Below are 72089 nucleotides of genomic sequence, written 5' to 3' on the forward strand. Positions count from 1 at the left end.
TTTCAATCTCTTTATCTTCCTAATACCTATGCAGAAATCATTATGGGCTTGAATGCTGAAGAGGTTTTGTGGAGAAGGCTGTGCATGCCTTGAAGATTAAACATCAATTATTCCAGAGAGGTTACATGTAAAAGCACATGCATTTTGTGATAATGAAGGCACTGAGGGGACAACAAGAAGACTTGTATATTTAAATTAGGAAATAATTTGGTTAACTAAGTAAAGTAGAATCATGTTATGAAGTTCTGAATGATGAAATAAGGCATTTGATTGTATTCTCAAATTCTTGATGTGGTAATTAGAGGTTCATAATCAGTACTTTGGGAAGGTTCCTCATTAATGGATAATAATGCTAAGCAGAATGAGTTGTGGAAAAGAAAGACTAGATAGCCCTGGCTGGCAAGGCTTAGTGGATTGAGCGCGGGCTGCATACCAGGCACTGCAGGTTCAATTCCCAGTCAGGGCACATGCCTAGGTTGCAGGTCATGGCCTCAAGCAATCTCACATTGATGTTTCTCTCTCTCTCTCTCTCTCTCTCTCTCTCTCTCTCTTCTTCCCTTCCCTCTCTAAAAATAAAATAAATAAAATCTTAAAAAAAAGAAAGACTAGATAAAATACAAGGAGCTTATCAGTTATACAAGTTATTAAAACCCTAAGACATGTAAGGCGATTTTTCATTATTCAACAAATAAAACATCGTTAAAGATAGTGTTTAAGTGACTTGAGCAAAAAAAACATTTCATAAACCTTTAAATGCTCTCAATAACTAACTGCACACCACACATGATTAGACATACTGAATGTATACACTTTGGACAATCTGCTTAAAACATGTTTATTTTAAAGTAATTGGCTGTTAGTGTTCAGTATTTCATACTTTAGCTATTCTCATTTGCCCAAGTCCTTAGGGCACTTAGATACTCTAGTTGCAAAATGTGTGTGTATGTGTTTTTTCTAAAAAATAGTTTACATCCAATTTTTAAACATTAACATAACCCATTAAAGATGATGTTACTTTAAGTTGATTTTCTTTTTGCCTTTCCAGTACTTCTCCATCTCTAATTGTGCATTTGCTTTGATTTGTCTAAATAACCATTTTGTTCTGAGCTGATTTTATTAATCAAATATTAGCCATAAGCATCTACTTTTTACATCAGTTACCTCATAGTTCCCTGGGGACTTCTTACTGTGACCCAAACCACAACAGATTTGTCTTTCTTTCTCCTTCCTCCCTTCGTCCCTCCCTCTCTTCCTTCCTTCTTTCCTTCCTTCCCTTCCTTAATGCCTCCTCCTCTCTCTCCCTCTCTCTTTCCTTCTTTCTCATTCATTTTCTTCCTTTTCCCCTACATGCTAATGACAGCATCACTATAAAAACAATACAGAAACAGCAAAAAATGAATTTAATAGCACATAAAAGGACCATACTATATGATCAAGTGGGATTCATCCCCAGGATGCAAAGATGGTTCAACACATACAGATCAATATCTATAACATATCACATTAACAGAATGAAGTACAAAAATCATATGACCTTCTCAATAAATGCAGAAAAGATACAAGAGCTGAAAGAGACATTCATAAGTTCTAAAAATGAAAAAAAACCCCACTGAACATTAGGCCGCATTTGAGCAGAGGGTGAATCCTGACTCAATGGGGGATTTTCTTTATGGCCCCAAATCTTTACCCTTATCACAGTCCATGATATTTCCCATTTGTGTTTGCAATTCCTCCCTTTAAAGGGATTAAGTGTCTGTTCCTGCTCCTTAACTTTAGGTAGTGCCATGAGACTTAAACTTTGGCCAATGTAACAGTGGTGTGTGCAGCATGTCTTATGACTTGAAAAATACTTGCATACTTGGACTTGCTATTTTGTGGCCCTGGCAGTAGCATTTAATGGAGAAAATATCCAGGGAATTTTACTCACCCAGGAAGAAGGAATGCACATGGAGCAAAGCAGAGCCAGCCAGCCAAGCATGGGCTAGATGGGCTTTCTCTTAACTGACCTCCAAAACTCTGAGAATCATGACTCACATTTTAAACAGCTAAGTTTTGGTGAGATTTGCTACAGAACAGTTTGTTGTAATAGCAAATTGACATCCTTGGGCTCAGTAATTATTAAAGAGGAGTATATTTAAAGTGACCTAAACACTTTTAAAAATGGTGAGATAGAATTTTTAAAAATATCCTTACAAATGAAAAGGAATAAGATTTTTTTACTGGTAAGAATGAATTCAAGACTACAGAGGAGGCTGACCTTCAAAGATGTGAAAGCAAATGATTTTTCTCCTAGAAGTTTATATCAAGCAAATCCATTAATCAAGTTCAAAAGATAAACTCATATTCAGTCTTGTAAAGGCTCAAAATATGGGCTTACGTGTTTCCTTTCTGGAAAATAAAATCTAAAAATTAAAAAAAAAGTTGATTTAATCTTGCAAGGGAACAAAGAAAACCAATAAAAAGAGAAACATGACATATCAAAAAAATGTAGAAACAACTTAAGATTCCAATGAAAGGCAAGTTTGGTATGAGAAAGACTGTGCAGATTTGAAGAACAATTGATGTAAATGAGTGTCAACATCCTCTAAAAAGACTGGCTTCAAAAATAAAAATGGAATAAAAACCAAATAGTGGTTATGATAACTAAGAAATGGGAACATAATAGAAATAAGGTTAAAAGGTTTATGATTAGGGACCGTATAGAGCTTCAGAGAGAACAAAAAGGAAAAAAAAAACAAAAGAAAATCCTGTCTTATAAAAGAAATAAACCAGTATAAATCATAGATGGTAACTTTCTTTGCATCCTTCCCTCCCTCCCTCTTTCTCTCCCTCTCCTTCTAGAACTTTCTCTTTAAATGGCATAGATTTCATGAAGGAATATAGTCAGACTTCACCACATAGCCTTGCTATAGCAAACAATATTAAGCCAGTCATTTTAACATAATCTTTATTGTTCATCAAATCTTAATCTCCCATCAAAGAAGAAAGAACATATTATAGAACAGAATAAAATGTGGTCAGTGTTGACAATATATAAATAATTTACCTTCTAAGTATATATAAACTCCTTTTACTTATATTCCTCACTGCAACCCTTCTCACTGATTTCCAGATAATTGCTACACTTGTTGGAAGCTCAGGAGAGATTTCTGGCCTACAGACTAACTGCACAGAGATTATAATTTATACGGCATGTGTCTCCTGCACTTTGAGGTCTGGCTACAATTCCTTTGAGCCATTCTTCAATTTTCTAGCCTCTGTGGGAGGTAAAATCTATCTCAGAGTCTGTAATCTCACCTCCTACACTTACATGAGACTGCCAGGTGTGGATTACTCATGGAACTTGCTTTCTAGCAGGTGCATGGAAAAAAAATTAGAAAAAAAGGACACAGAAGTTTAGCTACATTTGCATAACCAGAATACATTTGTATGATACAGATATATAAATAAATGAAGAAATAATCTGAATAAGAGAACTGTTGTCTAAAATAATCCATTTACCTGATTCAACACCTGTATTTTATTTGCCCCATATATTACTGAGCTTCCTCCCATCTTTGTCAAAGAAGGAAAGAGTGTTCATTGTGGAGTCATCATTGAAAAGACAGAGGCAAATGAACACTTTGACAGAGACTAACAGTTATCACAAATAAACTATAAGGAAAAAATTCGTGGGGAAAAATTAAAGGGGACATTTGTGAAGGAATAATATAATTTAAAAATAAAATTAAATATGTTTTCCTATAGTCAGTCTTTGGTACTTCAATTTCACATTTATTTGAGTAAGATGTCACAGAAGCTGACCACTGAAGTTTTTAAAGAAGAGTCATATGCTTTAAATACAATGAGGGTGTTTAGTTATTTCTCAGGATCTCAGAAGGTTTAACTCATCAGAGATATTGAATCTCAAAAACTATTGTTTATTTAAGTTGTTTTCTAAATAATGTGTGTGAATATTCAGAGAAATGTAAGATATTTCATACTTATAACAAATATGAAGGAGTCAGTCTCCACGAAGTTGGAGGGTGTGTTCATGTGTGTGTACATGTGTATGTTTGTGTTGCAAGAATAACAGTTTTTGAACTTGTTAGTATTTAGTTTAGCTTCCACATGAGCCAAAATCAGGAAATTTTTCTTTAATTTTTAAAAACTTTAATTAATAAGCTGTGAGATGTTATCAATAAGATCAGATGGACCAGGTATTTCCCAGGTAATAAGTGTGTGAGTGAATTAAACCTTAAGTCTATCATGCTCTTCTAATGATTAACTGAAGATTAAACAGATTTGAGGAAATATTGCTTTTTAGACTAAAAGGTAGTATGAGATTGACTTGGCAATATAATTTCCTTAGAGCAGAGTCTGTACATGCTTAATTACATTCAATGAATTCAGTTTTCTTCCATTTTCCTTTCAACTCTTCAAATGCCACAAAAATGGGGAAAGAAATAGAGATTGTACTTATGACTCAAATAACAAGGTCAATAGACCAGGCAAAGAAGTGGACAGTCTTGGCTCTGACACTAAAGGAAGATTTGTTAGGCAAAATCAGTAACATCAAATATCTAAAAAGGTCCATGCATGGCTATGCCCTAATTCTCATTTTCTGTACACTTCAAAGAAAAGGTGGATTTCAATGAGATGTGGTTAAAGAAATATGTCGTTTCCTAGTAATAAACCTTATTTTATTGGTGTTTTCAAAAGAATAATTCATTTATAAAAATGGTTAAGTTTTGTCCTAGAAAATCTAATACCTTAAAAGTTAATTCTGATAAATTAATTATTGATCAGAATTTAATACTGACCAAACGTAATTATGGGATACTCAATTTTAAACAAAAGGCATGGGCATATTGATAGATAGATATGTATTTATCTCCTGAATGGATATAATCAAATGGGTGTGTGACAGCCCCAATAGTGCTTTCCATTAGCTACTTGATGGAATCATTTTATTATTAATCTTTGTTGTTTTTCTTGGTGCACTTAGTGAGTTCAAATGGCAATCTAATTTATAGTAATTTATTGTATTAGTACCCATAAATATGAGCTGCTACACGACCACACTCCCTTATCTCTAATTTCCCAATCCAAATGTCTGACAACGGAAAGTTTGTTGTACTTCACTGGAAATACTAATGGGCTAATCTAAATGAGCCTGTTAATGAGTCTTTCTGCACCCACTGAGTGCCAGTGTTTGCATATTTTCCTTCAAAGATATTAATGTGTTTGATTCTATGCACCCACTCAGAACTTTCTAGGATCTTACATATTACCTGTCTCAGGTGCTGTGTCATCATTGTGAAATATCCAATATTTTGAGCTTTGCAAGTCATCTGATTCTCAAGGTCTCATAGAAAAAAGTGTGGGTATGATCCAGATTCTCCATCAGAACAAACATTTCTGTTTAATAATTGAAGAAAAAAATAAATAAGTATTCTCAAGTTATTTTATGCATATATGTTCTTTGGCTAATCCCTTCATCTTCCTTTTTCCAGTCCCTTCCTTTCTGCCCAAATTATTTTAAAAAAGAATAATAATTATCACAACTGAAAAGCTAAATAGAAAAATCCACCATTTTACATGAATACTTCAACACTCCTCTCTCAGGAATCAAAGTCATAGTAGGTGGAAAATCAGCAGGGAGTTAGAATATTTGAACAAAAAATGACCACTAACTTGATGTAATTTATAAAACAGCCCACAAAAAGCAAAATGCACATTGTTCTTATGGGCACATGCAACATTGATCATATTAGGCTATATTCTAAGCCACAGGACAAGCCATAACAAATTGAAAATCATTGAAATCATAAAAAGTATTTTCTCTGCAAATGAAGAAATGAAAGAAAGAGTATCTAAGAAGTTCACGAATATTTGGAGATTTAAAAATATAATTATGAATAACTTATGGGTCAAAGAGGAAGAAACAAGAATTTTTTTTTTAAATTTTGTGCTGGATAAAAATGAAAACACACATGTCACAAAAGAAGTCTAGGATGTCCGTGTTTATCACTCTTACTCAGTACTGTGACTGAACTCTTAGCTAGTGCAATTAGGCAAGAAAAATATACAAAAGTTAAATAACTTGGAGAGAAAGTGACAAAACTATTTCAAACAACATAATTGACTATATGGTACTCACCAAAGAATCTACACACTCTTGTGAAATTAGTAAGTTTATGAAATCATAGAAAAGAAGGTCAATTAAAAATATTTTCCATATGTAAACAATAAGCAATAAAAAAGTACCATTTATAGTAAGTGGCATCAAAATCCCTAAAGCTTAGATAATAATCCCCCCAAACACCCAAACACAATATGACCTTATGTTGAGAACTGACTGACTATATGAAGGGATGCCATGTTTATGGACTGAAAGACTCAATATTCTTTTTTTTTTTTAAAGATTTTATTTATTTATTTTTTTTAGAGAGGGAAGGGAGGGAGAGAGAGAGAGAGAGAGAGAGAGAGAGAGAGAGAGAGACATCAATGTGCGGTTGCTGGGAGTTAGGGCCTGCAACCCAGGAATGTACCCTGGCTGGGAATCGAACCTGGGACACTTTGGTTCCCAGCCCGCGCTCAATCCACTGAGCTACGCCAGCCAGGGCGAAAGACTCAATATTCTTAAAACATTAGTTCTCCCCAGATTAATTTATTGTTCTAAGTAATACCAATCAAAATCCCAGCAGGACTGTTGACTAGATGTTGAGGCTGATTCTAAAATAAACATGGAAAAAAATCAAATAAAGTAGTCATAAGAATTTTGAAAAACAGGAAGAAATGTGAAAAACAGTACTTTATTTCAAGACTCAGTGTTTAAGCCATAGTCATTATGAAAATGGGATCTTTGTGATATTGACAAAAGCAGAGATGACACAAAGATCAACTAAAAATGGCTCTTTATGTATTTGTTTATACATTTATCCAATTGATTTACAACATAACAATTTAATCAAGAAAAAGAATTTCATTTTTAACAAATGATGTAGAACAACCATAAGCAAAAAAATAAACTTAACTCATATCTTCTACAGTATTAAATCACAAAGGCCATTAAACTTTTGGGGGGGGGGAAATGTAAGATAAAAGTTTTGTGATCTTGGATTTGATAGGGACTTCTGTGATATAACACAAAAAGCGTGTCCCATATCTGAAAAATATTAATAAGTTAATGAAAGTCATTTGGTCTCACAATGGTGTGCTGCTTTGAAACCAACTCAGCAACTGTGCTATTGTTAGCCTCAGAGCATGTCAGCATTTCCTGCTCTTTCTGGGGAACTTGGCAGTGAGTCCTGTGCTTTGGTAATTGCTTAACTTGCCACTTAGCAAATTATTATTGGTGCAGCTGAATGGTAACAGACTAGAAGAACTAATGCAGTTTCCTAACATTCCCTAGTTAAATAATTCAAGAGGAACTTCCTTATTAGGAATAATCAGTAAATACTTTGAAATCTATTTGTTTACTATAAAATTGAAGCTGACAGCTAACAGTAAACATGTTTAGGTCTTAAATCATAGAGTCTAGAGATGTAGGTATAGGCTTTAACTAAATATTTCAATTGCTTCAGTTATCACAAAGCTTATAGTCAAAGATTATAAAGTATGTTAGTCACATCCTAGAAGCCTTCCTATAAAGCAAGTTCCCCCCAAAAATGTTTGAAAGTAAATTTGCTTGAATAGAAAAATATAGCTAGTTATGCACAAAACAATGATAGCTTAAACAGTATCAATGGACACAGAGGTTTAGTTTCTGCCTTTGTTTTAAACAAAATGTCATAAGACATCTTGCAGAAACTTGGTTCTTCAACCTGGTTAAATCAACTGACCACCATGACAAGGGAATCAAACAAGATGACATCAGGAACTGAATTATTCAGATGAAGGAAAACCATTGAAGTTTGCAAAAGAAGTAACCAATCAGCTTCTCTCTTGACCCCTAACATCTAATCTTCAGACTTGACCTTTAAAAACCCTTGATCAAGAGAGGAAAGGTGGAAGAGGGGTGAATGGAAGTCATACTAACTTCCTCTCAGGACCACTCTGGAATTACAACTAAATTGTGGAGAAATCACCCAGAACAAACAACTGAACGATAGTGAGAGAGAAGCCATATAACCTTGGACAGATAGAATTATCTTCAGCAATAACTGACTGGTAAGGAGTGTGGTGGAGACATGAGAAGGCTGGCTGGGTGCCCATAGCTGGCAGCACCGGAGGGTAAAGCAACTGGTTGGATCCCCGTGAGAAGTATGGGGTCTAAACCCTAAGCTGGGATCCCTAGCCTAGAGCACCAGAGCCTGGGAAGTACACAGATAACATCCAGTGGTAAAAGCAGCAGGGTTGCTCTCTTCCAGAGATGAACAGCTGGAGATGCAAAGAGCTATTTAAACGGCCAACACAAAAATTTTTATTTGCTGCCACTTACCCTGGGCTCTGCCATAGGTGGGGGCAGAGTGGGCTGGAGATGCCTGAGGAGAGACTAGTGACAAAAGCTTTGGGGAGAGAACTGAGAGAATAGCTGCCAGGATCCCAGTGCTGAGTCGTCCCCCATATGGCAGCAGCCATTGTGCTTAGGCAACCACTACCTTATGAGTAGCAGCAGCCTCAGCGAAAACAACAGCCCTGACCCCAGAAGAAACTCTGCTCCAGCTTTGTGTTGCTTAAGCCTGACTGCTGAGTGCAGAGTGACTAGATTAACAATTTAAGGATGTCTCCTTCCTCCTGTTAACTGAAGTACAGCCAGAGAAAGTAGATCCCTGGCAAAGAGCTGGGGGTGGGGGGTGGCACAGAGTGGACTCAAGACACTTGAGGAGAGACTGGGGACAGAGGCTATAGGCATATAGCTGAGAGAGTAGCCTCAGGGATCCAGGTGCGGAGTCATCACCCCTGTGGAAGCAGCCATCCTGCTCAGGCATACTACTCCCCTCCCAGCAGCAGCAGCCTGGGGAGAAACAATAGCTTCAACACCAGGAGAGATTTTGCCCTGTCCTATGGAGCTTAAGCCTGACTGCTGAGGGCAGAGTGACTAGATTAACTGAAGAGACAGCCACAGATGGTAGATCCTTGGCAGTCTCAGAGAAGGCTGCCTAAGGTCAGATGGGGTCAACATCTGACATGACCAGAGGCAGATACAGAAGAAAAAACAGAAAACAGTAGAAAAGACTAGAGTCTGCTGAGATGAAATCCACAGTGATCTTCTCCATGATTAGTGATATTTTCTTTCCTGCATAGCTTTTTAACATTCACCTCTTGTCCATCGAGTTTGTGCATATTAAGTCACTAGATTTTATACTATAGTTTATTTCTCTCCTTATAATAGTCAACCTCTTCGAACCCTTATTAATGCTGGTTCATTAGCTGTTGATAGTGGGTTCAGAGGGGTGGGGGGAATATTTTTTGCAAATGTGGGTTTGTTCCTTGGGCTTTGTAGTTTTGTTCTGGCAGTACCTCCACAGCAGCATAAAAAACAAGGTGGGCAGAGAGACCCTCAGTCAATCAGCTGGACAGAAGGATACAGCAAAGAATGACCCAACAACATTCAAAACCCAATTACATCCACAGAACCAACATAAATGGCATAAATGGCATTCCAAGAACTTCCAGTTTAGGAGATAAAGGAAACTGTACAATTGAATCTCACAGATATCCTACCATAGAAGTTCACACTAAAAACTTAGGGAGTCAACACAGATCAATTTAAGAAGTAGAGGCAAACAAGAAGAGCCTCACAAATAACGGGAAGACAAAGAAACAACCCCCAAATGAATGGAAAGCAGGAATCCTTAGAAAGAATCTTAAATAAAATAGAGGCAACTCAACTACAGATATTGACTTCAAAACAATGGTTATAAGGAAGCTCAATGAGCTCAGTGAGAATGACCAAAAACTACAGGGAAGCTACAATGAACTTACTGTGAATTACAACAGCATGAAAAAGGACACAGAAACTATCAATAAGAGCCAAGAGGAAATGAAGAACTCAATTTCTGGACTGAAGAATGTAGTAAAGGAATCAAAAGCAGACTAAATGAAGCAGAGGATCAAATCAGTGAGCTGGAGGATAAGGTAGAAAAAAACTTCCAGAAAGAGCAAGAAAAGGAAAAAAGACTCAAAAAGAACAAAGAGCGGTTAAGGGAACTGCGAGACAACATGCAACATAATAATATCTATATAATAGAGATACCAGAAAGAGAGGAAGAGGAGCAAGGGATAGAAAATCTGTTTCAAAAAATAATTATGGAAAACTTCCCTAATTTGATGAGAGAAAAAGTCAACAAATCCAGGAAGCACAGAGAGTTCTAATCAAGAGGAACCAAAAGAGACCCATTCCAAGACACATCATAATTAAAATGTCAAAATTCAAAGACAAAGAGAGAATCTTAAAGGCAGCAAGGGAGAAACAGAACAAGGGAGCCCTGATAAGGCTAGCAACTGACTTCTCAGCAAAAACACTGCAAATCATAAGGGAACAGCAAGAAATAGTGCAAAAATGAAAAGTAAAGGCCTGAAACCAAGACTATTCTATTCACCAAGGCTCCCAATTAAAATGGAAGGTGAAATAAGGAGTTTTCCAGACAAAAGAAGGCTGAAAGAATACATTCCCTCAAACTAGCACTGCAATATATGCTAAAAGGACTGCTTTAAGAAAAGGGAGAAAAAGACTGAGAGAGAGAGGAAAACAGGTACAAAAGGAGTAAAAAGACAATGAATAAGCCCCTGTCAATAATAACCTTAAAAAATGAATCAAATGCTTCAATCAAAAGGTAGGGTAGCTGAATGGATAAGAAAACATGACCTACACATATGTTGCCTACAAGAGACCCACCTCAGAACAAAAGACCTACACAGTGAAAGGTTGGAAAAAATATTCCAAGTAAATGGACAGGAAAAAAAAAGCTGGGATAGCAAGATTTATATCACACAAAGTAGATTTCAAAACAAAGGCCATAAAAAGAGACACGGAAGGACACTTCATATCGCTCAAGGGAAGGATCCATCAACAAGACACAAACATTATAAATGTATATGCACCCACCATGGAGCACCCAGATATATAAGGGAAATCTTGGAGGACTTCAAGAAAGACATAGGCAGCAACACACTTATACCAGGGGAATTTAACACCCCACTGTCAACAAAGGATAGATCTTCTGAACAAAATATCGACAAGGATATTGCAGAATTTAACAATGTCCTAGATCAAATGGATTTAACTAAAATATATATAGCCTTTCACCCCAAAGAAGCAAAATATACATTATTTTCAAATGCACATAGAACATTTTCAAAGATAGACCACATCATAGGACACAAAATAATCCTCAACAAATTCAATAAAATTGAAATTATATCAGCATTTCCTTAGACCACAAGGGTCAGAAACTAGAATTGAACGTCAAGGAAAAAATTCAAAAACACCCAAATTCATGGAGACTAAATAGCATGCTATTAAAGAATGAATGGGTCAATAATGAGATCAAGGAAGAAATCAAAAATTTTCTGGAAGAAAATGAAAATGAAATCACAACAGTTTAAACTTATGGGACATAGGGAAGGCAGCCTTGAGAGGGAAGTTCATAACGATACAGGCCCACCTAAAAAAGTTAGAAACATTTCAAATAAACAACCTAACCCTACATCTACAAGAATTGCAGGAACAACAACAAAGAAAGCCCAATGTGAGTAGAAGGAAGGAAATAATCAAGATCAGAGCAGGATTAAATGACACAGAGACTAAAAGCACAATTCTAAGGATCAATAATTCCAGGAGTTGGTTCTTTGAAAAGATAAAATTGACAAGCCTTTAAGCAGACTCATCAAGAAAAAAAGAGAGAGGGCCTAGATAAACACAGTCAGAAATGAAAGAGGAGGGATCACAAATGATACCACAGGAATAGAAAGGATTGTAAGAAATTACTACGAACAACTACATGCCAAGAAATTTGAAAACCTGTGTAAAAAGGACAACTTTCTAGAAAAAATATAATCCCCCAAAACTGAATGAAGAAACATCAGAAAGCCTGAAAAGACCAATAAGAGACAGCAAAATGAAAGCACTATTAAAAAACTCCCACCACACAAAAACCCTGTACTAGAGGGTTTCACAGGAGAAATTTACAAAAAATTTCAGGAAGAGCTAACTCCTATACTTCACAGATTATTCTGAAAAATCCAAGAAGAGGGAAGACTCCCAAACTCTTTTCATGAAGCCAGCATCATCCTAATTCCCAAACCGGATAAAGACACAAGACAGAAAGAAAATACAAGCCAATATCACCAATGAATATAGACGCTAAAATCCTCAACAAAATATTGGAAAATTGCATTCAGCAATACATTAAAAAAATCATACACCATGATCAAGCAGGATTCATCCCAGGGATGCAAGGATGGTACAACATTCACAAATCAATAAACCTACTACATCACATAAACAAAAGGAAAGACAAACATTACATGATCATATCTATAGATGCAGAAAAAGCATTTGATAAGGTATACCACCCATTTATGATAAAAACACTCAACAAAGTAGGAGTAGAGAGAGCGTATCTCAATATAATAAAAGCCATGTATGTGAAACCTACAGCCAACATTATAACAACTAAAAGCTTTCCCAGTAATATCAGCAACAAGACAAGGATATCCACTTTCACCATTTCTATTCAACAAAGTATTGGAAGTCCTAGCCACAGCAATCAGACAAGAAAAAGATATGAAATGTATCCAAATATGAAAGGAGGAAGCAAAACTGTCATTGTTTGCAGATGACATGATAGTGTACATAGAAAATGCTATAGACCTCACCAAAAAATATTTGACTTAATAAGTAAATTTGTTGAAATAGCAGGATACAAAGTCAACATTCAGAAATGGAAGGCATTTTTGTACACCAACAATGAAATATCAAAAACAGAAATCAGGGGAAAATATCCCATTTGCTATAGCAACAAGAAAAATAATGTAACCTAGGAATAAACCTAACCAAGGAGGTAAAAGACCTATATTTAGAAAACTACACAACACTGAAGAAAGAAATCAAGGAAGACACAAATAAATGGAAGCATATACTATGTTCATGGATTGGAAGAACTGACATCATCAAAATGTCCATACTACCCAAAGCAATTTATAGATTCAAAGCAATCCCTATTAAAATACCAATGACATATTTCACAGACATAGAACAAACATTTCAAAAATATATATAGAACCATAAATGACCCTGCATAGCCACAGGAATTTTGAGAAAGAACAAAGTAGGAGGGATCACAATACCTCATATCAAACTATATTATAAGGCCATTGTAATCAAAAGAGTTTGGTACTGGCATAAGAACAGACACAGAGATTAATAGAACAGAATAGAGATACATAAATAAACCCAAGTCTCTATGGTCAATTAATATTTGACAAAGGGGGCAGAAGCATAAAATAGAATAAAAACAGCCTTTCAACAAATGGTGCTAGGAGATCTGGACAGCTACATGCAAAAAGTGAAACTTGACCAACAACTTACGCCATATACAAAAATAAACTCAAGATGGATAAAAGACTTAAATATAAGTCATGACACCATAAAATCCCTAGAAGAGAACACAGGCAGGAAAATATCAGATACTCCACACAGCAACATTTTCACTCATATGTCCCCTAGAGCAAGGGACATAAAGGAAAGAATAGACAAACGGGACTTTATCAAAATAAAAAGCTTTGGCTAAAGAAAACATCAGCAAAATGAAAAGGGAACTAATTGTATGGGAAAATACACTTGCAAATGGTACCTCAGACAAGGGTTGGATCTCCAAAATATGTAACGAACTCACACATCTCCAGTCCAGGAAGACAAACAACCCAATTAAAAAGTGATCAAAGGACCTCAATAGACACTTCTCCAATGAGAACAGTGAGGGTCCAGAGACACATGAAAGGATGCTCAGTATCATTAGCCATCAGAGAGATGCAAATTAAAACCACAATGAAATGCCACTTCACACCTGTCAGAATGGCTATCATAAACAAAGCAACAAACAGTTGCTGGCAAGGTTGAACCCTAGTGCACTGTTGGTGGGAATGCAGACTGGTACAGACACTGTGGAAAACACTATGGAATTTGCTCAAGAAACTAAAAATGGAACTACCTTTTGACCGGGCAATTCCACTGCTGGGATTATATCCTAAGAATCCTGAAACACCAATCCAAAAGAACCTGTGCACCCTAATGTTCATAGCAGCACAATTTACAAGAGCCAAATGTGGAAGCAACCTAAGTGCCCATCAGTAAATGAGTGGATCAAAAAACTTTGTTACATTTACACAATGGAATACTACGCATCAGAAAGAAAGAAGGAGCTCCTACCCTTTGTGACATTACAGATGGGTCTGGAGAGCATCTTGCTAAGCAAAAAAAGCCAGGCAGTGAAAGACAAATACCATATGATCTCACCTAAAAGTGGAAACTAATTAACAAAAATATCAAGCAAGCAAAATAGAATCAGAGACATTGAAATAAAGTAGAAACTGACAGAAACCAGATGGGAGGTAGAAGGGGATAATGAAAGGAGGAAGGGTCATCAAGGTACATGTATAAAGGACACATGGACAAAACTGAAGGTGGGTAGGATGGAGGTTGGGAGGTGGGGATGGCTGTGGTGGTAGTGAGTGGTTGTGGAAAAATGGAGACAACTGTACTTGAACAAAAATTAAAAAATTGAGAGAAAACATAAATTACAAAAATAAAAAATAAAAAAAATCCAAATCTTAAAACAACAACAACAACAATAACAACAACAAACCTAGATCAAAAGGCATCAGACAATTTGGGTTTAATGAAATAGCTTCCCTACTTTTACCCTGGCTTGGCACCTTGCAATAAATGACTCCAATTTCTCCACTGCCTAACCTGGTGTTCAGTGTTTAGCTTTGCTGTGAGTTGAGTGGGTGGACCCCCTTGTTCCGTAACAGAATGCATTATGGTACAACTAAAATCCTATAATCTGTCTCATTACAGATTACATGAAACCTTGCAAGTCTTTTTCCTACAATCTATGAATAATTATTTGCTGATCTGAATCTCAACATATGCAGTCAATTAAACAGTCTCTGGAAAGTTATGTAGCACAGGAAAAATATGTAATATTCTAACGTGAACATACTCACTACAGTGCCTTAAAGAATTCCAGTTGTATCCCTGGCTGGTGTAGCTCAGTGGATTGAGCGCAGGCTGCAAACCAAAGCATTGCAGGTTTGATTCCCAGTCAGGGCACATGCCTGGGTTGCAGGCCGCGGCCCCCAGCAACCACACATTGATGTTTCTCTCTCTCTCTTTCTTTCTCCCTCCCTTCCCTCTCTAAAAAAATAAATAAATAAAATCTAAAAAAAAGAATTCCAATTATATTCCACAACAGCCCCTCCCCTCTTTTGTATAAGACAAATGATTCATCTCTATATAGGAACGTCAATAAATTCAATAAACACAAGCAAATCTAGAGAGTTGAAGGGCATTACTGGACTGCAGTAAATTGTGATATGGAAAAAGTGATGAGGGAGGGAGCAGAGGGAGAAAGAGCCAGGCCAGGAGGCCCCAAAGACATGCTTTGAAATCATCAGCAGATATTTGTGATAACGGGTGGCAATCATATAGAGTTCTTGAAATCATAGGAAGGACTACTAATACTACTCTTTTTTAAAATGAACATAAAAGTTTTGTCTTTATAATCACTAACTGGTCAGCTTAAAGTTTTAATAGTTGGGAAGAAATTGGAAAAAAATGTCATCAATTTGCAATCACCTGGTTGAGAACAAGGTGGTGGATGACAGTCCGATGTGCTTTGTGAGGTACACATGATGCCAAGTCAATTTAATTTTCTCCCATAACAAAATGCCAGAATTTAGACAGGGGAGAGACAGTAGATGCAATCTCTTTGTGTTTGAGAAAGACTTTTCACTATACTGCACAGAAATCTCTTACCAAGGAGGGACAGAAGACCGTATTTTGGGGAAGTTATCAGGGAACTCAGAGGACAATATAGGCAAGGCGTAGCCCAGGGAAGGGCTAAGCCCATCTCTGATTCTCTGAGTCATCATTCAAAATGCACAAAATACAACTCTTCAACATTCCCAAGCACTCCAGTAGACTTAAAAATAAGTGGGTTAAGTTATTGACTTAAATTCACATTATGAAAAAATAGCCAAAAGGATTTTCTGTCTAATTTATAAAAATATACTCTATTGTCTCTGTAAGTATATAGTTTTAAGTTCTTTTTTTCTAAATCTCTAGGAAATACAGTGTGTAAGGCCTAGTAAAAGTAAATTAAGATGACTAAAGTGTTCTTATATTACGTATAAAATAAAGAGACAATTTATTATTAATTTCCAAAGGTGTAATTGTCAAGTGAATGACATAAATATTTAGATATAACAAACAGGGTAACTTCCAATAATTACCATGAGTAAATTAACTTAAAATATGAATAGATGTATATAAGTTCATATAACTATGACTTGTTTTATTTAATATTTTTAAGCTTTTTTTTTTGGTCATCTGTGTCAGTCGGCATTGAGTTAAGATCATTTTTGCAAAACATAACAGAAACAAACTTTAAAAACATGGTGAAATATTTACCTACTGACCTTCCTGATACTTAAATTTGTAATAATGAAAAGATTTTAAGGGTTTCAGGAAAGTCCCTGAATCACATCATCATTTCATCTCTATCATAAATCTTGTAGCAACCACAGTTATTTTTTCTTCAACTTATGTTATATCCACGTGCTCTAACATTTAATAAAGTAAATAATTTGACCATTTATTTTTTTAAGACTTTACTTATTTTTAGAGAGGGGGGAGGGAAGGAGGAAGAGAGGGCGAGAACACATCAGGCATGTGCCCTGACCAGGAATTGAACCACAAACCTTCTGCTTTGCTTTGCAGGATGACACTCAACCAATTGAGTCACACCAGGGCAATAACTGGACCATTTTAAAAGGCTACAGAGGACCCACACAAGCTGAAACAGAAAGCTGAACCATTCACAGTAATTATAGAAATGCAAGTGAAAGTAAACCTATGGCAAATGTTTGTACTTCCCGAATTAGTATTTTAAATTACAACACACAAACATAGCACGTTAAGGGGGTTCTGAATTATGCATAAAGTATTGAGAGCTTTCTAAATTAGTGTTCATGTAAGAACTGTCCAAACCTGTAGGGAATTTTTTATAAAAGTTTATTTAAGCCAAACCTGAGGACAATTGCCAGGAAGCAAGATTTCAAGTGCCCTAGATAGTGATAGTTTAGTTTTTCAGTTTCTTTTATGCCTTTGGAATTAAGGTGGGAAAGTGAGGAAAATCACATAGATTGGGGAGAACTGGATTACTGGACAGTTAACAAGATTCTGTGCTCCCCTGAGGGTGGTTACAATTATTTCAAAGGTGTGTTAACCTAGATGCATAGAAACAATGGACAGGACTTGCTTAAGACAAAGATAAACCTTCACTAAAGAAGTTAAATGCCTAAAATGTGATTACCCACTATGACCTGCCCAGTTAGGAATTTATTACCAGACCTCTCTGTGTGGTTATTTTTCATGAAACCCATTTTTCCTATTTTTATTCACAAAAGGAATATCTCATATTATAGCAATCACACAGATACTTATATAACGGATACATTAATCCCTCTCCTAGAATTTATCTTAAGAAAATAATACCACAGAAGTAATAGTGTGTCCTTATGTTTATTATAAATGCAGTAAACTGGGCTGGGCCTACTATACACTCTGAAGAGGAAAAGTTGAATTTTACCAGCTCAGTGGGATATTTTGTAAGCAAAAAATTAAATGTTGTGAAGACTAAGCCAAAATAATAATACTGTTTAAAGTGGGTAAAAACCAAGGTGGTATGATATAGTGGAAACAACACTAGGAATTAGAAGACCTGAAACACAGATCTTAGAGTGCCTCCAACGTTTTGTGCATTTTCAGAGGCCCTCTCCTTGACCAAAGTCTGGTTAGGCTCCTCTAAGCCCTCTTTTTTTACTAGGCCTCAAATGTGGACCCTGACCTGGGCCTGCCTAGCTCAGTTTTAGCAAGTCCTTCTAAGTGAGTTCAGAGAGAATCTGAACCCTTGACATCTGATCACTGTGCATATATGATCAGGGTCCTCATTCCCCATCCATGACATCTAAGTCACTGGCCCACCTTGAACATGAATCTTGTTAGGCCAGTCTAGCAGACTCTCCCCCTAGAAACCACAAACCGCAAATAGGGTAAATGCAGGCAGTCTGGCTTCCTCACCCAGGTGTCTGGGTAACTAAGGGAACCAGTGTTCCCATAGTCTTGGAGGGGCTTGATAACCAGTGCTGTCATGGCCTTGAGACTGGGTCCGATAAACTGTTCCCATAACATGAAAAGAGCTGATATGTGCAGAACTATGTTATGTTATGTAAGGTTTTGGCAGTTTTACAGCTTTGTTCCCCTCTAGTACTTAAACAGGTACGGGCTTCTGACTAGTTAGGCACACCACTTGTGGCATGTGTGGCTCACCCACCCATGAATAAAGGCATGCCAAGCATCCCCAAAGCTCTCTGCCCATTTTCTTTCATCTATAGGAGGCAAGAGTGGATCTGCCCAGACATGATCCATTGCAACACACCTACAATTTGATTTACCTTCTTAGTAATTTTCCACCTAGGGACTACTCTCTGCCCCCTAGCTGTAAATACCCAGCCATCTTTGCTGTATTTGGAATGGAGCTCAGTTTTATACCAAAGACTTTACCTATTGCGATAGAATTGAATAAAATCTTCCTTTACTGCTTTTAACTGGCACCTGGCTGCATTTCTCTTTCACAGTATTTCCTCCAACTTCTTATAAAATAAAGTAACTCAAGCAGTCTTTACCATCCATGCCCAGCTTCCTGGCCTCTAGCAACAAATCCCTCTCTTAAAAATCTCATCTCTGAGGGGTGGAGGGAGGCCTGCATCTGGAGTGACTAGACTTGTAGAAGGTGATACATCCTGGTGGATTTGTTCAAAGCCTGAAGTAGAAAAACCACAGAGATGATTTGCTCATTTACAATGTGAAATATAATCGTGTTAGGGACAGATGTTAACATGCACACCCTGTCCTTGGAGAAAAGCTACACAGAAAGTCAAATTACAGGATGATTTCTTTCTAAGCATATCAGAGCAAAGGGAGTTAATTATGTGGTTTGAAGTTTTAATAGCATGAGGTTTTGTTAGGCTGATGCATTTCTCCACACTGGTTAAATATGTACTACACAAACCCTTAGTTTCTTTGCAAGGCAGAACCCAGACAACTTGAATGGACACAGTTTACATAAGCTAATTCTTATTGACACATTATCTTTCTTTTGATATGCTAATCTTTTTAATCAGATTTTAGTCAATTGGGTTTTGCTGAGGGCATACTTTATTCTTAAGGTGACTTTGCATATCCCTGCCAAGTCAATTTGGACTGTAAGATTTCTTGGCAGCATATGAGTTGGTATAGTTGTTGCTGCATATCACAACCCTGCTTCTCCAAAGTGTTTTATAGTGTCGACATTTGGAAAGGAAAACTCATGCTAGAAGCTCAGTTTTACCATAAATGGTGGTGTAGAAAAGCCTTACGGACATTGTGGAGAGCAAATAAGATCGTATATTTGAAAAAGGTTTGCAAACTGTAAAGGGCTATAGAATGTAGTTATTTGAGCTTCTTGATTCTATGCTGACACCCTCCGAGAAGGCATGGAGGTGCAGTGCAGTCCGCTGCCAGAAACAAAGTCTTACTCTTCCCAGGTTGTGTGCAGTGGAGCCCTGAGGAGCGAATTTACCTCTTTCCCAAAGCCATTCCCATTTTTTTCTCTCTCCTCTGCTTAACTGCTTGTGTGTCAGGGTATTAGGGTAGATGGCTCACATTCTAAAATTCTCTTCATCCCCCTAAATTTAGGATCTTAAGAAGGGACTTAATAAGGCAAAAACTATGTTTTTTAGTCCTCACTAGGTATTGAGCAGCCATAGCATCACTTTAGAAATGCTGTATGTTTCATTTTATCCTATCTACTTTCCCCTAAAGGGAAAGTCTGCAGAATACTGTGAATTGCACTACACAGCAAAGGTTCTTCACCACACACCGAAAACTGGCCTAGGCACTTCCTTTATGGGTATTAAGAAACCTCTTCACATGAATTTACAAGTATAAATTACCAGCTCCCAGAACAATGAGGAATAAATGTCTGTTGTGTTATAAGCTCCCCTTCCCCAACCTATCTGTGGTATTTTGTTGTAGAATCTAAGGTTGAAAACCAGTCACCAAGGATTGACTTATTCAACCAAATGTGGAGTTGAAGTACCAATCTGGGTCTTTCTGTATGTTTGTATATGAATAGGGTACTGTGTATTTATATTATAGTTTAAAGATGGGTTAGAGGTTGCTGCAGAAGAGAAGGAGGAGGAGCAGGAGAAGAAAGAAAATAATAAGAAGACAATGAGCCTATTGAGCACATCTCTTCCATGGCTCAGAGATCATAAATCAATGTGAAACATGGACTTTTCCTTCTTTCAAAGTTTCCCCTGAATTTAATATGCACCATGGCATAATGCTCGTCTCTAAGTCTCAGACACAGATATTTAATTTGGTAATAATGGGCAAGCTTTCCTCTGCCCTGCCAATATTTCATTCCAAAGGAAAGGTTTCCTCCTGAGCTGCTCTTGGCTGCAAATGAGTGAGAAACTAAAATAAAGGAATAAAGGAAGGCAATCGACTATTCAGGCAGGTGAAGCCATGCCAAAGTGGAGAGACCAACGCCTTCATGGACCCAGGGGATGTGAAATCAGGCATCGCCTGCTCAGTCCAATCAATAAACACCAAAAAACCTCAAATGAAGAAAAATCACCACTCAACAGAAAAATATATCTGGCTCTAACATATTTTGGATTAAGCCAGAGTTTATACCTATTCCTTTATGTTTGATGTCTCTTTGTGAGTTGTTACAGGTAATCAAAGATGTGTTTTTCTATCTCTAATATTTACACATTGAAACAATTTAAAATGCTGTAGCCTACCTTTGAAATGTTACCCCATGTGCTTTTAACACTTAGTCACCATGATTGGGAATGTTTTGATACGAATGGCTTAAGACAAAATAGACAATATTTCTAATAGCGAGTATCATCTTAACTAAAATATTAATGATCATACTCTTTTGCAGAAATTTATAATAGCATACTATAAATTATTGGGGTCTCACCTATTCTTTGGAGTGTAAGAGTTCATTTGACTGTAGATGAGGATAATGATACCCATCCTGCAGGTGCTGGGAGCGTGAACAGAGCAGAGGTGATGTGCAGTGTGTGGCCCTTCTGTGGACTCACTGGGAAGCTGTCAGCATTGCCCCACTTTGGTCATTGACTGGGAGAAAATGCTACCTATAAGAAATAATACACAGGCATTTGATACATAAATTTCTTTAACCTTATCAAAATTATATTAAAGGAGCTACCATAACTATGTAGAAGAGGGGATTGGGTCCGTAGAAGATGACATTATAAAACAGTTTCTACCTCTTATCCCACAATGGGCTCCTATTATGAAAACTATGCCTATATTTCTTACAATGGAAACAATTATGGGGTATCTAAATGTTTGTAAAAATATTTCAATTTACTTTATTTTATTCATGTTTAGGGCAGGATATATCTACCAAACAATATTTATTTAAAACAGTATAACATTTAAAATTAACATCTGAAACAAACAACAATAGATGATGAAGAACTGTAAGATTTCGGTAAAGTATCACTCAAATAAACTGAAACACCAAGAAAGGGCATATTTATTCCAAGTCATTTTGTTGATTTAACTGTTCCCATTTTGGAGCAGAGAACTATTTTACCAGGTACTAAAATCCAGCCATTTCTTTATGTTCCCCTAGAGTGCTCTTTCTATAATATTAACCCACCGATCAGTACTCAGATTGAAATTTCTGATATGAAAGATGGTCATTTACCAGACTAGCACCAAATGAACTAAGATTGCAGGCTGCAATGTCATTTAAACAAAAGTGCAGTATAAGCCACAAAATTTGTAGCATTCGTGGTTATGAGGAGAAATGAATACTTAGCTTGTTCAAAGACTGGCAATTTGACACAATACAAATATATTTTTAAATGCTTTTAGCCCTCTGCCTATTTTTCTCACCTATTTCCTTATAGTTGGCATAAACAGGAAACCTAATGATGCTTCAATGGGAGCTGGAAGTGATGGGCAATCACTGTCAGGTCACTCAAACTTAATGCCCATTAAGGAAGGATAAGGAAAATGTATCCACAGGAGAAAAGGAAAGCACTCTCTATGAATGTCACAAAATTTGGAGAGTGCTTTCAAACTGAAAAATCAGGGGCACAAATTACACATAAAGTCGTGGCTCTCAAATTCTTGGTCTCAGCTTTTGGACAATTACCCATGGAGTATTTATTACTATTATTACTTATTTATCGTTTAAAAGTCCTGTTGTAGTCATGAAACCTGATCTTGTGGAAGAGTGTATGCAGGTTGTCTAATTCCACAGGGGAAGTCAGTTGTAAAATTCAGAAGATGCCATGTGGGTCCAAAAGAAATACTTTCATGGACAAAATCAAAAAGGGTTGGATCAAGTGTGGGAAGTGGGGATGGATGGAGAAGGGGGTAGTGGAGGGGGAAAAAGGAAGACAACTGTACTTGAACAACAATAAAAATATGAAAAAAAGAAAAAATAATACATTTATATATGCCCTACCTATATACTGTACATAGCTTCATTTATATATAAATATACACATATATATTAAAGTGTTAATGTGTCCACAAACAGAGTGAGATGACCCTTGAAGTATTAGTTTTCTCCTGATGTTTGGAAAAGAGTGATGTGTTAAAGGCTTTTCTTGTTTAGGGCACTTACTTTTAAAAAAGTTAAAGGGATAAAGAAGTACAAATGGGCAGTTATAAATAGTCACAAAAATATAAACCATGGCATAGGGAGCATAGTTAATAATATTGTAATAAATACTCACTATGTACGATGTCAGGTGGGTACTCAACTTACTGGAGGGATTACTTTGTAGGTTATATAAATGTCTAAACACTGTACTGTAAATTGAAACTAATATAATATTGAATGTCAACTGTAATTGAAAATAAAAATTTAAATCATTCAAAAGAAATACTGTCAACAAGACCAAAAGAAAAAACAAAAGGACATTTATCTAGAGTCTTAAAATCTACAATTAGAGAACATGAGACATAAAAATGTAATCCTGAGAAGTACCTCCATCCAGAATGTTACCTACAGCTGACTTCTCTGTGCGAGGCAATGTCTGTCTGTACAATGGCTAGGTTAAGGCTAACTGTCCCAGGTACACAAATGCCTGTCCTTGAAATGTAAAAACTCATAAAGTTACTAGGATGGAAATTCTGGGAAAAAGAGAGTTTTTGTTTCTTTTATCCAGGACAAGATACCTAGTCATAGAAGTTTCTGCCATCATCCATCTCCAATAAAGACATGTGGAAAGAATGAGTGTTTAGGAGACAATAGGGTCACAATTGTCAGGGGAGGGACAGCTTCACAGATATCCCTGGTACTTCAGTATTAAACACAGTTCTATTTTGTAGTTTCATAGTAGGCACAACTTGATAAAACAAAATACCCGTAATAAATGGAACAGTTATACTGATATGGTCATTTCATGAAGAATTCTACATTTAAAGTTCACAAGAGAATAAAACTCAAATATAATTTGGTAAAGAATTTTATGGGACTAAATGATGTCACCTACAGTTTTCTAGAATTAAGTACTTTTGAAAACCAGGAAGTATCACTCTAGAGAAGGGGCAATTCAATATACTCTAAATTCATAGAGCATTTCTGGGAACTATGGTTCTGGGTTAAACCAGACACTTAATTCTGATTACTTTGTGGTAACTTGTGCTCCAAATGACCAGCCCTGATCTAGACAAATATATTAACTTCAAGTGACTTAAAAAATTACCCACAAATGCCCTTTCCCACAATCTGGATTCTAATAAGCCTAGTACAGCATAGGTATGAATATCATGCTTTCTGGTATGATTGCTATATGTACATAACTCAGGATTTTGATTAAAAAATTGTCATTGACAATCTTATCACATATATATATATTTTTAAAGATTTTATTTATTTATTTTTAGAAAGGGAAGGGAGGGAGAAAGAGAGAGAGAGAGAAACATCAATGTGCGGTTGCTGGAGGTCATGGCCTGCAACCCAGGCATGTGCCCTGACTGTGAATTGAACCTGCGACACTTTGGTTCGCAGCCCGAGCTCAATCCACTGAGCTACGCCAGCCAGGGCTTATCACATATATTTTTAATAAAAAACTATAAATGCTTAATAGTAAACTTTTTTGAAGTCAAGAATTTTTATGTTTAATATATATATACACATAACATCTAAACATGTGCAAATATATTTATGCATACCATATATACATGTATATGTGTATATGTGTATATATTTAGTCCGTGTATTAGCTCTGAATTTAGTAGTAATTAAAATAAGAATACCAATCTCTCTGCAAAAAAGAAGAAAAAATTCCTACTGATAATACTATCACCACTATTTTCCAGAAGAGTTTGTATGATTAGTTCAAAGCCAGATGTCAGAATCCAGTTTTGTGAGTTCTGGTCTTAAGTTTTTATGAAAGTTCTCAGAACTATCTCCAAATAGATGCTAAAATCCTTACAAAAGTATTCATTCTAAACACAGTTCCTCATCTCTTTTCCTCACCACAGTTCAGCATTATTTCTCACCAAAATTATCATAAATGTAAGTATTAAAACAAATTTGGTTTTATGACTGTAAAAAGAGTAAATTATTGTGAGCAGTAACATTTATCTATTAAAATTAGTATTTTCAGCCCTCGCTGGCATAGCTCAGTGGATGGAGCATGGACTGTGAACCAAAGGGTCACAGGTTCAATTCCCAGTCAGGGCATATGCCTGGGTTGTGGGCCAGGTCCCCAGTGGGGGCCATGTGAGAGGCAACCACACATTGATGCTTCTCTCTCTCCCTCCCTTTCCCTCTCTAAAAATAAATAAATAAAATCTAAAACAAAAATTAGTATTTTAATCTTAAAAATACAATTTTTAATGTAACAAATGAAAATACAGTATGATTCTTTTGTAGGAGCTCCCAAATAATTATATTTTCTACTTTATACCTATTGTTAAAAAGTTGAAAATTAATTATATTTATAATGTCTATAATTTTTGAAATGATATTAAGTCATTTTACCAGGTCGGAAAGTTGGTGTGTTCCTCTGCTTTTCCTTAGTTTCAATCATTAAAAATAAGAAATCTGATCTATTCAGTTCTCATCCCTAGGAGCACTATTCTGCTTGACTGTGGTGAAAATATCTTATTCTAGCAGAATTCTGTGGGTTTTGCCAGCGGGTTTCAATAAGTCAAGGCATTCATGGCAATGAATAAGTTACTCTCAGTGTTGCAATTGGATTTAACTCACTGCATCTAATTAGGACTAAATTCTAAAGCCAAGTTGATGTCATCATTATGTAAATGTCAACCTTGTCCAGGAACAGGAGAGAGTCATCCAATGGGTAGTAATAAGTGTTCCCTATTGATGTTATATGTTTAGTAATAATTTGGAAAATCTGCTTTGTTCTCTTTAATATTGAACATGGTCCAAGTCACACTGATGACCAATGAAAATCAACACACTTGAAATGCTAATGTCAAACAACATTAACTCACACTGCTTTTGATTTGGGATACAAATATGAATTATTTAAGCAGTTAACTTTTACATAAAAGAACCCTGGATTTGGAGTCAGTCTATCTGTATTTAAGACCCAACTCTGATACCACATATTAACAGTTGATTTAGATGCCCTGATCTTGTTTCTCATTGTTAATAAAAATAATAATTTCAGCCTTGAAGAACATTTGTGAGTCTCAAGGCTGAGATGATTTTTGTCTATATAAATAAAATTAGTTTTATTATTAGCAGCAATAATCACAGGAGGGAAGTGCTTCTCATTCAGCCCTATACATAAAGGATACAGGCACCTTTCACTTAAGTTGTAAATAAAGTTATGTTTCAATTCTCTATTGTATTCTCAACAAGTTAAATTTCTATACAGTCCTTCTATTCTCAAACATAAACTTAACTCCTATCACATCAAGAACTGAAGACATAGGTGTCACTTGCTATGACTAGAGAGAAAGTGCAAGTTGTATCCTGCTCCTACCTGGTTTACTGACCTTCCAATCTAAGGAATTTTCATCTTTGAATAGTTTGCATATTTTTAGAACAAGCTTTATATTTTACAGAATGACAGAAGATAAAAGTAATTTCTCAGGATGTACATCATCATATATTCAGCTGCATGGTATAGAAAGCCCAAAGCAGGACTTTATCTCTCTCATATGAGAAGTCAAGAAGACCAACTTAGAGGGAATGACAGCACAATGATGTGGTAAGAATCCTCCCTGAGTGTCATATCATTATATTTAGTGTTTAGCTGTAGTACTCATGAGCTATGGTGAATGATAAATCTTCAGCAATTACATTTATTTTTACACAGCAAAATGTTAGAGTGGCAAAGGAGGGTGTATTCTGCCCTCCACCCATTGCTTAAAGGAGATATTCTGATCGTATCAAAAAAGTGCTTTAAGAACCCTGACCAGACAGCTGAGTTGGTTAGAGTGTCGTCCTGAGAGGCCAATATTGTGGGTTCAATCCTCAGTCAGAACACATATAAGAATCAACCAATGAATGCATAAAGAAGTAGAACAAATCAATGTTTCACATCTCTCCCTTCCTCTCTCTTTAAAATCAATAAAAAAAATTTGTAAGTGCTAAGAGCACCTCAAAGTTCAGAAGGCAAGTGAAGAATAGAAGAATAAAAGAGAATAAAAGAAAGAGACCAGAAATAGGAGAAAATCATTAAGTATGGTATCTAGGAAGACAAATGACAAAATTATTTTGAGGACATGCATATGTGCTAAGACAAAGACAAGAGGCTGACCATTGGATATGGCCACAGAAAACACATTCATGACCCTGAGAAGAGCAAACTTGATGCTGTGATTTGGACAAAATTCTGATGTCAGCAGACTTAACAGAAAATGGTGGGGAGGGAAATCAGAGGTTAGACATAGAGAAAATTTTTCAAAGAAGGTTGTTGTAAGAGAAGAAGGGAAACTGAGCAGCAGCTGTAGGGGAAGTGGAATCAAAGGATTTTCAGTTAGTTAGGTAGGTAGGTAGGTAGGTAGTTTTTCCCACATGGGAGAAACACGAGCAAGAGCATGTTTATATGCTATGAGCAGGACCAGCTTCACGAGAATGTGCACAGGGCCCAGTGAGGACATTGTCATAAATTCTCAATAATTTTATCTTTGAATCTGTGTTTAGGAAGCAAAGTCCATTGGGATGATGGACATGCTTGTGATCTGAGGTGATACATGCTCTGGGATGCATTGGCTGCCCACCCTCACCTTCTCATCCCATTCAGGGATCATGATGCCCAGGAGCACAGAATCCAAGCGGATCCACAACACCTGGGAGTTTTGCAAGATTCAAAGAATGGATAACATAAGAATGCCATGTCTATGACTTAAGTTGGGTAGTTTTTAGGCATCCCCAGAGGCCACACTTTTCTTTAGAACAGAGCTGGCTATGGGTGCAGAAGGAGCACAACAACATTCTAAGAAACACAAACAGCCCAGAAACCATTCAAACCCCTTCTTATTTCTGTTACTACACTGTTACCAGCTGACAACTTAAGCTGAAAATTATGACAGTGAAGGAGAGGGAAGAATGGGACAGCTTATAGTTGCTCTTTCAAGCATCAGTGAGGCCAAATTTGAAAACTTTTGTACAATGTGACCACCAGGAAGTAAAATCAAAACAGCTGAGTTCATTTTGTACAGTATTATTGCTGTGCTATTAATAATGAAATACATATTCACACACATACTATGAAAGGCAAAATTTTAATCAAATGGTACATAAACTGATAGAAGGTAGAGCACTTGGGTCCTACCCATAGGTGCCAAAATAAGTAGGAGAATACTTGAAACTCAATTCCACTTTCCTAGGATAGCAATATAAATGAATTTCAGAAGAAATATTGTATGTGGTAAGATTTTCATGACAAACTATTGGGCGATATCTCATGTGCACATAAATAAAATGATTTTGAAGCACAAGATGTTTTACATGAACTATTAAACAATCATGTCAAATCATTTTCATTAACTGTATCTTCCTAATCTAATTGTTTCATGTTGTCCTAGAACAACTTTGACAATGGACCCAGGCAAGGAAAATAGACCTAGTTATCTTTTTTAGCAGAAACAGTGCTTTTACCAGAACTTAGACAAGATAAAACCATAACTGCAAAAATAATTGATAAGCCCTTTGTTGAGTGATCAGTGTTTGTTTCTTTATCAACACAATTCTAGCCTTGCATTACTATTACCAACCCCTGGTCAAAAATATTGGGATACACAATCATCAATTGCTTCATAGTGAGAGCATCCAGTCCAGAACATCCCACCTTCCCAGTATCCACTCAGTGATGTTCTGTAAGAAGCTTTGCTCCAAATCCCCTTTACCAAGACCTTCCTAAGGCCGGGGGCCCTTAGCTGCCAAGAGGTAAATGATCCTTGCTTTGGACTGTGGCTATAGCTGTGTTTTTGGTGATTTCTGGTTGATAAACTTCAATGCTTAAAATCTGAACCTAAGATGGTATGAAAAAGGCTCAACTCAAGCTTATGTAATAAATAAAATGGGCATTTGAATGTGATGCCTTCCTGCTTTCATTTTCACTAGCAAGTAGGATAAATAAAACAAAGGCCAATGTCACTTTTCTTAAAATTTACAAAAGTTAAACTGCAAAAAAAAATGGAGATTTGATAGTTTTCACTATGCTTTGAAAACTAGCTTGCCTAATAGGTAGAAATTTGCCAATATTTGTCTTTAATTCAGATTTAGCTTTGAATTCATTGTATAATTAGAACAGTTCCTAGCCCCATAGTGAGGAATAAATGAGAACTTCTATTAATGTTACCACTTGTCCTCAAGTAACTTTTATCTGAATTTCACAGGCTGGAATTAAGATCTCTCTTGTGTGATTGGTGTTCCTTTGTAATAAAGAGTGGTGGTTCATACTGTTCGGAAAAGAAAATCACAGAAAAAAACTTTTCTTAGAATGTCTATTGGAAATGTTGGTTCTGTAGGGTCGATTTCATTATCACGTTAGAAACACTTTTGCCCCAAGTGCTTCTCCTGGTCCTGATTCTTAATTGTTGTTGTTTTGCGGTGTAAAATATTGATGACATTGGTCAAAAAGATTGACAGCGGCATGAATTGTTATTAACCAGACTGTTGGTTGCAGCTTACATTTCAATACACATCAGGATGAAACAAGCCCTAGGGGAGAGTGTCCTTTTTCATTCTCTCTTCCAAATGGGCAGAAATTAACCCTTTCATGGCTTTCTCTGCAATTTTCCTTTTCCTTTGTGTAATTAAAATGCCACTTACTGATTTTTACCTTGAAACATAAAACGACTCATTATTTATCAGTAAAGGAATCATTATTTCTCACAGTGGGAAATCATCCAAGAAGCAGGAAATAATCAAAGATGTAACAATTCTCAGGTTGAGAACTAAGGGCAGGGGACACTAGCCAGGTAGCTAGGCTGGTTAGAGTGTCACCCCCCTATACCAAGGTTGCAGGTTTGATTTCTGCTCAAGGTACATGCAAGACTCAACCAATGAGTGAATAAGTAAGTAGAACAACAAAAATCAATGTTTCTCTCTCTTTCCCTTCCTCTCTTTCTAAAATCAATCAATCAACAACCAAAGGCAGAAATAAAGTACTAGCTGGAGAGAGTACCAAACTTCAAGGATATTAAGATTGGCCTTAGAATGATTTTTTTTAAAAAAAGCAAAGGAGGAGAAAGAAAGATTACATCAGAGCAGGGAGAAAGCTACTCCCTCTCCACATACCCCAGGAGACACACTCTTGAAGTGGGAAAATTCATTATGTAGTCAAAACCTTTTGGGAAACATTCATCACTCTGTGTCTTTGTGCAGCGATGAAATCTGACTACCAAAGCTTCTTCTGAATGGTCTTGTCATCTCTGGCTCCTGTAAAAAGTTTATCTATATGGCACAAATTAGTATGGATTACATTCACATCTGTGTGATTATTTTTGTGAATGTCATTTGTAATTAATACTGTGAACTGAGAAGCAATAGTGGAGTGAAAGGCAGAAACCACACATCCCAGGAATGAAAAAGATGTCACCCCACTACCTGACACTTATGTTTCTCCTCAGATGCCATCTCAGTCTTACAAAATAGAAGAGACTGAATCTTTTTGACAGTATTTCCAAGAAAGTCACATCAATCTCTGTGATCAATTTTAAGTCACATCATGATTTTTAAAGCAGTGTAAGCTGCTGACTCTCTCTCTAGTTGGTAAACAAGTAAGTTTTAGTCCAGTTAGAGCTGTGGGTATTTAGTATGTTTATTATAATGACCTGTACAGCCAAATCACCTCCAACTGTGTTAAAATGTATATTCTCAGATAGAACTGCAGACCTGCTGAACAGGAAATGAGGAAGTGGGGCCAGAGGATCTCTCTCTGTAGCAGGTTGTGTGAATAGCTGTGATAGACAAGCCTGTCCAGAGTTTGAGCCCCTGACCCATTTCTAGCTCGTTCTCCTGTTCCTAAATAATTAGCTGTATTAATATTCAGAAATACCTCATCTCCTATATCTGTTCTTTAAGACAAATCAGAATAGCAAATAATACAGAGTATGTAAATACTAACATGCACACTCTATTTTCCTCTACACCGATTCATTCAACCATCTCACTTTGTATTTCACAGGTGGGTTACCATCTTATGTATTTGTGCTTATTTTTTAATTTATCAACTTTACATACAGACTTTTCTCTCTGATTGGTAAAAATATAATTTATCTACACCTCTCCGCTCCCATACCTTTCCCTTTTCCATTCCTCACACTATATATAATTATTTTAAATTCATTTAATGTGTTTGTAATTTATAATATACCCCTAAATTCTTAGTCTTATTTCAGAAACTTTAACAATACCTTTAGATTCTTCACTTAGTAAGGCAAGAATTTTATCAACATACCCCCTTCCAACGTCTCTCTCCTAGTTTTCGACTATCTGCCATTTTTCACTTTCACAGGATAAATTACATTTATATTATTTTTGTAATCACAAAAGATTGTATGTTTTGTCTATAAATTAATTTCAAAATAAAAATTTAAAAACAATGAACAACACTTACATTATTAGGACTACAGAAACTTTGGTTAATAATGGAGGTTTCAGAGCCACATCTGTATAGAAGTGCACTCCAAGGAAATGTTTCAAGTATACTCTTTTTCTTGAACAACATTAACTGCTCAAACCCACACCACATTTTAGTTCGCTTCATATTTGGACCATAATTCTTTACAAAACATTTTTTCTTGAAGTTTTATCTTATTATCTTTTATGTGAGTAATCAATCTCATGTCGTATTATGTGAATAATCATATACCATATGCCTTCTTTTGAATTGCATGTTTTTACTCAATGTGTAAAAAGTAAAAAGAAATTTATTCATTCTCTCTATCACCATGGCTATTTTACATTTTAAGTTAAAATCCACTGGCTCTTTATATTGAATATGTCATATCTGGTTGGACTATAATTTTTATAATGAATTATTTAAATTTTACATGACCTTTTGCAAGCTGTATTTTGTGTGCTACAAGACTCTCATTTTGCTTTTAAGCATTGAAGTACACTAACTTTTCATGAAGTCTCATAATTATTTTAGACTTTCTTCTAGATGCCTTCTTCTTCATGTGAGTCAGGGCTATTTCTCTGAGCCAGTGAGATACTGTTATCATAGAATTTCCCTTTCTGGTATTTTTGAGTTAGAATAACTGGTTCCTGGATCTATTTACTTGTTTTATGTAATGTTTCTTGGTTTTCAAACTCATTTTGCTGAAATAAAAAAATTAAAAATTTCCTAAGAATGTATGCATATAAAGCATTTTTTAAGTCTTCACATGGGTACAAATGCCTTACCCCTTGATTCATGGTGATGACCCTGGTCCAGGTTGCTATGAAAATGTCCTTCCCCTAACTGACTGAAATGATTCCTCCTTTTATGTTAAGCAAAGAGTTAACACCACTTGATGGCAGACAATTCTTCATGGAATTTCTACATGCCATGTGACAGCTGTAGTACAAAAATATCTTCTAAAGGGTGCCCATATAATAAACAGCCTGAAAGGACAGTGATAGTGTTTCTCCATTGCAGAGGGCAGACTTGTTTTCTGACCAGCCCAGTAAAGACACTGTCTTCTTGAGGGCAGAGCTTGGGTAGGTTTGCTAGTCACTTCTATTGAGACTAGGGTTTTCCTAATCTTGGGGTTCCCAGGGGTGCCACAGACCCACTATGTGTGCAGCACCCACCTGGCCTCTCCTCATGACTCACATTTAACTTAGGTAGCAAAGGACACATATTTAAAATAAAGCTCAGGCTACCCACTGTGTTATGGTAATAACCCCGAGTTTCATGTCTGGTATAGTCTGTATCCCTCAAGAACTCATGTTTTCAAATATAACCCCCAATATGATGGTGTTAGGAAGTAAGGTCTCTGGGAGGTGATGAGGTAATAAGTTCATGAGGATGAAGCCCTCATAATAAGATTAGTGCCCTTATGAAAGAGACTCCAGAAAGTCTCCTCATGCCTTCCATACATCCCAAATTGACAGGCTGGAAATCTGGGGTCAGGATACCACAATGGTCAGGTTCTGATGAGAGCTGTCTTTTGGGCTGCAGGTGGCCAGTAATTCTATCATCATTTATGAAATTCTTGTATGTTAACATTATATTGCACATAGGGCAAAATCTCAGATTCTTCACAGTTTCTGACTTAAATACATTCTCATTTCCCATTTGGCAACACATCAAACTACAGAGGTCTCAGGCTGCAGCTGGCTATAGACATTTTTTTCTTCATTTATCCTGATCGGAATTCAAGAAACTCTCTTGCACTGAATTCCAGGTTTAAAATAGTCTTTCCATAAAAATCAAATGCATTTTTATATCATCTCCTGGCACAACCATTGCTCTTAAGAATATGACACCAGACTTCCATTCTTTTACTGATTTCCTTTTCTGTGTGTATGTAATACCTTTGTTGCTTTCCTCTTGGACGTTTTTATGATCTCCTCATTTACATATGGTCTTCTAAAATCCTGAATGATATATCCTGGTGTGTTAGTGGGTGACCAAGTCTGGTCTGATGTTTAGAAAGTCCTCAGATAAAAATCCATATTACACACACACACACACACACACACACACACACACACGTGCACGTGTGCGCACGTGCACAAGGTCTGTCCAGAAAAGTCTAGCCATTGTTAATATAATGAGAATGGTTTGTGCGACATTGATGTGACAGCCAAGGAAAGTGGGCTGGAAATGCATATGCATGAACAATAACAATTTCACTCTACTAGGCAGTGGAGGAGGTAAGTGCCATTGACTGAGCATGTGTACTGTGTGGCCATAGCATTCAAAATGACTGAACAAGTAGAGCAACAAATTTGCATCAAATTTTCCATGAAGCTTGAACATTTCTCTGCAGGAACTATTTGGATGATTCAGAATAGGCTGCAACTAGGGGCAACTGGTGATTGGCAGCTTTATCACAACAACACATTGGCTCATGCATCACATCTCCTGCAGAGTTTTTTGGCAAAACATCAAATCACCCAGGTAACATGGCTGCCCTAAGTCCAGATTTAGCACCTTGCAACTTTGGGCTTTTCCCAAAACTAAAATCCAATTTGAAAGGGAAGATATTTCAGACCATTGATGAAATTCAGGAAAATATGGTGGGGCAGTTGGTGATTGGGAGAACTGTGTGAGGTCCCAAGGTGCCTGCTTTGATGAGGACTTAGGTGTCACTGTCCTATGTACAATGTTTCTTGTATCTTCTTTAATAAATGTGTCTATTTTTCATATTACATGGCTGGATACCTCTGAACAGACCCCTGGATACCTCTGAACAGTATGTGTGTGTGTGTGTATGTATAAATATATACGCTATATATATGGACGGCAGTAGGTTTATAGTTGTGAGTACACAAAACACAGTTTACTCTCATATTATTATTTATTCTTGCATACTATATTTTTCCACACAAACTGTAAACCTACTTTTGCCAATCTCCCATATGTATGTGTGTGTGCACATATGCACACTTGAGAAGTCCTAAGTCATCATTTTTAATTAAACGAGAAACTAGAAGTTAAGACTGCCAGTGGTGGCAGTCACAGGGTGGATGGATGTCTTATTGGGTAGGACAAGTATCAGTACTAGAAAGTAATTGGTGTGGCTTCCCAAGTTACTGGCATAAACACAGGAATAGGAGGGTCCAGATCTTTTCTTACCTGGCAGGACCCTGAGTTTTTACTGGTCACCTAAGAGAATTATCCTATAAGACTGTCCAGGGAAGCATGAAGGAGGCGCACTCTGGAAACTTTATAAACTTTAATATAGCTCTATTCTCTTAACTTATAAAACTATATTCTTTATCTAAATTATATAAGCACTTGGTATCATTTAATTATGGTTCAAGTTTCCCATTTCTGCTGACCTCTCAGCCTGGGTATGGGTCTTTTTCATTCATCCTATTCCACATTCTGTCAGCATTGTTGAGCTTGTCCATACCAATGTCTTTGAATTATGGTTGTGTTTTGCTTGTAAATGTCAGCACTAGTGTCCTTTTTGAAATATCTGCTTTTATTAAATGTTCTTTAATCATACAACAAAGGGCAATTTGTTATATAGTCCTACTGAGATAATGATGCAATTTCTAGAGCCAAAGTTCCCGAAAGTGTTGGAGTCCATCAGAAACACTGGCCCTTGTACAGCATAGTCTCACTACTTATGCAGACATTGGGGTAAATATGGCTATAAGCATATGTGAAGAAGAATCACCAAGTAATTTATTTAAACAATAGGTACAATTGTGCTTTCTCCATTTCCTGTGTCTCTAGTAATTTAACCTACAGCATTCCATTCATGATATTTAATCAATATATGTAAATCACTTCAGGGACCTATTATATCCTGGATTCATTAATCTACTTGGGCAACAGGCACACATATAAGGTTTTCTTGGTTGAGGTCATAAAGGAGGATCGGTAGTATCAAGTTTTACTATTGTAAGTCCTTAAAGGATTATAATAATCCAAACAATAAGTGATTCTTTTGGTTTGCTTTTTTAATTCAAGCATTTTTTCACTTAGATATATTTTGTGTGAACTTAAGAATATATACATATTTCTTACTATTTTTAGTTTCTATTCTACATGGTAGTTTCTGATAGAAAATACAAAATAAACATATTTGTTTCTCGCAGAGGTCAAATGTCTTACTTATCATGGAATATAGAGTGAAAGTTTGCAGTAAAATTTTATTTGTACCAGTCATCAATAGGAATTTGGTTTATGGGTGCACAATAAGAAACCAATGAGATCAGCTGTTCTATTATGACATGTCATAAAGCATCCCTTATTCCTTAGGCTTTTGTTAAAAGCTGATTTATTAGAGGTCTGAAATAGATACAAATTAAGTTTAATATAATGTGATGCAGGCCAATCATACTACTATTGTATTAAATTGACATAGATGGAATCATTTTTTATGAAATGAGCATGTTGCAGTGATTCAGAATTTTTGTTATGATTCATAGCAGAAAGAACAATGAGACATTGTATGATTTAGAGTTATTTTTATACTTTTGCTGCATAAGTATAGTCTATCTGTTGACTATTCTTGAGTTGCATAAATTTATTGGCATTATGTGTAGTCTCACTAACAAATAAATCTAAAATGAGAATGTTCACAGGTATGTCTAAGTCATATGCATCTGACTTGCACAACACAGATGTAGGATGATCAGATTATTAATATCTTATATATGTTGCAGGATTTTTCATGCATTCACTGCCTCACTAACACCACTTCTCTAATTCAGTAGCACTAATTAAATGGCACATCCAAAAGAATAGAGTTCTACCCACATGAATTAACTAATCTTTCTCCAGTAAGTGCCTAATAAGAAATGACTGTTAGAATAAATTGTATTTCATCAACAGATGGATTTCTACATAACTGAAAGAATGACAATGATTTATACGTACTAATACAGAGAGACATCCAGTATATATTTGTGAGAAAAGCAAAGTATAGCATAGTGAATATTAAATAATTATATCATATAATGTTGTATATTATGCACACATGAAAAAGGCAGCATAAAAATTAATAGATATTTGTATTTCCTTATAGTTACACAAAGAAATCTGGGATGAGAAAAAAAACTCAATGAAATAGACATAGGGAAAGAAGACTAAACAACACACTGGTTCATCTGTTAAGGTTGTGTCAGGGAGAAAAAGCTGTATTGTAATTCTAATGTTGGTTTTAATGATCCAATATAAAATATGACAATAAAGATTTTTCCAACCTCAAATTAACTCCTAGATTTTGTATAATTTTCATGGTTTTTCAATTAAAAATACTATAATTTTCATATTATAATATGAAAATTATTATAATTATAATTATATAATTATGAAAATTATATAATTATTATAAATATATAAATATTATAATTATAATATTATAATTATTATAATTTATTTTCTTCAAAAAGTATATTTTGCAAAACTGAGGGATCTACTTAGTTGGCTTATATTTAATCCAGGTTTTATTATAACTCTACATTGAGTCATCCATTCACAGAAGGGATGTCAAAAGCATACACCAATACAACATCTTGTAGATTTGGGCAGGAAGTCATTCATGATGACTCTGTTAATACTCTATTTTACGTATGTCATTAGTTTGATGTTGGGTCCAAAATCAATCATTGTCATGTCTGCATATTTCACATATATTAGTAGCTGATGGGTGGGCAACTAAGACAATAGTCAAAATGTTATTGGTAATATTACAAGTTTCTGCATGCAACTTTCAACAGTTTATCAGCACAAACAGTAATATAGTAATATAAAGTAATACCTTTTTTTTTCTTTCCTTAATCTATGGCACAATCCATTATATAAGGACTATTTGGTTATGAGAAACAAAGAGTAAATTAAGCAAATTAGGTGATTTTAAAAAAATTTCAGCAACAAGAAATCTGCAAATAGATTCTTGTTTATATCATTTAATCAACTCATGCTTGAGACTTCTTTTATTAATTAGATCTTTTGTCCTCTGTGGCAATGCCTGCTCTTTGTCTAGAGTTGTGTTGAAATGGTCATCAATAACTTCAAAAGAACTTAGGAAATATAATTACATTTTTTGCTGGTCACTTTGCTGCCTTAGACAAAATTAACATTCTATAAGCAAGAAAAAGAGGAACATGGGTTTTCAGTGGGCAGCTGACAAAACTTCTATAATACACAACAGAAGAATTCCACCCCAAACTATTAGTTATATTAGTGCATGTTGGGTGCATCCCCTGGTCTTGAAAGAAGAGATAACTGAAGGAATAATTGATGGAGAAAATGTGACATCAGTCTCTTTATATTAGTAAACCCTTATTTTCTTCCATCCCTTTACTTTTGCCTTTAAAGAAGTTACTCATTTTTAAGACAAAATTAATATACCATCACCTTCAATATAGTTTTCTTTAACCCTAATTGTAAAATTTTATTTTATGGACCTCTGTAATAGTTTATATTTTTATTAGGACAATTATTTGTATAATAAACTACTGAACATTTACTTCTCTCCAGACAATATTCTGGACAGTGGAAAGTTTACAGAAATGAATGAGATGTTTAAACACATAATTAAATGACTCAATCTCTTCCAAATCAGGGATGCCCAAAAAGAGGGTTATGTGTGTGTGTGTGTGTGAGAGAGAGAATTAAGACTATTTCTGAGAAACGTAGGCTTGAAGTGACTGGAAAGCATGTTCATTCATGGAGGTGGCAGGATATGAGGATGACACTAGTGTGGATGAAGAGATTCTGAAATGCCTACTAGGCTATCTATGCATTATCCTGAAGCAATAGAGAGACATTCAAGGTTTAGTGTCAGAATTAAAGCATATGATTTGATCGAAGCAAGGTTCAGGCAAAGACATCAACTTGTAAGTTATTGTAGTATTCTCAGTGAGGAATGGTGAAAACAATCAACTATAATTGTGACAGTGAGGGTAATAAGGAAAAGATATATTCAAGACATACAACTAATCATAGTTTTGCCTTGCATTATAAATGTTTCTGTCTTCTCCACTAGGTTATGTGGATGAAAGAGGATGATAAACTCAGGGGAGACCTACACAGTGGCTTCACAAACTCAGAGACAGAAAGTTACCACATAGGATGATCTGAAATTAAAACTTCCTAACTAAAAGTGAGTCACCCTGGGGGTAGTCAGTTCTAGGCTTGCAGGTTTCTGGACAAAGGTCAATCATTACTTTAACCGAGTCTGTTGTCTTTTTGCATCTGTGATAATATACCTTTGGAATGTTAGAGTAATCTCATTTTTCTAGACCCCTCAGGGCAAATATCCCACCAAAACACAGACCACAGAACCAACCTCTCATTGTTATCTTGTTCCTTGAATACCATCTCTATGCACTGTTAATGTTGTTAACCCATGTAAAAGAAGTAGTTGTCACTTCATTTTACTCTTTATCCAATCTCAGAGATTTACCAGTTTTACTCTCTTCTGCCTCCATAATCTACTACTAATGGATTTCATGTAACCCTCCTTAACTTCCTCCTTTACTTACGACACAAGTGGCAAACACAAGGCCCACAGGCCAAATTCAGCCCTCCTCCTTGTTTTATCTGACTCGGCACTTTGTTTCTACCTAGTAGCAGCTCGGAGCTCCCTGCCCCTAGTTAAGGAGTAGCTATATTTACACAGTCCTAAAATTACATTTGGACCTTTGAAAGCAACCTTGAGGCTGATGTGGCCCCCAGTGAAAATGAGTTTGATACCCTTGATTTAACAATGTATAAAATAAACTGCAAAACTGCCATTCTGTGGAGCATTTTCTCAATCTTTTGAGATTTTGCTTCTTGGCAATTGTCATCAGTGTGGCTTAAATAAACTCATAAAAATTCTCTGCAGGTTTGGATATTTCTTACATTGACAATTACATAGAAACAATGGCAGGAAATTTTTACTCTACAATATACTGTGACCATAGAATATGGTTGGTTGAATTTACTTTGATTAAATTTATTATTTCTATTGAATGATACAAACAACTTAAATCATAAACACAAAGAAACACATACCTTTCATCAGTATTTAAACTCTAATACATGTTAGGACTAAAAGCCAGTGAGTTGACAGTGATTAGGGATTCAAGCACAGCTCACATCACATAAAGACTGGATGAATTAAATGGAACAGCAGGTCAGCCTGGTTTTACTCCAACTCCTTCTCCAGACAATTTGTTCCTGTGCAAGTAGAAAAATGAAGATGAGAACTGACCATCCTGCTAGACTGGTGTCTTTATGCCAAATAGAATTATTTACAAACCTCTTTGAATTAAAAAAGAACATAGCCATTCAAAGAAGAAACCCTTGTTTAAAGAAGGAGACTTTGGCTGAAAACAATCCTAGAACAAGATTTGAAGGAGCTCTAAAAACCTTTACTTTCCTTTTGATTCTTTTTCTAAATGGCTCACAGGTCAACAGTCAAAATGGCCCTCAGCCATGAAATGCCCCACCATAAATTGTTATATTTTTCTTCTCACAATAAAATAGTTTCTGTTAAACTAAAAACTTTGAATGTGCCTTAGTAGTCACTGCCTTTTGTAAGAAATAGAAAAAAAGAAGAAGGAAACCTTTGTCTTAGCCCAGGCATGAGATCCCATTAATATTGACTATGTCATGGTAAAGTGTCTGGTTTCATTGAACACTGATGCTGACTCTTGCTAGAAGGTTAATAGGTTTGTTTAATTTAGTGCTTTCAGGCTCATTAGACAGAATTTAGACATTACATATTATAATTATTAATCATATCTCAATGAAAGAGATAATCATTTTCCTCCAAATATTTCCAAACTAGTATTTATCTTAATCCTTATTAATATTGCAAATAGAAAAACTAATGACATACTACAAAGAACTGTGTGTATAATACTTGTCATCTAAGTATTGTCCATATCAAGGGGTTTTTAAAAATAATTTGAACAAATGGCTTAGAAAAAAAAGCACTTATATTTATTTAATTATCAAGTGCTAACTAGAAATTACAATAATAACTGAATACTGTGCAAAAATATTGATTTTGGGCTTTCTTTTTATCCAGTCACCATAGAATATCATAAAAATTCAATGCAGCATTATTTTTCCAGCTTGCATCTAAAGATTCACAGACTTTAAAGGACATTCATCATCTGTCCTCTTGAACATTTATGTTCCAATCTATAGCAGTGTAATCTCCTTAGGAGTTTGGACTCATAATTTTCTTTTAGAAATTCTACTGAAACAGGCTTGCTTTATCATCGAGCTTGAATCTTAAATAGTTTCTCTTTCAAATCCTAACCATGGGTTATTAATTTAAATGTTCCCTTTGTGGTTCCATCAATGAAGCCTTATAGGTATGATTTCTAATTATATCATAAGGTTGTTAATGCTTTTATTTGAGAAATACAATAAAATAAAATAATTCAAGCTTCACTTCTTAGATTTAATATAAAACATCAGTGGGGAAGGTAACATTTTCATTACTCAAATATATTTTTATTTTTTTAAAAATTTGTAAAAATATATGTGCTTTTAAAGCATAATATTTTATTGAAAGAAAAGTATATTTTAATATCAGACTGATAGGTTTGTATCTCAGATTATTTGCTCACTATGTAGTCATTTAATTAAGCCATTTTCTTTCTCCAAATTATACTTTCCTTCTCCTTTATTTTAGAATAATATCAAAATTTGTATCTTTTGAATGAGGTTTAAATATAAATACATATATGCATTATCTGTATTTTTGTATATAAGTCTAGCATTGTATAGAGTGAGTAGAAATTACTCAGTAAAGACTAGAGTATTCATATATAAAGTCTAGAGATTTTGAACAATATTTATTTGTTTTAGAAATGTAGCTAGATTAATTTTGGTTATGTATTCAATAGAAAGAAATAACCCTGTCAAACCTTTACTCAGAATCTAAAATGTTATTCTTGCTCTAAATGAAACAGTGCTTCCTATCCCAGGTCCTGTTTTCTGTGTTTTATCACATACTACATAATCATCTCAAGTTGGTATTAAATCTTCAAACATTCTACCATCAAAAATGCCCAAGTGGTAGTCCACCAGCTAATATGAGGCAGCAAAGGCTAGATTTATTCTTTTACTTGAAATCAGTAAAAAACAATGGTCAAAATGTATAAAACCACAGAATTCAAGTTTGGGGACATCAGTCAGTAAAGGGGCAGTAAGCCCAGAAACATGAGAAGGAAATGATGTGAGCCCACACATGCCCAATCTCCATGTGTGAAGAGAGTTTACAGACCATGTGCAGGGATAGAGATCAAGAGACCGAGGCTGACTAAGTGCAAAGAGCACAGCCCTAAAGAAGCGAGAGTGCACAGAGAGCAATGGTAATCTGCAGACTCTCCTCTTGGAATCACCGCATGGGAATGGATTGGTGTGTGTGGAAGACAACAGCTACATGGGGGCAAAAACTGCTTGAAAGGATTATAAGAAAGAACAATCTGGAATCACATTCACATTCAACCAGCAAGACCGGACAATTTTAAATATTTCAAAAAAAGATGGAGTAAGGTCCACAAAAGGGTCTCATCTAAGTAGTAAATAAAATTAGCCTTAGACTAAATACTGCTCTGCTTCAACCTGGCAAAGTTTAAATGCAGGATCTGATAGGCTTAAGCAGTTTCTAAATCAGTTAACTGCATATCAGAAGAAATCTATAGAAATCTATAGAAGAAATCTATAGAAATCTATAGAAATCTATAAAAATGCCAACATATCTGACAGCGCACAAGGTAAAATTCACAATGTCTGACATGCCATTGAAATTTACCGGACATGCAAAAAGGCTAGAACCCATAATGAAAAAAACATAATCAATCACTCAAAACCTACCCAGAAATGCCATCAGTGATAGAGTTAACTAATAAGGACACAAAAAAATAGGTTCTATAACTATATTTTATATGTGCATAAAACTTAGAGAAAAAATTGAGCATGTAGAGACATGAAAGACATACTGACAAAATAAACCAGATCAAACATTGGGAGATGTTTAGCAAATGTTAGTTTTGTCATCTTGGCTCCAGAATACTTCATAAATACAATATTGTAGCTATAGCTAAAGCTCAACCCATCTTCTCAACAGGTATGTCCCTATTCCCAGAGCTGACAATAGTTTACAAACCGTGTCCCATAGGCTCCAGCTGCCATCTTGATACATGCCAGCCTGCAAGTCCCTGTACCAGCAAGTTTTTGCCTGAGGATTTTGTCTGTCCTTCAGCATGCTCCCTGCCTATACTTGGAGCAGGACAGAAGTAGTCTTATCTGGCAATTGAGTTCCTAGGTATTAAGCAACCTTACTCACGGTCATCAAACACAAAGAGAATGTGGAAAATCTGTATCAGCCAAGAGGAGCCCAAGAAGACACGAAAACTAAATGTAATGTGGTGTCTTGAATGGGACCTTAGAACAGGAAAAGATCTGAATAAAAAATGAGCTTTAGTTATCATACTATATCAATATTGTCCCATTTATTATAACAAATGTAATCAATGTAATATTATTAATAGAGGAAACCAAACCTATAGTATATGGGAACTCCCTGTATTATTTTTGCATTTTTTCTGTAAAATTAAAAATGTCCTAATTTAAAATGTTTATTTTAAAACATTTTATTTTAAAAAGCTACAGAATAAAACTAAGATTAAAATATATTCCTTTCCTAAAAATTTAGAGTATCAAAATGTACAGATCATGTTTTGATTCACTAGTAGAACATTTCTTTTATCTTATGAAATAATTCAAACCATCTGCTATATTCCAAAAGTGCTTATTTAAGAATGCAAACTAAATTTGACTATATCTAAACATTGTAATTTTTCCAAAGTTTAGAAAATATAACACCTCTGTGAATACTTTCCTTGGTAACTGGCTGAATATCATTTATTTTGGCACTTAATGATCATTTTACATGTGCTCATATAATAGTACTACCTGTACACAAATGAATCCTGCACATTGGTTGCCAGAATCCACAATCAGAAAAACATTAAAATTGAGAGCTGTGTGTTTATATCTTGGGTTTGAAACTCACAATTATGTTATTTTTGGATAGAAGTCTTAAAATATTTATATTCTACTTCCTCATTTTGTACATAAGAACTAGTAATGTTTACACAAATGGATTTGACATTTATTTGGCACAATACACAATAATTGTGTATTCAGCTGCTAAATATTACAATTATATTTGAAAAAAACCCATCTGATCCTTCTCTGTCTTTCCATACACAGCCTTTGAGCTTCTTTGACACTGGTCATAGCAGCAGATAAAGTGGAGAACCAGGAAAACCAGAATGCTTGATCAATTACATTCAAAGAATAGAGACTACAAGCTGGAGAAAACATATCTCCAGAAATTGGAAGTGGAGAGAACATAAAGGAACTGACAACGAGAAAATTCTGAGATGTTCTAAATTAAATCACAACAGCTGGGGAGTGAGAAAAAGAGACAGAATTGTGAATCTGTTAATGGCTGAGGGCCATGTAACAAGACTGCGAACATTCCCTTTGTGTCTTTTGGAACTTTGGGTAATTCTGAGGTGGCCATTTCCGAAGACTGTTAGCCAGTCACCATTAAACTTCAGGACGCTCCGCTTTTTGTTTACATGTATGCTTTCCAGACTGCTGGCCACGGCCAATCCACAGGAGTGAACGTTTCTTTTTGCAAACTCTGCACCTATCTCAGAGCTGGACAGGTTCACTTTCTCCCATGTTGCCTATAGCTAATGTACATTCTTTCAGATGGCTTATATCTTTCTCCCCCTTTTCCCTAATTGACCTATAAAAGTGCTTACCAACTCTGAAACAATAGAAACATGTCTTTTCCACCTAGCCATACTACTGGTGGTTTAGACTCCATGCCTCAAGACCAGTCTTATTTTGGGCTAGCATTTTGGCTCAACAAAACTTTTCTTTAAAAGACTTTCAGCCATGGAAGTTAAATTTTTTGTTTAACAGAACAGAGGGAAAATAGGAGGGTTACAGGAAGAGAGGAAGATATATAAAAGTGTGGCAGCATCTGCCTTTTATTGAGATGCATAAATATGAGAACATGTCACAGGTGTCCTTGCTATTAAATGACTATTTCACGGGCATAAGATTTTTCATCTAAAAAGCACAATTATAGTACCTACTTGAAGTAGCCCTTTTTTTCCCCTATTGTGTCACAGCAAATTAGAGACTCTCCTCAAAAATAAAAGACCTGAGAAAAAGGTTGCACGTATTCAGCCCTGTCAACTCTGGAAGGGATAAACACCACTTATCTTTAGAGTCTACCCACTCAGAGGAGCCTCATTCACAATTTCTAAGTGGATGACCCTGCTAAGTAGCATTACAAGCCATGAGTCACAGGGCTGTTGATCCAATTAGGATTCACAGAATGCTTTGTGCATAAGGTGAGGAGTATTTAATGTTCATTTCGTTTTCACTGCATAGGTATAAAGATAGCATGTGGTAGCATGAGGCACCCCAGACAGAATCTTAATTGCAATGGACCCAAAATTCAAGGGGAAAGACATTCCACATGGATATACAAAGTTATCACCAAGGTTATTTGTGCCCTGACAACTGCACAAATGAGGATTCTGAATGGAGACAGGTCACTTTTGACCCAGCATCCACCAATTTTACAGCTTCATTTAACACACATCAGAAAGCATGTGGCATAATTGTACTGCCCACAGAGAAGGCAGGACTTTGGGTGGTCATTCTCTTAACTAGAAATAAAAAGGAAAAGAAAAAGGAAACATTTGTTCTCCTCTAGCAGATTTGATCTCATGTTACCATCTTAGAAATTACCTTCCCATGAAGGCAGAGTATTTACACACTTTAATACATTCACAGGACATGGTCCAAGTAATTTCTTTTTTTCCCTGTTATTTTTTTCTTTCTTTCCTTCTTTCCTTCCTTCTTTCTTTCTTTCTTTCTTTCTTTCTTTCTTTCTTTCTTTCTTTCTTTCTTTCTTTCTTTCCTTCTTTCTTTCTTTCTTTCTTCTTTCTTTCTTTCTTTCTTTCTTTCTTTCTCTCTCTCTTTCTTTCTCTCTCTCTCCCTCCCTCCCTCCCTCTGTTCTTTCCTTCCTTCCTTCTTTCCTTCCTTCCTTCCTTCTTTTCCTTCCTTTCTTCTCTTTCTTTCTTTCTCTCTTTCTTTTCTTTCTTCTTTTCTCTCTTTTTTTCTATCTATCTTTTTTTGGTCAGGGCTCTGTCTCTCTATATCCTTTTTATATACCTATATCTATGTCTATCTATCCATTCCTCACCCTTTCCTCCAGCATCCATCAGCTTGCTCTCTATATCTATAGGCTTGTTTCTGTTTCCTTTATAATCATTTATTTTGTTCTTTTTTATGTTCCTCATATAAGTGAAATCATATGGTATTTATCTTCTTGTGTCTAACTTATTTCACTTAGCATAATACCTTCTAGGTTCATCCATGTTATTGCAAATGGCAAGGTTTCATTCTTTTTTAAGGCTAAGTAATATTCCATTGTATATGTGTACCACATCTTCTTTATCCATTCATCTATCTATAGACATCTAGGTTGCTCCTAAGTCATTTCTGAATAAGCCTACTTCTACATAAGGATGAGGATTCAGTGATGGAATTGTGAATTAACCTTTTTGATCATGTTGAGAGTGTCACGCTGACTATGTGACTGCTTCCTAGTATTTGGTCTATATTGCTATCTTGGTACTTACTATTTTTTGCCTTATAATATTGCTATTTGTACTATAAGAACCTTGCTAATAATTATGTAAATTAAAGAGACCTAAATATTCCCTTTATGTCAAATAACATAGTACATATCTAAGAGACAGCAAATGGCTGATGAATATTCTTACTTATGAACTGAGTAAAATGATTAAAACCAAATAAAGCCATTTCATGATTCTTTGATGTTTCTTAAACTTACCAGATATTAAAATGCTCCCAATTGTAGCTACATTGATCAAAGTCATTGAAGGAATAAGGCAAGAGAGTAAATTCACAGACTCACAGAACACACATTCGTGACTTGTACCATATCTGTAACATATATACATACACACTCATTTCTTTTTCTTTTTTTTCTAGTCAGTATATGAACATATTTAAGCAAGTTTAGGTAGTGTTGACTAGGCTTGGAAAAAGAAAACAAACTCTGACATTTGTCCTCCCTCTGACAGTGAGATCTTATATCCCCAAACTATATCTTTAGTTCCTTTCCAGTTGAGAAAAGAAAGCCTGGCAGATGCCCCAGGGCATGTCAGAGTTGAAGCGGGACTGTGGTGCGAGTGTTTATCCCCTTTCCTCACTTTGGGCTACAGTGTTAAGAAATATTTCTGATAAGTGAAACCTGTCATATTTTAAATAGCACATGTCGATTCTGGGTTATCCAAATGCTGATCTGAAGGGTACCACACAGAGTTTATGCTTGAGGTTATTATTCCATGAGTGAAATCAGAAAACAAGAACTCTGAAAAGGACACATAAAAAAATCAACAACAGATGTGACCTCCGTCACTGATGCTTCATCTAGTGGAAGTCATTGGGGGAGAGAATTGATAGTGACTAACACCAATAGGTATGAGGGGCGGTAATAGATCCGTCTGTGATTGAGGCAGTGTTGTCAAGGAGTGGTCACCTTGCTCCAACCCCTACACTCTTCTCACATCTGTATTTTCTCCTTGGGGGTGTATTTGCCAGCTGATAAAAGTCCATATATCTCTGGGGAGGTCCAAGATGGCAGCAGCTAGGGGAAGGTGGACTTTGCCCCTTCCTGTGAGCAAAATCAAATACACACATACATACAGAGCAACTACCCCTGCCAGATGATTGAGCACTAAATGAATGGCTTCTGACAACAAACAACAGAAAGACTGAATAGAGAGGCTGGGAAGCTGTGAGAGCCCCTGAGAAGCTGCATGAACTGTCTGGGCTGGAGGAGACAATGAGCACCATTCTTACCTACCTTCTATATCCATGGGGCAGTCAGGACCAGTATTTGGGGTTTTGGCCTACCTGCAGGATCTCCGAAGTTCAGTCATAACTATGCTGACTGGAGCCTTTGCCCTCCGGACAAAGGGAGCTGGAACATCAGGGCGTCATCACACATCCCTGCTCTACCAGCCAGGAGTGACTCCCGGCAGCAGGCTAGAGCCCAAGCGCTGTGAGCCCCAGGCTGCGGAAGTGCCTGCTCTCCAGGTCACAGGCTCTGGAGGTGCCTGCAAGATGCAAAGCAGCTTCCTCAAAATACCCATGGAACTTACACAGAGGCCGCCTCTATATGGGATCATTTTCTGTCAACCAACAAAAGAGAGATTTAGAGAGAAGGCGTGGGAGCCTCGGGAGCTCCGAGGGGTAAGAGGGGCTGTGGTTCAGTTCCCCTCTGCCTCCATAAAGCAAGTGTGGCTACATCCAGTGGCTCTGGCAAAGTTGCCGCAGAGCTCCTCTTGACACATCTCTGGACCCATTTTGGCCCTTTTGCATGTTGTCTCTGCAATGAGGAGTCAATGGAATCCTCAGCCAGGCCAGTGGAGAGGAAACAACCCTTTCACACGCCATCCTACTCCGAGAAAGGGGTCAGGCCTTCCTCCCCCTGCTGATCTATCCCTGAATGTGCACCCACAGGAAAGGCACCTTCATACTCACTCTCTTCACCTTGGAGACACTCCTAGGGCCTGGCAGCTCAAGGCTGTACTGGCATTACCCCAGCTGCTGGGTAATAAAAAGTTCATTACTCCTCAAAAAATGAACCTGGGCAGCATTTACCCGCATTGACGGCAGTGCATGGTAGCTGCCACTAATTACCAGTCATACCACTCTTCGCTTTTTTTTTTTTTTCCTAACGAGGTCTGGACTCCCTTAATCTCTTCTCTTTATTAAATGATTCAAGTGCCCTAATTGCTATCTGTCTTCATTATGGCTCTTCAGTCCCTTTGTCAAAATGGTTTCTCAGCCCTGTAATGTTCTTTAAATTAAAAAAAATATATATATGTATTTACTATTAAATATAAAGTGACATTGATGACAATGACAATGTTACTATGACATTGATTAACAAACATTTTTAAATAGTCATTCTTGTTTTTAAGAGAAATAACATCAATTTTATTGTGCAATAATTATAATTTTTAAGTGCAAATGTTAAGGCTATAGGAAGTTTTTAGAAAGATTTTTTATTATAAAGTATAAGGACAAATAAAAAAATAATGGAAGAGGTCACTTTCCCCTCCTTTAAAAAGATTTTTTTATTAAAGTATAGTTCACATGCAGTATTATATGAGTTACAGGTATGCAGCACAGTTATTCAATGTTTATGTATCTTACAAAGTGATCATAATAAATGGAGCAATCATCTGTCAAAAGTCTTTTTTTGAATTTTTAAGTATATTTTATTTAACATGCTACTACAGTTGTCCCATTTTTTTCTTTCCTTTATCCACCCTCCACCCAGCATTCTGCACCTCATTAGTTCATGTCCATGGGTCCTACATACAAGTTCTTTGGCTTCTCCATTTCCTACACTATTCTTAACCTCCCCTGTCTATTTTGTACCTACCAATTATGCTTCTTAGTGCCTGTACCTTTCCCCCAACTTCCCTCCTCCACCTCCCCACTGATAACCCTCCATGTGATCTCCATTTCTGTGATCCTGTTCCTGTTCTAGTTGTTTGCTTAGTTTGTTTTTCCTTTTTTTTTTTTTAGGTTCAGTTGTTGATAGTTATGAGTTTGTTGTCATTTTAGTGTTCATATTTTTATCTTCTTTTTCTTAGATAAGTCCCTTTGACATTTCATATAATAAGGGCTTGGTGGTGATGAACTCCTTTAACCTGACTTTATCTGGGAAGCATTCTATCTGCCCTTCCATTCTAAATATAGCTTTCCTGGATAGTAATTTTATGATACTGCTGTTTATACTCTCTATCCTGTGTGTCACATATCCACGACTTTTTTGTTTTATAAACGGAAGTTTGTAACTCTTATCACCATTAAGTTCTTAAAGAGGCCAGAAACTCTTTTCTTAATGACAACCAAATAAATAACAGTAGATTATAATTAAGGTTACATATTTTCTTAAGGGGAAATTTAGTACTTTATTACTATAGCAGTAGCCTTGAAATAAGGCTCTTTTTCAGCTCATTAAGATGTGTGCCCATTTGCCATTGGGTGGACACATAGATTGATAAAACTTAGGCAACTGTGTCAAAAATGCCACTAAAAGCTGCTTGGACCAAATACACAGACTGAACATCACTGAACACTAGAAATATCATATGATGCAACATCATTGTGAAATTGATGTTGTTTCCTTTTTCAAAGCACAAGATTGATATAAGCCTTGCTATAAGGTAGTTTCAATATTAGTTTTCCATTCCCTGTGGGAAACCTTTATGGTGATAATCAGTGTTTAGGGTATGTATTCAGAGAAATAGTTAATACTGTGAAGGCCTCTGGCTGAACTCTGGCTCCAGAATTATAAAACCTCTCCCATTTACAGAAATAAATTACATTATGTTTTTTTCATCTGTTTTATAGCTCAGAATACCCAGTGTTTTGATAGACAAACATCGAGCTGTCCCCTGGTCCCTATTGGAAGTTACTGACACATGCTTGATAACCATGGCTATCACACATGGGGGAAGGGTTGGGTCAAGATATCTTCTCCTGAGGGCTATTAGTCTCTGATTCGAGATATAGGCTGTGAGGTGGGGAAGAGAAGAAAACCGTAAGCACTGACATTAGGGCCATTTATCACCTACTGCTACGTGTAGAATAAAAGGATCCTCTTTCAAAATAGTCTATTATCTGTGGCTTGCTGGCTTCATGCTGTCATATGTTTTTTTCAGTAGTCAATAAATTGCTGAAGGCCACATTTGGAGAGTAAGTGCTGTACATCTAAGTTTATATAGTGTTCTGTTATTTACAACAGCATTTGCCAATTTTCTAGAAGAATCTAGTAGACTGGGCAGTATTTTGTTACCAGATAATTTATTAATGATAGATTACCAAATCTATTTTTATAATAAATATAACAGGAAAAAATATAAACATATATAATAAAACATCATATATAACATAGTGTCCCTGTCTCAAAAATGCTTAAACAAGTACACATACATTCATTTAGCAAAAGTGGTACTTACTTATTCCTTTCACTTAATCTCATCTCTGTTTTAATCCATGCATTTCATTTTCTCCACCAGTGTGTACACCATACAGGACTCTCTAAGCCACGCCTTAATTGGTGCTAAAAGCACTGCTGCTTTTAAAACCAAACCCTTGCCTGGATAATGAGGAATTAGGTCCTAAACTCTGTTTTATTAAATCAGGGCTGGGAATCATCCAAGAGTGTTTACAGGTAAGGAATTTTCAACAGCCTTTGTTTTGCCCAGCCAGGCATTCACCCACTAATTTATTAGAGACAAGATCAATAGCCTGAACTAGATTGCTGTGCTTAACTTGAATCGAATTTATGCCATGTTTACAGCTGTTTTCTCTGATAGTATCCTTGGAGGAGATGAGCTGTTAATCTAATGTGCTTGTGCCGCCATTTTGCATGTGCTGATTGCTTCAATGACTTCCTAGACATTTTTTACATTAAGCCCAAACTCATAGGCAAAAATCAATGAGAACAGCACTTTCTCTCTAAGGAATATAGAAAACTTATTAGGAACAAAAGAGTGCCTCTTAACTATGGTTAGCCTTGAGCAACATATGTCCACCACTGCATACAAGCAAGAAACAGTGGGCAGTATTATTCACTCTAGCACCATCACAGATATCATACCAGTGTTCAGCCCTGTGTAACAGATTATAGTAAATGTAGTTGCTTAGAATAACACACATTTATTATTCCACAGTTTTTCTGGACCAGGAATCCTGATTCAATTTGTCTGGGTCCTCTGCAAGGCCACAGTCAAGGTGCCAGGCAGGACTCATCTGGAGTTCAAATTTACTCAGTTATTTTGGCATAATGTTCTTTGGACTAAAGTACAAATGTCTATGTGCTCTGTCAGAGCCAGAATGGAGAGCAAGACTTTAGAGTGAATCTGCTAGCAACATGGAATTCTATATAAAATAATCATGTCATCATGACAGTGATAACCTATTGTCTCTGCCATATCAAGTAACACAATGACAGCAGTAGTGACACCTCATGTACTTTGTCATATTCTATTGGTTGAAAGCAAGTCACAGATTGCTCCCAGACTTAAGGGAAGAAGATATAGAGCGATGTCAACACCAAGAGGTGGGAATCCTCGGTACCACCTTGAGTCTATCCACCTTCTGCCCCCAATGATTCACATCCTCCCAGGATGTAAGTGTACTTATTTTCCTCTCAACATTTTCAAGAGTTCATCCATTATAGCACAAACTCAAAAACCAAAGTCTTATCCTCTAACTTAGGCCTCAGTGTAGAGGAAGCTTCTGGGTGTAATGTGTTAAGTATAGCTTCTAGGGCACAATTTTTGTTCTTTTGTGAATGTGTGAAACTAGAGACAATTTATCTTCCCATCCCACCCAACATACAATGATGGCATAAGCCTAAGACAAGAGTTCTAACAGCTATAGACATGTCAAGTCAAAAGCAGAAAATGGAAAGTAAAATGAGTTACTGCTGTTTTGCAGCAGTTTTGAAATCCAGCTGAGCTAATGTTGAGAGTTCCTTGATTTGATTTCAAGACTTGGAAATTTTCCATTGCTCTTGAGTCTTTCTCCTGTATGTAGGCTCCTCCCTCTGAGTCAAGTATCTACACTACAGCACCCTGGTATTTACACTACAGGGGTAGTATAACTATGGTGACTAGAACAAACATCAGTTATGAATTTTTTTATTAAGTAACAGAATAAAATTAGAATAAATTATTTTTCAATATTCTACTTCTGAATTTATTTTTTGGCATCAATGTTGAAGAAGCTATATTGCAGAAAATTAAAAATGAATGAATCAAAATTATAAACACCACATTCTTCTAGAAGTTATATACATATAATATATACATATTCATTATACATATTGAAATATTCTTCTAAATTATTTTCTAGAGAATTTTAGACAATATCAAATCATATTTCTCAAAATGTTAGGAGTGAAATACTAATAAGTAATAATATGAACATTTAACTGGTTCTCTTAAAAATATTACAGATTCAGCCCTGGCTGGCATAGCTCAGTGGATTGAGCGTAGGCTGCGAACCAAAGTGTCCCAGGTTCGATTCCCAGCCAGGGTACATGCCTGGATTGCAGGCCATAACCCCCAGCAACCTCACATTGATGTTTCTCTCTCTTTCTCTCTCTCTCTCTCTCTCTCTCTCCCCCCCTCCCTTCCCTCTCTAAAAATAAGTAAAATAAAATCTTTAAAAAATATTACAGATTCATAACTTTGAAAAAGATATTAAGCCTGTATTCACCAAGTGAAGTAGAGCACAAAAGTTATTTTATGCAAAAAAAGTATAGAAAACTGTATTAAAGGAAAAGGTTATTTCTTCCCAATAACATGGGTGGAGGACAGACATCATTATGCCCAATGATAGGTCCTTTTTCAGTCCCTTTGATATGCCCCTGGCACGTGTGTGTGTCCATTTACAACGTTCTTTCCCCACTCTGCACAGGACCGGCTTCTTCCCATCTCTTGGGTCATCATATCGCCTTCTTCTAATCCAAGAAGCCGTCCTTTCACCAACAGATTTATTATTGAATTCTACAAGTATTTTAACTTTTAAAATGGATGCAAATATATACATATAAAATTAGAATTTTCTTTTTTCATTCAGCATTCTGCTACAAAGATTTATATAAATTTTGGCATAGAGCTATAAATTATTTATTGTTAATGCTCTATAATATTCTACAACATGATTACACTTTATTTATTCATTCTGTCAATAAAATTTGTCAGCATTTTACAATTATAAATGGTATTATTATTAATGTTCTATATGTTTGTCAAGGAATGGGGTTGCCTGGCCATACATTTTACAAAAGACAAGAACACATTTTATTGCAGAATACCTTCACAAAAGTTTACTATTAATAACAATGTATGTGTGACATAATTGATTCACATTTTCTCTATAACTTAGTACTACCATAATTGTTACTTTGTCAATGAAACAATTGTAAATAATATGTCATATTTCCCATTTCTGTTTGTGAAATATCCAAGTTTTTGACCATTTTCTAGTTGTTTTTTATTTTTCTTATTTATATTTTATGTACTAATCCTTTGTACATGTGGCAAATGACCTTCTTTTGATTTTTTTTGTCTTGTTTCTTTCTTAATATGTGATCTTATGGAGAGAGTCTTTTGGTAAAAATTTTTAATTGTAATTAATTTGTGTTTGTCAGTCTTTTCCTTGATGTTTATACACTTAAACAAATAATTTCATATCAGAAGTCACAAAAATTAATTAAGATTATAGAATACATAAAATATATACTGAATATATAATGTATATATAACATTTTGTCTATAAAATTTAATTTTTTTGTTTTTCACATTCAAATTATTTTTTCTTAGTGAGAATTTAATGTATGGTGCTGCATATATGTGCTCATTTTTACTTTTTCATATAGGTAATTACTTTTTCCATCTTTAGTTTTAAACAGTTTCTGTTTCTCACGAATTCATAATGTTGTTGATGCCATATGTTAAAGTTTCAGATGTATTTTGGGGTTCCATTTTCTATAATCTTGTCTATCCCTCTGCTACCAATACCATGCTGTCTTAATGTCTAATTGTTGTTTTTTTAAGATTTTATTTATTTACTTTTAGACAGAAGGGAAAGGAAAGAGAAAAAGAGGGAGACAAACATCAATGTGTGGTTGCCTCTTGCACGCCCCCTATTGGGGACCTGGCCTGCAACCCAAGTATGCACCCTGACTGGGGATCAAACGGGCAACCCTTTGGTTTGCAGGTCAGCACTCAATCCACTGATCTACATCAGCCAGGGTTTAATGTTTATCTGTTTTTAAAATAAGACTGTTGGTTGATCTTTTTTTGGAAGAATCTTGCTAGTCTTCACTTTTTGGCTTTCTATATAAATTTAAGGAACAATTCGTCAAATTTCATACAAACGTCTATACAGACCATGACATGCATATACACAAGCTAGATTTAGCTCCATTAAGATTAGAAATGTAATAACTCTACTTTTCAGTTGGTGAAAAAATAACAACTTTAAGGAGATTATAATTTTGTATTCATGCATTATATATAATTTAAGTGTTGTTTAAAAAAGTCTTTCACTTTTCAGTATACAGTCTGGCATATTTTTCAAATAATTCCAAAACCACATTTTTACTGTTGTAGAAACATCTGTAACACAAATATTTTTCCCTAGCCTTATTAGAAAATAAATGACATTTATTATTATATGTGTTTAAGGCTCCAGCATTATTGTTTGATTTACATATACTGTGAACTGCTCACCACCAAAGGTTTAGAGAAACATCCATCTTCTCATGCAGACACAATAAAAAGAAAATAAAGAAAAAGGAATAAAGAAGAAACACATTCTATAGATGAGAACTCTTGAGATTAAATCTATTAACAACTTTCCTGTGTTTCATAGAGCAGAATTAGCTATAGTCATCATGCTGTGTATTACATCCCTCATACTTATTTATCTTATAACTGGAAGTTTGTGTCTTTTGACCACCTTCCTACAATTCCTCCTGCCCCCACTCTCTGTCTCAGGTAATCACAAATCTGATATCTTTTCTAGAAATTTTGTATCACTATTGCAAATATTACCTTTATTATTTTTTCACTTTAATTTCTATTGCTATTGTAAACGGGTTCAAAAATGTGTTTTTACCATTTAAGCATTGGGGATTTACATAAAAATCCATGTTATCCATGTTTTTTATTAGGTTTAAAAGTTTGAAAGATCTTATTTTGGCACTATTTTTACAATGATACAATTTTCATCTACATAGCGATGGCTGTCCCATGAATTAGGATATAGCTCTTCATATCGTTAATACCAAATCTCATCTTTTCATTTATTTTACTTTTATCTGCTCTAGTAACCTTTTAGTCAGGTTACACAGTAAAGTAGTTCAAAATACAGAAAGAGGAAAAATAAGCTTTTAAAAACAGGAATGACTTTGTAGATAACTTGTTACTTTTAAAGTATTATTTATACAAAGCATTTCTTTAACATTCATTTAACACCATTCTAAAGCTGAGGCAGGTTGGCTACCTAAAGGTAGCTGACACCTTACAGCCGAGAAATTGGTTTTGTTTTTGTTTTCAAAGATTGTCTGTAGCCATGAGGCTCATTTTGCTTTTAGCTGCCTTTTGATATTAATCTGTGGGAATCTTCTCTCACACTACTGTCACTTCCATAGAGGACATTTTCCTAAAGCATGACAGTGAATCTGAAAACTCCAAGTTTTGGAGAAGGAATTCTGGACTGGCCAGCAAGGCAGTTGCCAGATAAATAGTGCAGCTGCTATTTGAACCAGTTGAGAGTTTTGCAGCGGACTTGGAACAGCCATGTGAGGTTTTACAACCCAATGAGGAATACTAATCTAAAATCTCTTCCTCTTGGTTCTGCTACCTTGAAAAATCTTAAAATTGTTAATATTATTTATGTTTCTTAGAAAGACATAAAACAGTAGAAAGCTTAGCAGTATATACTCTCTTTGGTTGGGTAATGTTAGTTGACATTTGGTTACTAGTTCCAATTTATAAAATATTTTCATTAAAAAATTTTTAAATGTGTGTGTATATATATTTGAGAAGTTAAGGAACTTGTCCAAGGTAAGGTACATGACAAACCCAGGACTGAGTCTTCTTCCATATTCCTTACTTTTTACACTAAATGTAATTTTCTAGATTTATAGCAAGTTAGATTTTCATTGTATCCTTTCAATAACTGACATTAAAACTAAACACATATTGTATGGAAGTTACTTGTTTGCTACTTTGAAAAGAGTTAAATCCTCTCAAATAATAGATGAAAACAGACGTTAAACTGTACAAAGCATGTATATCAGTTTTCTTGTGGCACAATGCAAATCCTTTAAATAAAGGCAATTTCTAGCCTGCTGTTATTTGTGAATTTAAAATTTCACTATACACAGAAAAGTTTGGGGTTCGCCAACATATCAGTATTATTTGGAGGCTTCAACTGATTTTCAAAGCAGTTGCAGTTGCATTTTCTGACTGTTGGAAACCCACATTGCCTTCCAAAGCCTGTTTCTTTCTGATGTGTACAGTATCGGAGCTGAGGAACACAGAGTAGAAGGGAATTTAGAGAGTTAGAAATCATGAGGTTTTGCTTGAGCTGCTTTCAGTACTTGGCTCACTCTATCGTTATAAAGCTTGAACCCATCATACTAAGACAAACATTTGAGGTCATTGAATTCAAGAAACATGTATGTTTAATAATTTCCAACTGGTTCAAAAGACTAGTAAGTTTCATCTTTTGGATCTATGCAATATTTAGAATATTCTTTCTTAATAATGAGTTTATTCTGACCCAGGCAAAGTAACTCAAGGGAAAAGATGGTAAATATAAACACAGCAGAGATCTAGAGGTGCTTCAGCTGAGAGAAAGAACCTCCCTCTTTCATCATCAGAAGCCAAAGAAGGACCTGGGGAGCTGCTCACCAATGTGTGTCTTTGCCAAGCAGAAAAGAGATGCAAATGCAATGAATGTTAAAGGTTGTCATTATTTATTAGGAAAAAAACCTGGAAATTGTCCACTCACCAAAGTCAATCTGTTTCAGTATAGCCCATTGATCTATACTAATGAGAAAACACAATCTCATTATCAAAAAATGTATTAGCAAAATTCTGAGGATACATTTTTATTAAAAATAAGCTATATAAGATGCCTTTCTTTTTTACATATGCAACGTTCAGAAACTCAGAAGTGACAAATGTCCTTATCAAAGGGAAAAGATAGCTACAGAACATGAAGAATTATGTGTCTTGGCACCTTTGGGCCAGGATTACTTATTTCTGAATTCAAGAAAAAAAAACACATTAGTGTTATAATATATTTTATATTATTATTTTTCTCAAATCACTTCAGAATTACAGAAAGTACTGTCAGTACAAAGAACCCTCACATAACTTAGATGCCATAATTTTAATATTTTTATTCACTACATCCACTTCATCATTTCTTTTTCTATATATTCATATTATTTTTGTGAATCATTAAAGTAAATTGTAGGCACGTGTCCCTTTGCCCCTAAATACTAATACTTTTTCAAAAGATTAAGAACATTACTTTGCAATGAGCTAAGTCAGGAAATTAACTTTAATACAATGCTACTATCTAATTTACAGGTTTTAAGTATATTTTACCAATTGCTCTAATAATTTTTATAGGAAAAAATGTTTCAATAGTCAGTCCAAGACCTCACATTACATTCCATGTTCATGACACCTTAGTTTCCTTGAATATAGAACAGCTGCTCAGTCTGTCTTCTGTTGTGAGTGTGGTATTTTACACGAGAACAGCTTAGTTATTTTGAAAAATAAACTCAATCTATATTTGTTTCAGGCACAATCATGATTAGAATAAGGTCACATATTTTTGACGGAAGTGATGCTGTTATGCTCAGTGCATCAAAACAATGAACATGTGCAGTTTAAAGTAAAACAGATCTCAAAATATTTCCCACAAAAGCAATTAATAGGAAATTCTCAATCTGACCTTAACTAATTCACTAATAGTAATAATTGGCCAATAATGATCACAAATTGAGCATTTACAACATACTAGGCACTATTGATTTTATATTCCTATTTATGATGATTTATGATAATTCTTTATGATGATTCCTTCTCACAAATAGCCAACTGGATATTATTAACTAAGAGCTGGAGGCCATTATTTTGTAACTCTTCCCTAATTTATTAATTGTGTTTTTTTAATTTAACAAAGACAAAGGCAACATAGAACTACCACATACATTAAAGCTAAGACACTTCTGTGGGTGTTGACTTTCTTTCCTTTCATGAAGAAGGGCAAATTTTTAGAAGAGTTTTTTCTTAATTAATGTTTCAAATAATTTGCTAAATATTTTTTAAAAGCACCTTTGGAAGGAATAGATTATAAAGTAGTTGTCTCTGTTAGAGATAATTTATGACCATTGTGAAAACTTTTAGCATGACCAGGAAGCAGACAGGTGTTCATTATATGTTGCTAATAAACCATAAGTTAGAGATAAAATAGGATTGTATATAGTGACCAATTAAAACCAGAGAAAGCAGAAAGAAGGCTTCTTACAAAACTGAAAAGAATCTCACCACACAATTAAAAAACACTCCTTGATATTTACCTGATTGACCTGAAAATATGTGTCCACACAAAAAGGTACTCATGTTTTATAAGTGCCTTTTTATCAACACTATAACTGAAAATAACAGAGATGTTATTTAGTAGGTGATTGGATAAACAAGCTGTGACATATCCACACATTGGAATATTATTCAGTGATAAAAATAAATGAACTATCAACTCATGGAATGACAAAGAGAAACCTTAAATGCATATTGCTGAGTGAAAGAGGTGGTCTGAAGAAGCTATATGGTGTTTGATATCAATATGTGACATTATGAGAAAGCAAAATATAGACACAACAGAATGTTCAGTGATTGCTGGTTATTGGTGGAACTGGGTTGAGGTGTGAAGGTGAAGTATAGGGCTTTGACGAACACTAGAATGATTCTGTGCAATATTGTAATGGTGGAAGCTTGGCATTATGCATTTGTCAATCTCATTACAGCACAAAAAGCAAATCTTAATATATGCAAATTGAAAAGTATTTTAGGAGGTTAGATAATTCCAGGAATGAGTACAGACTACGACATCATAATGTAATTATACTACAGGTGTATGAATCAACCTCATTGAAGGGGGTGATGGCAACTTCAGAAATCAGTGGAGTCTTTACTGCTAAAATCAAAAGGAAATACACATCAGCCTTGTATTTTAGTTAACTAAATTCAATCAGTGTCTTGGCAGGGATCCTGGATCAGAGAAGAGGACATTAAATGTATAAATGAAGAAAATCTGAATAAATTCTGGGCCTTAGTTAATAATACTATTATTTAATATAGAAGATGAGCCTGGAGTGTCCTGTAGTGCCAGAAAGTAAGACATTAGAAAAACTAAATTAAAAAAGCTAAATTAAGAAAGCAATGATGATGTGTCAAAAAGCCACAGGAGCCGACTGAAAAAATGATCCTAATGGCCACAACTGCAATAATTTGAAGCACAAAAATAAATAAAGTAGTATTGGATTATATTTCAAAATTCAAAATAAGTACCCTTGTGCCAATACTGATATTAATAAATAATCTAATAAATAAATGGTAGAGACTAAATAAATCTCCCATGCAGAAGAATACTGAATAAGAATACCAAATAATTTATGTAGATGATCTGCTAGCAAGGAGCTGGAGCATAACTCCTCACTCACTGAATGTGGGCTTACCAGGTCACCTATTCCCTAAAATCTATCGGAGAAAGGGAGTGGGGGTAGCAATTTTACAATAGAGAGAGCTGAGAAACACAATCGGCCAGGTACTCGTGGTCAACAACAACAGTAATAGTTCGTGTTAATACAATATAATGAAATTGAGAGTTACCTTTGTTATCTTCTCCCCAAATCCTAGGACTACAATCTAATCATGAAAAAGCTTCAGCCAAATCGCAACAGCATACATTGTACAAAATACCTTTGTACTCCTCCACATTTTCAAGCTGACAGCCAAGAGAAGCCTAAGTAGACATAGCCACTAAATATAATGTGGCATCCTGAATGAGATGATCCTGGAACTGAAATGGGTCAAAAGGTAAACACTGAGGGAGTCCTAATAAAATATGGATTTAAGTGAATAATAATGTTCAATATTTTTCATCAACTGTGTCAAATGTACAGTGTTGATCTAAGATGTTAATAATGGGGAAATGGTTATAGGTTATAGGGTGCTTTTATAATATCATGGAAATTTAAAATCTACATTTAAAAGCATAGGGCAATAAGTAATGAATAAAAAAAAACTAAAATGAATAACTTACTGACTTTTCAAAACACAGCCAAGCCCCACACAAAGGACTGAAAAAAGGAGAGCCAGTGCAATGGGAGGTCAAAGTTATCATGCGATAAAAGGGATTATTCCCTGTGCTGAGTCCCAAAGGCATAATTGGAGGAAAACATAGCCTGCTGCTAGCTCCCTGGTGCCAACAGTTTGTTCCAGATGAGCAGAAATACTGGGATGAAAAAGTCACATATCTCTGATCAACAGAGAAAATGGGATAATTTATCAGACATTTGTTCATCTCTGAACTAATTTGGTAACTGATCGTAATACAATCAGAAATCAATTAATTAAGACAGGCAAGTTATGATCTTTCTGCCATTGGGAAAAGATCTGTAACAAAGCAATATTGAATTTAAGGTGGAACTGTTCTTTCTGTCAGTCCAAGGGAACATCCCATTTCTATACTTCCTTTCCCTGTTCCACTTGAAAAGTGCTCATGCCTATATCCATACTAGTCTTGCCCGCAGAAGCTGCCAGCCCTTACTATTTATGTGCACCTGCTTCTATGACATCAGTTTTGCATATTGCAGCTTTACTGCCCCACCTCTAAAATCACTTCTTGTGTTCACCCCTTGTTCAAGAAACTTACCCAAATAATCCTTGGTGACCCAAACTGCCCTCTGCCTGGCAATTAATCTATTGTCTACTTACCCTTTTGGTGCTTTAACTGTTTTTGTCTTTTAATTTACCCCAATTATTTCTCCCTTTTTATTGAATTTCCTAAAAGTTATAAGATTATTGTATAATGCTATAAATAGACTATATCCATCTTGCTAAAAAGACATGAATTGATAAAAAGGAGGCAGACATTTTCAGATCATGTATTTGCATCTTCAGATATGTCAAATCTGGTCAAAAATCCAAGAACTCCAGATTTAATTTTACGACCTTGGCCTTCTCAGTAAGTTTGATGGATATTTTGGTGGGATCCAGTCAGTATTCTCAAAAAAGTAGAAACTTTACATGGTTTTCTGGTGTAGTTTGATACATGTGGTTTTTAACAAAATGCCTCATTTCTGTTGGTGAGTGTGTCCTACTGATGCCAACAGTTAATGTGATCAGTGACCAGGTACCTGTCACATAAGCGTTGAAGTGTCATTGCTCCTCCCTGATAAAATCTTAACCATAACCCATATTGTGTGGCTTCATCTACACTTTCCACTCTGCAGTTGCACAGTGTTACTGTGCTGTAGGTGACAAACACTCGACATTATGTCCTCTTGTTAGACTCACTTCCTCTCTTAATGACTACATTTATTTATTTTTGTTCACATCTTACTTGCTCATTACTCATTTCCAATTATGAGTCATATTCCTTCTGGAGCTTAATTACTCCTCTGGTTGAAGATGACAAATTAATCTGCTTATTAACTCTTTAACACCTTTAAGTACAATGACTTAGGTGTCATTTACGATTTTATTTTCTGTGGTAGAGGCTGGTGTTTTACATGAATTACAGCAATGAAGAGAGGAAAAGAGGAGGAGAAGAGAGGAAAACTGGAGATTGAAATGGTAGAAAGTCAGTCCTTACAAAGGTTTTCTAGCAAGATGTATTAGAGGCTTGTGCCAGTTCAAACATACCTTGTTCTTAAGCCACAGAATAAATGAAATGCTATAACTTTGAATATTTTTCAGATTATTATTTATCTCCTTGGGAAAACACTATTTTCGGTATTTAAAAGATGTGTGGATAAAGCCCAAGCTTCATAATCTCCTGTACAGGGTAGTTCACCCCAAACAGTAATAAAATGGGGCCATGTGATTTAAACATACTCCTCACTTTTTTACCATTATTTATGTCTCTTCATACAGGTCAATTCTTACTCTCAATACCTTAAATGATCTTCCAGAAGATGGAAAGATGAATGCTGCATCCAGTTAAGAGTTTGTTTTTTGGATCAGTTTTAATTTTATAGAAAAATCGGCTGTCAGCAGAGACAATTCCCACATTACCCTTTCCTACACTTACCTGTATTGTTGACATTAATGTGGGACATTGGTTTCAATTGCTGAACCGATATTGATACATTATTATTAAAACTCTATAGTTGACTAAGGAGCAAAGGCAATCCAATGAACAAAAAAATCTGTTTATAAATGATGCTGGAACAACTGGACATCCACATGCAAAAAAAAAAAAAAAATCCAGACACAGAACTTACCCCCTGCACAAAATTAACTCAAAATGATTCATAGACCTAAATGGAAAATGAAAAACCATAATATTTTTAGAAGGTAACATGGGAGGAAACCTAGATGACCTTGGGCATAGTGATGACTTTTTCAATACAAAACCAAAAGCACAACACATAAAAGTAATAATTGATAAACTAGACTGCATTAAAATTTAAGTGTTCACCTCACAAGAAACTAGTAAAAGAGAATCAGACAAAAAGCCATAATCTAGGAGAAAACCTTTGCAAGGACAACGAGCTGTTTTCTAAAATATGCAAAGAACTCCTAAAACTTAATAATATAAAATGAATATTTATGCATAAACCATAGATACAGACAACAGTGTGGTGATGGCCTGAGGGAAGGGGATACAAGGGCAGGGTGGGGGTTGGCAAAAGGGAATAAACGGGGACATGTGTAATAGTGTAAACAATAAAAATAAAGTTTAAAAAGAAAATGAATAACCTAATTTAAAAAATGAGTAAAAATTTTGATAGACACCTAACCAAAGAAGTTATACAGATGACAAGTAAGCATATAAAAAGATGCACCACATCCTAAGTCGTCAGGGAAGTGTAAATTAAAACAAGATGCCATACCTTTTAGCACAGTCTAAATTCAGAACACTGACATAGCCAAATTCTAGCCAGGACCTGGAGCAACAAGAACTCTCATTCATTTGCTGATGGGAATGCAAAATGGTACAATCACTTCAGAAGACAATTTAGTGAGTTTCTTACAAAGCTAAACACAGTTTTAACATACAATCCAGCAGTTGTGCTCCTTAGTATTTTACTCAAGGCCTAGAAAGTTATGTTAAAAAAAATTGCATCAAGGAGTCTATAATAGCTTTATTCATAGTTTCCAAAAGTTGGTAGCAACCAAAATGTCCTTCAGTTAGGTGAATGATAAATAAAATGTGGTTCAACCAGATAGGGGATATTGTTCAGCAACACTAAAAACAAATGAGCTATCAAGCCATAAAAAGATGTGGCAGGACCTTAAATAACGATTACAAAGTAAAAGATGCCAAGCCAAAAATGATTTTGGTATGATTTCAGATGAAAACTACTTGAGATGTATTATGTTATATTGTATGATGTTATTTGCATATAAGTGTTTACATGAGATTGTATGTTATACATAAATATTTCTCATATATGTTTTATTATATAATCCCCTCCTCATTTGTAATAGTTCTTTGAGAACACTGGAAGAAACAATGGAATTTTATCAGGAAAACTTTAGAAAGCTTTGCTCGGGTGGGTATAAGAAAATACTAATCAGTGAGCATATAATGAATTTAAAAAGAATGTTTAAAAATTGTTTTTTTTAAAGATTACATAATATATGATGATTCAATAATGGGTAAAAATGGAGGATACAAAACACATGCAAATAATTGAATGCATAGAGCTGGTTCCAGATATATCATTTCAGTTATTGCCTGGATTCTGGAAGTATCTTTTAAGACAAAATATTATTCTGTGATTACTACTTCATCTAATTAGTTCTTACTTATTTGTTCCTTCCTCCTTTTTCCTACCTTCCTTCCTTTGTTTATTCTTTCAGTAAATTTCTATCTATTTAACATCTCTGTGTTGGAACCCTTGGTGAGTGTTCAACTTACATAAAGACCTTTGTAGGAACATAAATTTCATTTAGTGAAAAGCTGGATATGATGATTACTAAAGTACTCTCCAGCTTCCATATCCAAGAGATTATGACAAAAAATTTTTTAAAAGTACCTATTAATTTATTTTGATCTTTCTGGCTTTGTGGCAAGTGCTTTGGTTGGAGGGATGAACAGAATGAAATACTTATCTTGAGTAATCTCATGAGGCAAACAAATAGAAAACTTGACTGCTATAAATAACAATTTTTCTAGCCAGATACTGTTTGGGGATAACTTTAATAGTTTCTCTCAAACCCAGAAAGTGAAACATGTATGCTTCAAAAATATCTATTAACTTTTTATGAAATTAAGAAATATACCTGTGACATTTTCCATCATTCTAGAACACCTATATTGAACATTTTTAAGAACTTATTTTATATATCTCTTCCTTCTATATCATTATTTAGCATGCATACATACTCTAGAATTTTATTATAATTGAAATTAGTGATTTCTTTCCCATTGGGTATATGGGCTCACTGAGAATACCTGAAAATATTTATAATATTGAATTCTCTTTCTAGAATATAATTTAACTTTTACTGATACATTCTGTAAGTCTCAAAATCTACTGATACTTTATAATTCACATCCATGGTACTTGGGTAAAATTATGAACCTCAAAGGTGTGATTAAAGGGATCTATGAAATGCACATTGAGGTGACATAGACCAGCACTGATGAATGCACTTTAGAAAAAAAACACTTCCTCTCTCTACACCTTGGGATTCCAGCAAATTATCGACAGTAATGAACTGCAGGTACTTTTTGATGAGACAGGGATGAGCATTTGGTTGTTTATCATTTTTCCTCTACCAATGTGACATCTCTGCTGATTACTTATATTATGGCTAATTTGCAGCTTATTATCCATCCTAGTTTCTTAATAAACGTCTCATTAAGTGATGGGAGCTGTCACTTTGCCTCCGTGTTCCCACTTCCTAGTATAATATCTGCAAACATTTTGGGGGAAAAAAAACTGCTGGACGTCACACGTGTCATTTGCAATCATGTTCTATTGCTTCAGAGGGGGCATGTTAAATAAATGCCCTTCACAAGTCATTACCGTAAACTAGACACATGTAATTAGTCACCATATTGTTGCTTTGTTTTCACATTTTAGACTTTCAATACTGCACTGGGCATACTAAGAAAGAGTGAAGGAGTGTAAAGTAAGAGTGATATTTTTGTCTTGGAGGAATGGTCAAATTGAGGAAGGTGATAATGATTTATACACTGTGTTAACGTACTAAATTGCTCAAAAGATGGACAGACAGAAAACCCATATGACCACAGAGGTGAACTCCCAAACAAAGCTAGAAAACTCACTGGGAGAACCATTGCCAGAAGGTTTAAGAAAAGTGGGTATGAAGAAAGAACCATGGCCTCTGTACTGGAAGAAATTGATCGTTTATAAGCCTCGTCCTCTCTTTGTCATTAACATGCATGAGAAACTGAGTAAGTTTGTAAAAATACTGGTGAGACATGACTTGATGTCCTCAAAAACACCTGTTTCAGAAAAGCATGCATTAAATTGTAAAATGCAGTTGGTGGTGTGTGATTTTGCAATAAAGTTTTAATAGCAACATCAGTCTATGTAATAACTTCCAAGATAGACTTCTTGGAAATTAAGTTAAATGTAGTAATAAAAATACTCATTGTATTTTTTACTTTTTCTTTATAACTACAAAATCTCAGTTTATCAGACCCAAATTATTGTCATAAGATAGGAAGGGGAAAGCACTTTTGTCCCTGTGTTTAGGGGACTGAGACACCTTTTCTCCATGAGAAATCAGGTAGAAGATAATCATTTGATTATGATATTTTTCAGTGGAAAATACTTTTTGACTTTTCAAGGATATTTGACAAGCAGTTAATAAGGGCACACAATCCCTCTAAATAAATTTGAGTATAAAATACATATGGAAAACTGTACATATTATAAGTATACAAGTTGATAAAATTTATTAAATGAACACACCAGCATGACCATACATACCTCAGGTGGAGTACAGAGCACACCAGTGTTTCCATTCAGTCGCCAACTCCGCCAAGATTGTGGTACTTCCTGTAATCTGTTTATAAATGCAGCCATATATTATTCTTTTTTAAGCATTTAGCTTTTTTCAATATTTTGTTTTGTTTGATTTACATGAGATTTTGTGGTTAAGTAAATTTTTTGTTCACAGTTTCATAGTATGGATATAGCACAAACCACTTACCCATTCTACTGTTGATGGTATTTTGGTAGTTCCCACTTTGCAGCTAATTTATATTGTGATGTCCTGAGCATTCTTATGCATGTATATTTTTGGTTGGTTGGAACTTTGGGTACATAAGTGTTACTAGATATTGTTAAACAGACTTCCAAACTGGTTAATCAAATTTATGCTCTCTTTAACAGTGTAGCCGGGTTCTGTTGGTTTCATACTCTCATTAATCATGTGTCTTTTTTGGCTTTAGCCTTTCTGGTATGTATGCAGAAATATCTTATCATGGTTATAATTTACATTTCTCTGTTGACTGATAAAATTGACATTTTTTCATTTATTTATAGGCCATTTTAATGTTCTTTTTATAAACTGTATATTCAAGTCATTATCCATTTTTTCCATTGGCTTGACTTTATGTATTTTGCCTATAAGGTGTGTGTTAAATTATATAACCTTTTTGCAATGACTAAAATATGCAAATAGTTTGGCACTTATCTTGTGTTTTCATTGATGAATGCCCACAGCCTGATCATTTCAGGCACTTGAGATGCTATTCTGGCTAAATACAGAACATGAAACCAATTAATGGAGCTCATAGCTTTAAAATTTAAATATTTCCATTGTCCTAGGCAAAGTATTATACTAATGTTACTCTTAAACTATTAAGAATTCATGTACATAATATATAAATATGAAACACTCTCTTCAAATCATATAATTTTTTACATAGAAATCATGTTTAGTGTGTATAAAACTTAAAAATTTTTAAGTTTCAACATTTTGTACATGTTTTATGTCAGTATTTTGATATTACTAATCTGTATTTTCAAGATTTCAAGTATATTACTTAAAATTCAAGATTTCAATATAGTTATTACTTCTCATTTTCTTAAATATAAAGGAATCATTCAAAACTTTTAGTTAGCATTGCCTTGGAGTTTACCAATATTCTGCAATGTGACTTGTGACACTAGGATTAAATAATATTTTCTTTAAGAAGGGTCACCTTTCTTTAAAAACCCATCTTTTTTATTCCAACCTTTGCTATTAAGTGGAATAAAAATGCGTTAATACACATCTCTTTTTAAATAATTGCCATTTTCTGCCCTGCAATCTGTAAGTCTTCTTTCACAAAATTAACATAAATGTATGTTATGCCCCACTGCATTTTATGTAAAACAAAAGCAAAATGATTTCTGGATGCATAAAAGGAGAAATCAGGTAGGTAATATTTATTGGGTTTCTTACTTTTGTTAGATTTTTTGTTTATCTTACTTTTGTTAGATACTTTTGTTTATTTTTTTGCCATAATTTTCACCATAATGTTGTAAGGTAAACTAGTGTATCATACATACACACTCACACACACACACACACACACACACACACACACACACTGGCATTCATAGATAATGGTATGGACCAAGTTGTGTCCCCCCAAAATTTGTAAGTTGAAGCTCTAATGTCCAAAGAAATTATATTTAGAGATAGTGCTTTTAGGTGGTAATTAGGTTAAATGAAGTGAAAAAGAATGTAGTCTTAATCTGTTAGAACTGGCGTTTTTATAAGAACACAAGACTCCATGTCTCTCTCTCTCTCTCTCTCTCTCTCTCTCTCTCTCTCTCTCTCTCTCTCTCTCTCTCTCTCTCTCTCTCTCTCCGTTTCCACTATGTGAAGACACAGTGAGAAGACACCAACTGCAAGCCAGGAAAAGAGTCTACCAAAACCTGACCATGGTGATACACTGAATTCAGACTTCCAGCCTCCTGAACTATAAGAAATAAATGCCTGCTGTTTAAGCCACCCCTTCTACAGTGTTTTCATTTGTTAGCCTAAGTAAGAATCTTTTGTGTACCATATAAACATTAAGTGTATTCTGAAATACACTTAATATCTGTTTGGAATTGATTTGAACCCACAAATCAATTTTAAAATAACTTTTGTACATTTATTTCTGAGTCTTTTGTCCATAAGCATTGGACTTTTTAATAATGATTTTTAACAACTTTCAATAATAGTGAATATATATTTTCCATTAATAAATTGTAAAAGTTCCTCATATTTTTGATGCTATTATAAATGGTAAATTTTAAAATGTTATTTTTGTTTGTTGATGTTATAAAGATGTTTTATTCATGTACACTATTAAATTTGAAAATTAAACTTCTATACAAGAATGATATTAAAATTTCATTAATTTTACTAATGTATCTGTAAAATATTCAGGGCTTTTTGGTCAATAAAGTCATATCTTTTTCTTCCAATCTCTGTGTATTTTGTTTATTTTTTACTTTAACTAAACTAGCTAACCCTTTAATAAATCGTGAGTAAAATGGATGAGAGCAAACCCTTCTATCATATTTGTGAAGCTGGACACGCAGGCACAGTGGTTCACTCTGAGAAGTGGGCCAAACTCCAACTGATTGCTAATTCTGCAAGACAGTTTCCATTCCTCTGTCCCCAACTTGACAAAACTCCTTAGACAGCATTTTGAGACAAAGTGTAAGAATGATTAATTTCCTTAAATTCCTGGGGGGGTGGTGACCATATGTAATGCACATCCAAGTAAGTTTGTATTATTATATCACATCAGCATCCATCCTGTTACCTATAGGTAAAATGCCATGAGGATGACAGCTTATGTTCATAAAAACTACAGTTTTAATGGAAGATGGAGTCTTAAGACAGATTAGCAGAAACATTGCTAAAATTTTCTCTACAATTTTCCAGGTGCCTTAACCTTTGCTGGGTCAGAATGTGACTATTTTCAGGTTTGGGTTTGGGTTTTATAATTTACTAGTTTTATCTGTGCTAAAATGTATATTGCTTTAAGAAGTGTAAGACAGTTTCAGTGTTTCACAATTCATTATCTGAAAGTTTTGTAGGCCGTATATTATGTTTTGACATTCAGAATTGTCAGAATTTTAGAAAAACAGTGATGGGCAGAGACCATATATAAGGTATTACCTAGGCATAAAGTAGCATCACATGATCAAACACATATTATATTGGCAGTGGAATATATGAATAATTACAGAAAGTAAGATTAAAGGAAAAAGGATTATAAGTAGTCTCATGTCAGGTCAAGTTTAGTTTTGTCTCTAAAAATGTTTGGATTCCAACTTATAAAAAGTAAAAATATATGGTTTTTAGAAAATTTTAACTTTGGAATTGCAGATAAGTGATTCTTTTTTCTAATATTTTATCATTTAAATTAATTATTTATTTTTTATTGTTGTTCAAGAACAGTTGTCTTCATTCCCCCCGAACCCGCAACCCTACCCTCCTTTGGCTTTGTCCATGTGTCCTTTATACATGCTCCTTGATGACCCTCCCTCTATTTTCCCCCATTATCCCTGTCCTTTCTCCCCTCTAGTTAATGTCAGCTTGTTCTTTATTTCATTGTCTCTGGTTATATTTTGCTTGTTTGTTTATTTTGTTGATTAGGTTCCACTTATAAGTGAGATCACATGATATTTGTCTTTCACCACCTGGCTTATTTCACTTAGCATAAATCTTTCCAATTCTTAATATTAATAAAATTTAAAATATATAGACTAAAAGATAAAAAAAGCCTGAGGAAGACTAACTTTGTTTTTTAAATTCCAACTAAGAGTTTTTAAATCTAAAATGCCAATGCATTTATCTATCCAATATCCCAACATATCACTCAAGGCAATCAAAGCAAATCTGCAATGTGACATCTGTGATATGGGTTGAAAGTGGTCTGGTCCTATTTGAGAAGCGCCGCCACTTTACCTTGGTGAATGTGAATGTAGCACTAATTGCATGGGAGATCCAGTCTGTAAAGCTAATTGCTCGAGGTCACACAGCCTGGTAACATGAGCAGAGCGGTAGCATGCCCTGTGTATCCCATGCTGAAGTGCATACCTGATTCTTCCCACTGAAAATGCATATCAACATAGGCTGCAACAGCTTCTAAGGCTTCTAAGACATTATTTGTTTATTTACATTTTGAGTGCTGCTTCTCCTCTGTCCCAAGAGGACAGTTGAAGGCACCTGGAAACTAGAGTCAGAGCGCTGCTACCGCGCTGAGCTGTGTTTGCTGGGCACCAGCCAGGGCTTGCTGGCGCAGAGGAATGCAGGGGCCGCTGTGCTGAACAAAGGTGTCATGTAGCCTGAGAAAGGAAAGGGCTGAACGTAGCCACACAGAGAACTGAGGACTGGCAAGAAAGCTCAGAACTGAAGACCAAATTACAGGTGGTATCTCCAGAGCTTTCACGTTGTTTACTATATGTGTGCTTATCCTGTGTCTGTGTTCGCAATTCAAGCTTTTTCTTCCTCTCAAATGCCAAACTGCAGATCCTCTTTGCTGCATTAAAGAACACTTGTAAGTATGCATTGAACTCCAGAGTTTTAGGGGATAGAGTTGGAAGAGAGAGACTCTGGTGGGTGGAAATTTATCCTTTCAAAAGATCTAAAGAACAAAATAAGTAAACAAAATGGAAACAGACTCACAGATACAGAGAACAGACTGGCAGTCATCAGAGGGGAGGGAGATTGGGGGGCTCGATGAAAAAGGTGAAGGGATTAAGATGTGAAAATTGGTAATTGAAGAATAATCACAGAGATGCAGATTACAACACAGAGAATACAGTCAATAAGACTGTGATAACTATGCATGGAGCCAGAAGAGTACTCAAAACATCTGGGGAATCACTCCTAAGGAACATGATTTTCTAGCCACTATGCTATTCATCTGAAATGAATAAAGAATGATACTAAATGTAAACTGTAATTTAAAAAAGAACATGGCATCCTTCCCCTCAGACCTAATCAGGAAATAGGGTCTTTGAAGAGATTTCAAGTTAAGATGAGGTTACTAGGGTAGTCCCCAATCCAATATGCCTTGTGTCCCTATAAAAAAGGAAATTTGGATACAGACAGGGACAAGGGGGAAACATAAGGTGAAGCTGTGTTATCAGAGTGAAGCATCTACAAGCTAAGGAGCTGAAATTTGCAGCTGACACTAGGAGAGAGGCCAAAACAGATTCGCCCTGGCAGATCTCTGAAGAAACCAACCCCACTAAGATCTTGAATTTCTAGCCTACAGAACCTGAGATAATAAAGTTCTGTTATTTCACCCACTTCGTGGTACTTTATTATGGCAACCCAGCAGACTAATTTATACACTTTCCTGACTTAGGATCACCAGACTATGTCTTTCATAGTCCTATCTTTTATCATGCCCACATCACAATTCAAATGGCTTCTGTCCTAAGGACCCAGATATTGGAATCCTTGCCATCAGAACCTGACTGTGTAACTGGGAGACACTGGCAACTTCCCTGGGTCTCAAGGGCTTCGGCTGAGAAATGGGAATAACTTACATGTACAAATACAAGATGATGAACTTGTTGACTTACTGAGGGCTCTTGCAGATGTGAAGGATCCTTGAGGTAATTAAGAAAGCACAATGTGAAAAAGTCAGTGTGATGGGGAAATTACCAATGGAGCGTCAGTCATAAGACTTACATGAAAGGGTGCTCACCATCACTAATAATCAGGGAAATGAAAACCAAAGCC

This window comes from Phyllostomus hastatus, unplaced genomic scaffold (genome assembly GCF_019186645.2).
Source record: "Phyllostomus hastatus isolate PE091 unplaced genomic scaffold, TTU_PhHast_1.1 phas_scaffold_39, whole genome shotgun sequence".
Classification (NCBI taxonomy): domain Eukaryota; kingdom Metazoa; phylum Chordata; class Mammalia; order Chiroptera; family Phyllostomidae; genus Phyllostomus; species Phyllostomus hastatus.